Source organism: Melanerpes formicivorus, unplaced genomic scaffold (genome assembly GCF_026170545.1).
Source record: "Melanerpes formicivorus ecotype bairdi unplaced genomic scaffold, bMelFor1.0.p_v2 SCAF_2, whole genome shotgun sequence".
NCBI classification, from domain to species: Eukaryota; Metazoa; Chordata; class Aves; order Piciformes; family Picidae; genus Melanerpes; species Melanerpes formicivorus.
Window position 1 is genome coordinate 11,799,854 of NW_027142354.1, and position 72,089 is coordinate 11,871,942.

Consider the following 72,089-nt stretch of genomic DNA (forward strand, 5'->3'; position numbering starts at 1 on the left):
AGAGCTTTTGAACAGCCCAAGGCTGTTTTGGCCTGTGCCAACTAACAATCACCTAAAAATACTCATGGGCACATTTGGGAGTAAGCATGGGCTAGAGACCATTCCCAAAAGGCACTCTAACTTGGGGGCATGCTGCCTGGAGCTGCAAGAGAATTTAAAAGTATCGGCATGGGTTGTTCCCTGCCAGCTGGTCTCAGTGGATGAGATAGTGGTCCAATAAACACTTAATTGACTAGCACAGATTTCTCATCTACTAGTCTGCCTCTGTGCACTATGTTGCAGGTGGGCATGCTCTGCTCCAAGTTGCAGAGCACAGGCCAGCACACATATCCTGCCTTATGCAAAGACTTTTTAATGTGGGATCAGCCCTATTGTCACAACTATGGCTTTGGGCTCTTTCCTAGAATAGTCAGGATGTCTCCAGGTCTGATTTTGGTATGCCTCTTGTAATGCTTATTATCAGATCATTTCCGATACAGCAGGATGCCTTGCACACTACTTAGGCATGCTTGCTTATTAACCAAATTCAAATCAGAATCATTCTTTGCTCATGCCATTTCTGATGGCTTTTCCTAAACTCTGACCCTTCAGGAACTATTAGTTTCTCTGTAGCGACATATGCTTTGAATTTGTGCTGCTGTGTGTTCAAGTGATTTACTGTAGACTAATTAGATAATTTAACTGACACAATTAGCAGTAGTATTTGTAGAAACAGTGTATAATGCCTCACTTCTTGTGTCCTTGTCTTTGTCATGCCAATTATCCTCACTTTTCTCACCAAATGATGCTGTGGGAGACTCACAACAAGTGTGAGATAGAGAGTGTGACATGAGTTTTTATCATTAAAAAGGAAAATTCAACTCCTTGCTTTTCAGGGAGTATTTTGAGTCTATTCATCCCTTATGCAAATCATAAATTACACCATCCTGGTGCATAGAACTCCTTGCAAGTTTTTTGGGTTTAAAATAAAAAGCCTTGTGTTCATCAGAAAGCTACTGATAGTACTAAATAGAGGCAACAATAGTGCAGCAGGTACTGTGGAAGCTTCCATATAGAGCTCTGTCAATGGAGCTGAAGTCTGACCTGCAGTACGCTCTGTTACTTTAGTGTCACTGGATGCCAGTTAAATTCTAAAAGTGAAGCAACCTGTTCACCATGGTTTGATATGTCTGCTGAACAAATAATCTCATTCCCATGCAGAAGTTAATGAATGAGTGGACCGATATTCACCTGTTCAGCACACAATAAAATTGATTTTGAAATCAGGTAACTGTATCTTTTGTCAGAAAAGTCCATTTGTTCTACAAATGAAAACTAATACGTCTGCTTAAACTGATGTGACAATCAGAACATGCCATCCCAAAATGTTTGTGCACTGAAGAGTTCCTCTAGGATAGAAACAGACATCTTGAGTCAGGAGCAGCTCAGCTTTGGTTCATGAGCTGGTGTCTGTTCCTTGTTGATCCTGCCATCAGCCTATACATCCAGCAATGACACTGCAAGTGGTGGGTATATGCATAACTGGTCATGTGATAATTCAGGCATTCATGATTTGGAAAATATTACAAGAGGAAGGGTGCTGCATGTCTACTTGTGACATGTCTGGCTTGCACGTGTGTACACCAGATCATAAGGCAATTGGTATGACATATTGCTGAGGAGAAGTTACAGCATGAGGCACTGACATGTCCCATCACACGCTTTCTGGCTAGCACTGTCTAAAAGATTAAGAATTTCTGGTTTGAGTTGATTCTCGCAAGGAAGGAAGCAGAGCACTGAATAGAAAATACAAAATTCTTCCCTTACCACAATGATTTTATTCTTATGGGAAAATACTTGAGATGATTAAGCTAAATGCATCTTATTTTGCGCCACTGATTTTGTAACATCAAACATAGCAAACAAACTCTTAGTATGCATCACATAACACAACCGTAAAATAGAAATGCTAATCTCTACAAAATTCTTCAAGTGAATGAAGTAAAATATATTTGGTTTGTTTAAAATTAAAATCAAAATTGTTTTCTGTTCATGTGTTTTATTTTCAACATCTGGACCTCAATTAGAAAGAGAAAACAATGTGTTTATAAGTGTGCAAAGGGGTTTTATTTTTTTTCCCCCTGTACTGCTGCAATACTTCTCAGTTGTAGCAGTTATTTTACAAACTCATGAGCTAAGCAGTTCCAAGTTGGAAAAGTACCAACCACTCCTACTATTCAATAACATGTTTTCAAGAGCAGCGAAAAGCACCATGAAAAAAGAAATCTAACTCCTCTTCTACATCAGAGTCAAGCTTAGTAGTAACAAAAGTAATCCTTTCAGGATCTAACTTGTCAAATAGTAAGTTTAATGTTCTAAATCCCCATTCAGGTCTTGCTTCACTGAGGATTTCTGAGAGAGAAATATTGATGATTCTCTTGTTTTGATATTGTCATAGTGAGGCAACACATATAGGCAAGAGTCAACTAGCCACACCTATTTTCATGACCATTTTTCACCTTTCCTTATGCTTCTTGAGGTGGTCGTAAAGCCAAACCTGTAGGAAGGAATCTAGTCTTCAACATAAGTATAGGGGTTGACTAAACTAGTCAAATTAGTCAACTAGCTTTTTATGATTTCTAAATCAAACACAATGACAGGAAATTTTAGAGGAAGTCACTGACAATATCAGTTGATGATGGAGATGGAAAACTGCAGTGAGACTGAAACTGATCTCTCCGATACCTGACATAATCTTCAGGTGACAAAATCTTTTGTTGTGATGCTACTAGATGTATGATGGCAAGCCACACAAAAAATGGAACCAATTTGGTAACCTCTCAGAGAAAGCCTTTATGTCTGCCCTGTGTCCTTAGTGTGATTTTCTCTGAGACAGACAGTTATAGCTTACACTTAGTAGTAAAAAGAACATGAGAAATAAAGACAATAGGACTGAGGGAGGATACTATTTTAACACTGCTCTTTCATTGTTGTCTCCACTTGGGGGTCTGAATGATGTGTCTAATATTAATACATTTACTCTTGCAGGTTCACAGCATATTTGTGATAACTATTCCCACCATAGAACACCCACTCACATCTAGAAGGAGAGGATGGTGTTATGGATACCAGGACTATGTTGGGCTTTTCCCTATTCTCAATTCTTTGAAACATATTCAAACCTCTGAAATTCACAGCAGGTCCATATGCTAAGGTAGCTGGTGTCCTTCTTAAATTCATTAACTGCAATAAAAAACAAGATTATAGCCATAGGCCCAACATAGGACTTTAGTGTCTATAAAAAGAGGCATAGGTACTGCATAGGTCTTCTAGGTACTGCAAATCCAAAACTTGTATGCACAAGGATTTATGCCATATACTGTGCAAAGTGATTCCTCTCAAAATTGCCAGATACCATTGAAAAACACTAAACAAGGGAACCTGAGTCCATTAGTTGCTTTCATGTACCCCTGCAGAGAGCAGAGATTCCAGTATTTCTTTTAGAAGCCAGATGATTTATAAACCTGTGTCCATCCACCATTTACCAAATAATTTAGTTGTTATAGAGTTCACCTGGAAACTCGTTGAGCTGCTCAGACTTGGGCAATGAAAGATGGAAAAAGGGCTGAGGTTTTCCTCACTAAGTTATAGGCTGATCCCTCCAAGCACTGTGTAGAAATGGGCTTAAAATAACAGCACTATATAAAGGTAGGTATTACACTCACTTCAAAGTAAACTTTGGGGCTCCTGCTTTCTAAGTGAATGTGCAAAGAGCTATGCCAGCATTGACCTAGTAAAAAAAACAAAACAACAAAACACAATACCTTAGAGATCTGAGGGGAAGACACTCCATGAGTGGCTGTAAACAAGAACTCTTCAGCGAAAACACTGTGCCACTGCAAAACAAATCGGGTTCTAGCAGTCACTGCTGGCCAGAACTGAGATGCCCCAGAAATCTTCATAGATTACTTAATCTGATGCCATGAAAATTGTTCTTCCACTCTGGTAACCCATGTCTAGGATATCATTTTGATAGTAGATAGATGCATGACCCTTTCCTGTTCTTAAAAACTAAATAGAAGCACATTGTTAAGATCTGATCCGATCAAGGCATATTGTCCATAGTTAAATAAATTGAACAAATTGAGACTCTCCGAGGTTTTAATACAGCAGTCATGTTAATTTACTAGTGTTTTTTAGGCAGGAATTACTTACCTAAGCCCCCAAGCCAAAACAGTGCTGTTAAGCACCTGGAGAACTAAGTAGATTCATCCAAGCTTTCAGAGATCCTGATCTTAGAATGCCTCTGAAATATCATATGTAGGGATCGCTGGTTTAGATCTACATCTAATGACATTTTAGTACCTACATAGCAATGCTATTCTATTTATAGCTTTGTATTTGTTTCTTTCAGACAGGTCATCTTCTGTTTTAAGCCTATTTTATCTCTGCATGGTCAGGGGTGAAAAGCCTAGAGAAGTGAAGTGGATTCCTCCTGTCCTCTGTCTTCCTTTTCCTGAAAACTCCTTCTCTGTCATGTCTTTTGGGAAATCAAATGCCGCATTGAGGGCAAAATGTGTTCTTATTGAAATCAAAAGGAGGCTTGCATTGGCTTCACTGGAAATAGTATCAAGTCCTTAACATGATTTAACCCAGAAAGAACAGCTTTGTGAATCTGATTAAGCACATTCTGTAATAATTGTTCTGACAAGTTGTACCTTTATTTCCATGAGCTGACACTGAGCTCTGGGGTAATGTGGCTCCCAGTTAGATGGAGATTAAGTGATGCAGGAGATGTTATCTCATCTTTGACCTTCAGTACCACCTCCATAGTGAGATACATTACTCTGATCTCTGGAAGGGGAAATCAGTCATATTTTGCTGACTAAAACTGCTGTTTTCATAGCAAAATTGCAAAAATACCTCAAGGAAAATTTGCATGTTATTGCTTTGCACCAAAGCTGGCAAAACTGCACATTTTGCCTGTTTGGATTTGAGATTTAACACACATCTCTGCACAGCCCTCCCCCTCCTCAGCGTTCTTCTGAACAGAATATCAATGTCACCAGAGAGGAGTCATCTTTCCTTTTTTTGTTTCCTCCTCTTCTGCCGTTACTCCTCAGTGAGTTTAAATTTCATCTACTTTGGCAAAAGGGTATTTTTTTTGTTTTGTGGGATTTTTTTCCCCTCTAAAAGTTTTAATCCACCTTGTAACACTACCTAAAAAGAAGCGAAATTAAGCTGCAGTGTGTAATAGGAGAGAAAACCTACTTTATTTATCACCCAGTCCTACTTTACCATACACTGACCTAATTACAGCTCACACCACCAGGGGTAGGAGGAGCGGCAGAAGGAGTGCTTCTGCCACCTAGTGACGGTCGTCCTCCCGCAGAAACCAGGCGCATCCCTTTGTGAGTATTGCATTTTCGCGTCCCTAGCACTTGAGAGCAAATGACCTTCTCTAGCCTGCCTGCATGGATGCCGAGCTTATCTGCATACTGGTCTCTTCCCTTTCACTGATTCAAAACAGCTTTCATAGGTGAATTCTACACTAGAGCTGGCAACCCTCTGGAAAGCAGGTGGGATCTCAAAAAAAATCACTTGAAATGATGTAAAGTACAGCAAAAACCCAGAGTGTTTGCACAGTGTTAATACATGTCTGAAAACAGAAAATATTTTGTATGCACAGACGTTCCTTTTCAAAGGAAGCACGGAGAACTGTGTGCCTCTGAGGCTGTCAAGAAATCAGATGCACAAATGATTTGGGTCTTGAGCACTTCTGCCATCATAATTTAGGTAATCTTGTTCCTGTGAAGTGACAGGTGATCGTGTACCAATTATCCTATTTCTCTATGACACCACTTTCAGCATGAGTTTCCTGGACTGAAAATGGTAAAAAGGAAATATTTTCCTATTGTCATGAAAAGAAAAACATTACAGACTAGACCCAAATCTGGCAGTTTGAAAATTAAGGTATTTTCCCCATCTTCCCATTTCAAAATATTTTAATGCTTTGGGTTTAGGTTTTATTGTTTGTTGTTGTTCATCGCCCCCCCCCCCCCCCCCCCCCCCCAACTGCTCTGAAGGTCATTTTTCTTAATTGGGATGGTGTGGCTAAATTTAATGTACATCATTGGCACCACTTTCAGTACATTAGTGAGAGGATGTAGGCTATTAAGGATTCCTGTAAGCAAATCCAAACATTCTTCCACAACATCTGCACACTGAGGGAAATGTCAGCTATTATTTTAAACTCTCTGCAAAACACCTTTCAGTTTCCATCCTTTTTCAAGTGTTCCAGTGAAAGGGTCCAGTGCAACCAAGAATTATACTTTGCTTATATTTTCCTGTAAATATATACGAGTAAATGAAATTAGGGTTACAGGATGTAACATTAAACAACTCTGATAATTGCCTCCAAAATTTCCAAGGTGATATGGCCAAGGGCCTGCTAAAAACTGTGACATTTATTGTGTAAATGTGCCTTCTTATTTTAAAGAACAATATCAAATCACAAAGGAAAAAAATAATTATAATGAGTCGCTACTGTTAAACAGGGAATGAATAACATTCCCTCTGCTCCCTGCTGTCATGAATGCTCAGATTGTCCAGAAAGGTGCCTGGATTGAAGATGACATAGTTTTCTTCAAAATTATGTTCTCCTGTTGCCTGTGTGGATGCTGAGGCAAAGAGGGAAAGAAAGTTCTTGCCACAGAGCCAAAGTGCATCCAACAGGTTCCCGTATCCTCACAGACTTAGACATCCCTTTTGCTTGACTTCTTAGTGTCCATCTCCTCCTCGGTATCTGCTTTTCAGGAGTACTGAGTCTTTTGTTTGCAACTAAAACTGTATTTTCACTAATAGACTCCTATGTCATACCTTAAGATGCAAGTAATCGGATTTGAAATATCTGAGATTAGCCACACTGTGCACTTTTCACCTTTATCTCCCCATGTCTTAGTTCTCTATGCATAAAAAGAAGAAGTAATTCTCTCACAGAGGGGCTGTGAAGATAAAGGAATTGTTTATGAAGCACTCATATATATCAGTGGTAAACGCAGGAAAAACTCACAGGAGGAACAGTTCAAAACAGAGTGCATTGATAACTTACAGAAGTAACAGAAGTACATGATAATTAATAGAAAGAGGCTGAAAAAAAAGTTAGCAATTAGAGCATTATGCATTCTGTAACTTGACTGTAACAGGGATCCTGTAGAAATATGTAGTGTAAATAACACTTCATTATATTACGTGGTATTCATACCAAACCCCCACCTACCCAAGGATTAACACTGGACAAATAGTCTCAATTTCATCACACAGATCTTACTACAGTTCTAGGACCTTAAACGTGTTACTGGTTGTCTTCTGTCTTGTTCCTCATGTCATAACTGTTGCTGTGATCTCAAGGGTCCAGTAGAATCATACCCTTCTTGATGCTTCCATAGAAGTCAATGGATAGAGCATATTTGACACTGCAGCCTGACAATATTCCTTTGATATTGCATTGGATGCAATAATAGGTGTAATTTTGACATCACTTATTCCCCTGGAAACTTGGTTCATTTTAGATCATAGCAGAAATGCACTTAATATCTGATGTGGGTTATCTGTCAAGACAGGTCTAGGCACTATCTTATCCATCCATAATGTCAGACATATTATAAACATATTAAAAAATAATAATTACAGTTTCCCTTCTTACCAATAGAAGTTACATATAGAATGCTTTTACTTGTTGATTTTTGAATGTACTGCTATTAAGGAAAGGCAGGGTGATAAAAAGTGAAAAGGGTGAAGTTTTCTATTCTGTTTTGAAGGCAAACAGGAAGAAAGTGACTTCAAAATATTTTGAAAACAACTCATGGCATCTCTTACTGGAAAGGGTTTGTCCTTGTTTTCGTCTACATGACTTTTAATTCAGATTGGAGTCATGCTTCTGAAGCTAAGGAAAATTGTCAGCTTTCCTGTGTTTTGGATATGTGTTTTGACTCTTACAGGTCTTGTGCAATGGTCTTGGAGAGATTTCAAAGTGCATGAACTGAATTCCTTCCAGGTTTCTATCAGCTGGTGCATTTCACTCTCAAATGGAAATTCAGTAAGTGGGACCAAACTGAAGCAATTCCTAAATATAAACTTCTGAAATGGATCTAAGTTGGCAAATACATTGTCAACACAAAGTATTTTCCTCTATTTGCTACTGTAGACAGACCTTCCCAACTGCTTGTCCATATTGTTCTTCCTGTTCTTGACATGATTACTCTAGTGGAAAAAAAATATGTGTAATTTTTCAAGTATCTAGAGATATTTTTAGAACATCAGGAAAGGCTTCAAATTCAATCTGAGAGTCAGTGTAACAAAAAAGAAAAGAAGAGAACAAAGTGAAGTTAGTTTTTATGTCTTGGGATAAAGCAAATATTAGAGATGGAAATTACAACTTGACTATCATGAGAAGTCAAATTTAATGTCAAAGATTCAAGTATTAATGCTTCTCTTCTTCCCATTATCACAAGTACTTTATTTTGTAAAGTATAGGTAATGTGAGGATTACCTAAAATTTTCTGTGTTCTGTTGAGGTCATTAGTTTACAAAAAAAAATTATCAAAAGGTTATTGGGAAAAGCAATTTTACTTATCCCAAGGGTGCCATGGCTATAATCAAGACAGGAGCTTATAAATAAGGCACAACAGAGTCTCTCAGAACACCTGCTGCTGACCAGCAGCACCTGAGCACATCTTAAAGAACAACAATAACATAATTCTCAGCTAAAATAACTTTTCTTTAGTTCTTCTGCAGGTACTTCTCAAACAAACCAGCAGATAACTGTGCCAAGTCAAGTGCCTGAAAACATAACAGCTGAGGAGAACTTGTATGCAAATCCACTGGAGAAAGTGTCTTTTGTAAGAAGAGTTCTGTTGATTGCTGTCCCAGATGTGCAGAGTGATGTGGCCCTCAGGGACCAGAGAGAGTACTGCATTTGAAGCAGAGCCTTTAACGTGGAAGGTAATAGACATGCCTGCTTTTAAGAAAAAAAAAAAAAAAGAAAACAAACAAAACCAAATGAAACAAACAACAAAACAAACAAAACCAAACAAAGAAAAGATAAAGTGCATGCTCTTCTACTTTATTTTTAAAAAGGTTGGTCATATATCAGAGAATGGGAACAATGAAAGAAAAAAGAGTCAGTAGGTGCCTACTGGTTTTATTTCCATGATATGATATGATATGATATGATATGATATGATATGATATGATATGATATGATATGATATGATATGATATGATATTAAGATCTGTTGGTTTAGAAATATTCTGAAAAGTTTGCACCTCCTTTCTCCTGCTAACATGCCCTTGCACAATTTGGAGTCACAACTAGTGCAGAAGAAGTGAGCATGTAGTTCTTCCCTCATGCATTTGGCACTGGTCCACTTCTCAAGCCTGTCAAGATCCTTCTGGATGGCATCCCTTCCTTCAAGTGAGTCCACTGCACCACACAGCTTGGTGTCATCAGCGAACTTACTGAGGGTGCATTTAATGCCACTATCCATGCAACTGACAAAAGATGTTAAACAGCACTGGACCCAGTACAGACCCCTGAGGAACATCACTTGTAACTGGTCTCTATCTGACATTGACCCATTGATCAAAACTCTTTGTGTCTGTCCATCTATCCAGTTCCTTATCCCCTGTGTGGTCCATCCATCAAGTCCATGTCTCTCCATCTTAGAGACAAGGATGTTGTGTGGGACAGTGTCAGATGACTTGTGCAAGACCAGGTAGGTGACATCAGTTGCTCTTCCCATAATCTACCAGAGCTGTGACTGTTGTAGAAGGCCACCAAATTCATCAGGCATGATTTGCCCTTTGTGAAGTCATGCTGGCTGTCACAGATCACCTTGTTATTTTCCATGTGCCTTAGCACACTTACCAGGAGGATCTTCTCTGTGATCTTACCTCACCTCATTTACCAGGGTGGAAGGATGTGGGGATGAACTTGGGACTAAGCTTTTTTAAGAATGTAGGAGTACCTTTAGGGGAATCACTGTTGGTTTTATAGCTAGAGATCCATTTCCAAAACTGATAGCAGACAGTGATCCTCTACCCTGAAACATTCTGCAAGCTGTAGCCAAAGAATGTGGCTGGAGACTTGTAAAACTTAGAGGATCTTAGTGAAACCAGATGGGCTTGGCATATCAGCCTAAACAGCAAAGTTGGGTTGAAACCACAAGGAGGAATATGCTAAGACACTGCTCCATGGAACAAGAACAACAGCTGTATTTCTTCCTGTAGATTGCTTTGCAGAAGTTTCAGGGGAAATTGTCCTAACATGGTGAGTGGTTACTTAGACCTGAGTTCCCTGCTTTAATTGGAAGATTTTATGTTCATCCTGCTTGTAGAGAAACCACTTCTGCCTTTAGAATCCCTTATCTTTGAGGCTCATAAAGTAAATTACTAGCATATGATGAGAGCATATCTTGTCTCCAAGCAAGTCAAGTCTAACATGACTGGTACTGTAGAAACTGAATAATCCCTATTTTCAATGGAACAGATTGCACTCAATGGAAAGCATTTCTAGATACAGTTAGAAAGTCCTAACCAGGTCATCCTTAGAATCCTACAAGACAAACATCTTCTACACAGCATGATTCGAAGATATGTATGAAGATATTCAATACATTTCTGGACCAAAACATAAACATTTCCACCCAAACACAGTTGCTATAAATTATGCTGCCAAGTGACAATGGATATTAGCTGCTTATGATTATAACATAGTGATTGTTTTTATATGGAAAAGGGGAATACATTTTTTATGCCTTCACTTTTTTCTGCTGTAAGAGATTCTTGTCTTACAAACAGGGTTGATCTAGATGTGGTAGTGGTGTTCTTTTGTTGTAAAACTTATTTTATTACACCTCAGTCCTAAAATGTTATGCAGAGCTGCATTACATTTTAATCTACAGGTGGGTTAGATGAAGAATGAGCCCCTCCAGGGAAACAGATTTGAGTTGTTTGGGTTTTTTTTTTTTTTCTTATTTTTAAGAGGAAAAATGGTTTAAGGCAAAGTTCCAGCAACAGAAGGAACTTGCTTAAACCAACAATAAAGTGCTGTAAAGAGCAGTATGTCAGAACCACTAAGCCAGAGTGGTGCACGTATTCAATGTAAATCCCATGATCACTAAACAAATCCACATATTGCTCACAACATCTGCGACCTGCTGCTCTTCATCTCTCCCAGCTACAGAGTGACTCTGCTGTCTTTGATTACATCCCTGTCCATGCTGTCCTCTTTAGCTGCTAGCACTCTGGATAGCAAGTGTGAATGTAGCAAAGAAGCTGTGGAAAAGTACATTTGGGTAGCAAATATCTACTGACACAGAAACAATACTACAGATTCAGAAGAAAGGAAGAGTTGAAGGAGGGTATCAGATAATTTAAAATTTGGTTATACACAGTTAAATTCATAAACTTCTGTGGTATGTTCTGCCTGCACCACAAGTTGCTTATAAAATAACTGAATTTTTTTTCCCAAGGTGCCAAAATACGATTCCCCTAATTCTGAGTTCAGTCATTCTTGATCATTATAGAATATTTTTGTTATATATGTCTGACTCTCCTAAAATGCCAAGTGTCATGTCACATCCACTTTTCCTTTATCACATCTTGCTGAGGATACTTGGATTTTGCCCTGTTGGAATGAAGATGTTGGACAGCTCACCACCCCTGTTCCTTTCATTGGCTGAAGAGATAGCCTGATGAAATGACAATAATTAACCACCTCTATAACATTTCCAGGTTCAGACAAATGTGGAAATGAGAAAGCTTATCCTTTTTTCCCTCTATCAGCTTGCAACATTTTATGGGTAATTTGGCTTACATTTTGAGCTGAAATGCCTTTCTAGCAAATGCTTAAAATTCTGCAATCTGAAGACTACAGAATATATACTTTTAAAATGTTTTCTGATCTGTCTAAATAGTGCTGAATGTTGCATCTATTTTAATGTTTTATCATTTTGGAATGACAATGACAGATAATGATTTACTTTAAAGAAGGCCTGCAATTAAACTGAAGTCTACATTGCTAACATACAGCTGGGACAACTGAAACAAACATCTCACTTAGGCACTAGCTTTCTGGCATTCAAATCACAACACAATTATGTTTTATAAAAATGTGTTGCCTTTTTTTTTTTCCCCTTTTGCAGATGTAGGATGAAGAATACAAAAATATCTGCACTACAGACTTAATACCGCTCCCACACTTCCTATTTTGAAAGGATTTTTAGCAGCCACCAAAAAAATACTGAGACTGCAATGAACTGGAGAGATTGGTGTTTTTTCACAGTGCTTTTGACACCAAAATCGAAAAGCTTCTTAGACAAGAAGCAGCATTTCCCATTTGTTTAGCACTGAATAAGGCACATGGAGGGATCGCTCCCAAAAGTCCCATGGGCCCTGAAGTGAAGTTTTAGCAGTTATTTACACACAATCTTTTACAAATTCACACCTATCTCATACAATTACTCCTTCTACCTGTTACATATATAGGTAGGAGGAATACATATATATACTCATTGAAGTATTTGGACCCATGCAAATAGCCTGGGGTATAGACGTCGGAGATTGGAGTCAATACAGCTGACCAATATGATCGAGTATTGTTCCTTTATTGTTCCAGTATTGCAGGACTATAGTGCGAGTATAGCACAGTAAAGTAAAGCAAAGAAGAAGAAGGGAAAGGAAAAGTAGAATTGCGTATCAAGGGAACTTCTACAACTTATATAAACTCAGAGAGCCTTGTTGGCATAGCTTCATTGGTTCCCTATGAGTGACCACACATCGCACTATTATAGATTATTGGTCCAGCTACTAATGACACATGAAGTTTGTTGATGCAGGTGCATGTCCTGTTGTTCCAAGATAACTTTCTGTGTTTATAGCTACCAGTGTCCTGTTTTAGTTACATGCTGCAGGCACAGCACTGTTTTGCTACACTGCTAGCTGGCTCTGCACTTATGCTGAGCATGGCCTACCACCATGTCAGGCTCTAGCCCTACACTGCCAGATTGCTCACACTGCTCAACACTGGCATTGCCACACTGGGGTCCTTAAAATCTCCTTTATCAAGGTCATTAGCTCACACTTAAGACCGTAATTTCCTTCCTTGTCTATGTTTAATTTGCATGCTAGCTGAAGAAAAAGCTCAAGAACAGCATCTGCAACTAAACCAATCTATTCTAGAGCATGTGGGGAATCTTTCTAGAGGTAGTCCAGAACAGGTAGTGAGCTCAGAGGAAACAAAACCTTGGGTTTGAAATGTGGGGCTGAAGCCTTATGAAATTAAAGGCTGAGGAACATAAGCTGAGAGTAATAAACAAGTTTAAGGCCTGATTTTTAAGGTGACACTTTGAGAACCATCTTAACTCATTTAGATATTCTGTTGCAGTTTGAGACTTCCAAAATGTCCTTGTAATTACTGAGTTGCTGTATATTGACACATGTTATACAGTAGAGATAATGGGCTCTCTAAACTACATCTTGCCTAAGCATAATGCATTTACATCATCTTTCCAGCATTCCTGTGAGTCAAAATTTTTTAACTGTTCTGCAGTCTTGTAACAGCCTGAAAGGATAGCAAAACTGGGTCATTGGAAAAGCTGCTATGTAGTATTGATGGGGACATTACTGTTTCCTTGTACCAACTCTTTTATTAGAAAAATAAACCAGAGAAAATAGTCATTTAAGAATCTTCCCTATTTCAGAGGAAATGCTCCCTTATTTATTTAGAATTTTTGAAAGCTGTCTGTGTTAAACCTCTTCTAGTCTTCATATTAATAGTAGCACAGGGCTTTGGTTAGTTTCAGACTTCTCCTTTGCAAAAACCAGCGGGACTGTGGGGAACGAATATCTGCAAGCACAACTACAGTCTTTCACTTTCTCAGAACCTCACCATTTTGCTTGTCACTTGCCAACGAGATGAGAAGATAACTACCCCTAGGAAGCCAGACAGTTTTTAAGTGACATGGGATATAGAGGAGAAGGTTTCAGATTGAGAAGGCTCTTGTTCTTGGGAGAGGTGCCACTCTACTAAAGCCTGGAATTGAGCAGAAAAATAAGTCTTTTGTCTTACCAGGAAACAAAGAATCCTTATGGGTTCAAATCCCAAAGATAAAATTATTAAAAAGGAAAGAAAAAAAACAACAGTACAAGATCAGTAAAACTGATCAGGTTGCCAGGAGAATGAAAGTAACTGAAACATGCTAAGGGAAACCACATCAGGACAGAGGAAGTAATAAAAGGAACGTTCTCTCACAGAGAGACACAGACAGATAAATTAACATGGGTTCATTAAGGTACAACAGGAATAAGACATTTTTAGCCACCTGAAATGGGACAATATTATATTCTCACAGGTAAATTTACAAGAAAAGAAAGAAACAAGTGAAGTGCAGACCTTGATTCAAAATTTGGTTTTCAAAGTGCATGATTATAGTGTATTTAGATTTACTGTTCTTACCAAAGTAGCAAAAGTCAAAATATGCACTGTAATACATTTTTTTTCTGAAAGAGAAAATTATGAAAAAGTGAAAAACCCTTTAAGAAGAAATTAAAAGGTACAATCACAAATTCACACAGTCAGCATGGGGCGTGCTAAAGCACATATGTATTGCTGTCTCTGTAAAAAGCTATACAGCCTTAACAAAAATACTTAAAGAAAGCTAAAATTAAACCTCTGTCCTTTAGAAGAAGGGTGTAAAGGACTCTATTCAATTGAGAATGTATTCCTCAGAAAGCTAAAGCTGCATTCATGTGGGCAAAAAAGCCAGTAACAGAAAAGTACCTCCCATAATGGCTGTAGAAATACAAGAAAGTCTGTGACGTCAATAGCATAGAGACATCTGAGGAGCAGGAAACCTGGAAAACAGTTAATATTGTCAATAGACAATCTAAATAAAGAAGCACTTTAGAAAACACATAGCTGCAACAGAAGATTAAAATACATTGGACTCATGTTCACCAATTTGGGAACTGTTTTTTATTTATGAGAAATGAAGCAGATGAGGCAGAAGCAGCATTCTGCTGTGAAACAGCAGTGGCTGAAACCACTGTTTTAAGTCTACAAAATGAACACTGTGGGACCAGATAGCACTTACATATGACTTCTTAGGGAACCTGGAATGAAATGCTTCAACCCAGTGCATCAGTTGTAATATATAGCCCATGACTTAAAACAAATAGATAAAGGAAACAAATTTCAACAATATGGGAAGGTTTCCCTACAAGAAATACAGCCTAGGACTCCTAGAGAAGACAGGATACCTACAGGGGATGTTGCTGGAACTCATATAAGGTCATGAATAGTATGCCAAATATGAAAATGGAATGATTCCTTTTTATTCTCTCAATAAAGAACAGAGGGACCCAAACACAACTATCAGGCAATGTGGTTTAGACAAAGCAACAGGACATATTGCTATCTCCAACACATATTGAGGCAGTTGAGCTCCTTGCCACAAGGTGTCATGAATGCTAAAATTTTACAGTGGTTCAAAAGCGATTGGACAAATCTCCCAACAAAACAAAGAAACTAACAAGAAAATATCCATGAAAGGCATTTGTAACAAAGATACTACTAGCTTTGAAAATCTCCAAGTTTTGAACACACAGGCATTACATGAGAAGAGAAATAGTTTTCTCCTCTGCTTTCATAGTCTTGACATTATTCTTGAGATAGTAAAGGCTGAATGACTTCAGATGTGAACTATGTGCTCTGCCTTGGTTTTGGCTGTGACTATTGTTATGCGCAAACAGAGTAACAAGTACTACACAATAAGGAATCTGCAGCATTGCTCTCTTTACACCTTTAATATAGAAGTATCAATTAATGTATATGTAAACTTTCTCAGACTTCATTTTAATACTACTTTATACTCATAGAATAGAATAGAATAGAATAGAATAGAATAGAATAGAATAGAATAGAATAGAATAGAATAGAATAGAATAGAATAGAATAGAATAGAATAGAATAGAATAGACCGGGTTGGAAGAGACCTTCAAGATCATCGTGTCCAACCTATCAGCCAACACCACCCAACAAACTAAACCATGCAACCAAGCACCCTATCAAGTCTCCTCCTAATCAACAAAACCATGGCACCAAGCACCCCATTCTGTCTCTTCCTGAACACCTCCAGTGATGGTGACTCCACCATCTCCCTGGGCAGCCCATTCCAATGGGCAATCACTCTTTCTATGAAGAACTTCTTCCTAACATCCAGCCTAAACCTCCCCTGGTGCAGCTTGAGACTGTGTCCTCTTGCTCTGGTGCTGGTTGCCTGGGAGAAGAGACCAACCCCCACCTGGCTACAACCTCCCTCTTCAGGAAGTTGTAGACAGCAATAAGGTCTGCCCTGAGCCTCCTCTTCTCCAGGTTAAGCAACCTCAGCTCCCTCAGCCTCTCCTCATAGGGCTTGTGTTCCAAACCCCCCACCAGCTTTGTTGACCTTCTCTGGACACCTTCCAGCAACTCAACATCTTTCCTAAACTGTGGGGCCCAGAACTGGATACAGTACTCAAGGTATGGCCTAACCAGTGCAGTGTACAGGGGCACAATGACCTCCCTGCTCCTGCTGGCCACACTATTTCTGATACAGGCCAGGATGCCATTGGCCCTCTGTGATGGTTTGGCTCTGGTCTGGAGTCCAGGTGCCCATCAAAGCTGCTCTATCACTCCCCTTCTTAAGTGAACAGGGGAAAAAGGGAAAGAAAATATAACAGAAGCCAGGAATAAGATAGGAGCAATTTAGTAACACTAAAAAGCAAACAGCAATAGATGTTGCGGAAGCAAAAAAAAAGCAGAGAGAGAGGGATGTTAGTCTCTACTTCCCATCAGCAGGATGATGGTTGGTCTCGGGAAGCAGGGCTCTCTAAGCTTGGTGGTTCCTTGGGAGGATAAACACCATGGACGAATCCCCACATTTCCTTCTTTCACTTCATTCTTATACCTGAGCTGATGTCATATGGTATGGAATACCTCTTTGGCCAGTCTGAGTCAGCTGGCTCAGCCGTGTCCCCTCCCGAGATTTTGCCCACCCCTCAATATACTCTTGGGGCAGGGAAACATTGAAAGGACACAGCCTGGATACTGGATTTAGCAGTAGCCAAAACACTGCTGTGTTATCAACTACTGCTGCAAGAAACTGGAAAGATGCTGTGAGGAGAATTAACTCCAGCTCAGTTCAACCCAATACAGCCTCTTGGCCACCTGGGTACACTGATGACTCATGTTCAGCCTACTGTCATCCAGTACCCCCAGGTCCCTTTCTGCCTGGCCGCTCTCCAGCCACTCTGATCCCAGCCTGTAGCACTGCATGGTGGTGGTGTTGCAAATGTGTAGAACCCAGCACTTAGATGTATTAAATCTCATGTCATTGAACTCTGTGTGAGAGACTAAAAGTTGGCTCTCCTGGTGTGACTCAACAAAGATAAAATCACTTGCTGCTTGCCCAGACAATATGTGTTGGGCAGAGCCACTGGAAGGAAGGTGCAAAGATCATATAGGAATCCTGTCTACCAATCCTGGATGCAAATCACCTTGCGATTGCATCATGATAACACTGGACTGCAGCTGGCCTACAACAATGGCCCAAGGACCCAGCCACGAGGCCTTCAGGAAAAGATAATCTCCACCCATCAAGTACCCTGGAAAGGGTGAGACAATGGATTCACCACCTGTTTCCTGATGTGTAATGAGTGTGTGGGCAGGTAGATGGAGAAGGAGGAGGCGGAGGCCATCCCACTCCATCCAGACCTCTGCCCAAACACACAGGAATGCACAGAAAGATTTCCTGGGGAACGATACCTGGATATTTACCTAAGGATGATTTTCTGGCCCCTGAATTCCTGAGGGACAACACTTTGACACATACCTAAGGACTAAAAACTGTATAAAAGACTTGAGCCACTACTGGCTTAACAGAAGAAAAACGCAGAAGAAAAGCAGAGAACCAAAAACACAGAAGAAGGACCATGCCGCTGAGAAGGAAAGCAGGAGAGAAGGAAAAGCCCGGTACAATGCTGCTCCGGAGAAAAGAGGCCGTGGAGCCTGGAAGAAGCAGACTGAACCCTCTCTCCGTGTCCTAGATCCGCCTGCTGCAACTCATGGAACTGAAGAGGCTGCCCAGAGGACCACATCTTTTCTCCAGCCAAAGCCTCAGCACCCTTTCTCTACAGACCCAGGCTGCCCAGAGGACCACATCTCTTCTCCAGCCAAAGCCTCAGCACCATTTCTCTACAAACCTAACATCTCCTGCAGCACCTTTCCTCCACAGAGGGGTGTGGTAATATAATTCCTCTTCTCTCTCTCCCTCTCTATTTTCTCTCTCTCCCCTTCTGATGCATTCACTTTATTTATGTAATAAATAGTCTAGCTGTTGATATTTTGCCCTCGTTTGTGCCTCTCATTTCACAACATGGGAATATTCAAAAAAACTGAGTCTCTTTCCTTCTTTGGACAGAGACACAGTTTGCTGTGGGGGATGGTGCCAAAAGCCTTGCTGAAGTCCAGGTAGACTACATCCACAGCCTTCCCCACATCCACCAGGCGAATAACCTGTGACAAGTCTGACCTACTTGTTCACACTCAAAATAAAATCTAGATAGAGTTAAGATTAATAGTATCTCTATGTGTTAAAGATAATTGTATTTTTATGTGAGGCATTTAATAAATCTCAAGATATTATTTAAAAAACTCAACATGAGCATAAGGAAATGGAATCAAAATACTTCTTTATCAGCATGTAAGATCTAGAGCAGAGGCAGTTTCATACCCTTTTGGTGTAATTCTGCATATTTAGTTTTGCTTCTTGAACAAAACATTAATTCAATATATTTGGAGTGATAAATATAATTATCCACTGAATACTTATTCATTCTTTGGCTGTTGAGAGAAAGAGCGTTTTGAATTGAAAGACACCTCCTGCTGAGTTTGAACTTCCCATCTCTAAATCATATTGTGCTACCAGTGCAATTTTTGCATTTGATCTAAGTCATTACAATGAGCATCAATATTTTTCAAGTATCTCAAATTGCTCAAGGGAGACAGAACACTTTAAAAAATAATTTTAAATAAGCAATTTTAAATAATTACTCTTATTTGTTACAAACTGATGAAAATCAGGAAAGAAGTTAAGTTACAGCAGATAAATCTCCCATCTCTACACTCTGTGCAATAAGAGGAATGGGAAATTTTCAATTTTGGTGGTGGTCTTTTCTAATAACTTCACAAATGAGATTATTTTCAATTCTCTTGGTCTGATTTTGACTACCTTAGGGTGTGCATGTACCATAGGGCCTCTCTCTCCCTCTTTCCTCTGAAACATCTGGTCAGTGACAGGTTACTAGACTAGATGGATAACAACTGTGATCTGAGAATACAATTTCTCTCATCTAATCCCCAGCAGCCTACATGATTGATCCTAGAGCTATGCTACATAATGATTAATATTCTATTTGCTGAGTATCAAACAGCAGTAAGTGATATCCAGCAGGCATCACAGATGAATTGGTGAGCATCCTCAGTCTTGAGCTGACAAGTTGTGAATGCAAGACTCTTCTATTGAATGGTGAGAGTAGAAGGGCTGTGTAAAGGGCTATCTTGTGAGGTGGGCAGCCATTTGAAATGTATTCCCATTTCCAAAATCCAGTGTTGGGAAAACTGTTTCATGCAATTATCACTTCCCTAGCCCACTAAACATTTTCTGCTCCTTCTTTATTGGTGTGGGCCCACACCAATAATAAACCAATAAATAAACATTTATAATCTGTTACTTTCTAATTAAGACTATTTGAGAAGAGGGACTTGAAGAGAGTTACTTGCCCTTAGTACTGTACATTGGACTGTGTCATTCTTTTGAATGAAATGAAACAGTGCTGATGATAACATATTATTTGGTACTATAGATGCATATATCAAGAATGAAAGCTAACAGCAAGTTTTTTTATCTCTAAAGAATATACATAGTTTAGATCAGTGTATTTCTTTCAAATGGTAAGCAGCTTCTACAGTCATGTCTCAGTGACTGAACAGTCCCTTTTATTCTGAAGGTAGTTTTGATTTCATTGCAAATGAAAGTGAGTTGATCTGAATTGTGCTTTTGTGTGTGCAGCATAGAGTTTCAATGCAATAAACATTTTTACAGTGCTTACAGATAAACTCCTTCTGGCACTAGAGACATTAATCCTCTCTTAATTTTAATGATTCCCTACAATACTGGGGTTTTGTTGTTCTTGTGGTTGGTTGATTGGGTTTTTCTTAATTAAAATAAAAAAATAGGGAGTAGCCTAAAGCAAAGATTCATCTGGAAATCAGCGTGCTCAACAAAAAAAATGTACTTGGCTTCATTTATTTCAATATCTAAAAAATGACATTTCCTCTTCCAAGGAAAAGAAATAGATGTTTATAATCCTGATTCAGGAAGGTTTGAAAATAGTGATTCGAATGTCTCTTTTCCTCTCAAGGTGAGCATTCAGAATAGTAACCTTAGGCAATTGTTTGGCATCCTTCAATAAGCTGTCCATGGAGTCCCTTGTGTCACCAGTGGTCTCACCCTCTGTCCAGAGCCCTGAGACTACTACTGCTTTTTATAGGCTGACTTTGTTCTTCCCTAACCAACACCTGTTTCTTCCTTGCTTAGCCATTATTTACCTGGTCATTTGGTAATGTTTGAATGAGGTTGGGAAATAGCTGTGAGCTAGTTGGTTAAAATATATAATAAATATTTTATGGAGACAGCAGGATGTCTGGTGGTATCATTGGTACTCTCAAAGAAGCTTTCTGATATTGTCATTTAAGCAACTGTAATCTTTTCTTTGGGATACAGTAAGCATTTGATCTTTCCAACATAGCTAGTATTAACTGTATTTTCACACCGAGTCTTTCCCCTTGGCATTTGCATCACACATCAGTGTCTCTCAGATCGTGTCACCTTGCTCAGGTCCTTGCTGCAAAAATCTACATACACTTATTTCTGTCTTGCTTCTTACAGACATTCCTGTCACCCTATTGTCTCAAGCACTGCTCTGTTCCTCTGTCTCTGACTTGTGGGATGCATGATTGAGCTGCTGCATAGATAATGACCTTTCCAGCAGACCTTTTCAGATAATGACCTGTATATTGCAATATAACTTCCAGATCAAAGCAGAAGAAGAGTAAAAGAGAGAAAATGTGATGCTTGTGTTTAGAAAGCGATTTAAGAATTACTGGGAAATGCAAGGTATTAGATATTTTTGTCAAAAGTCATAAAATGGGTATTACAAACATATCAGGGAAGAGTCAAAGCATTTCCTGTAAATGGAAGCCAAGATTTCATATCTCCCAAAAGCCCACTAGATTTCTTTGGAATCATCAATGATCCTGTGGGTTCTGGTTGGGTATCCTGTTGCTTTAATACACAGAGCTTTCAAAACATTTTGAATCTTTCATATTCTTTGTTGTATTTATGAAGTATAAAAACATATAGGCTATAGAAAAATCAGAAATCACAATAATCTTCACAGTTACAGGAGGTCTTTCAAGTATCTGTGTGAGGGCCAAAAAAAATAAGGGAAGTGACAAAGTTTGTAGCCAGTATATAACTATTTGCAACTGCTCTGTTCAGAGAAATCTCAATAATAGCTTAGTGATAAAATGGCCATGAAATTTATGACTAAAAGTAATTCCTTTATACTCTCTACTGTGGTGATCTCTAGCTAAGCTATGGCCACCTAAAGAAGACACTGAGAAGTCATGGTTATTTTTCTATGTTCAACAACTTTAGCATCAGAAGCAATTGGAAAGGCATATAAAAGTTAGAAATTAATCAGAACCAATGCAAAGTCCAATGCAAAATAGTGTTGTGGAAATAATGGTCAACCACCGAAAATATCCAGGAGAAGTTTTAAAACAAAGGTGGTGGTTTTTTTCATTGCAGCATATCTTAACCTGGTATTGATTGATAGATGGTAATTTAGGGTCCAAAACTGTAAATTGCTTCCAAGAGTTACTAGACAATTTTATGGAGTATGATTAGTAGACCAATCAAAATTTATCAAACATAACAATTCACTGCCATTTGTTCTGTCAATTCTGGAAACATAAATTGCTGGGATCTCTAAGACTATGTATATTCCTTACACCTTCTGCCTATAATTTGTGGCTTGCTGCTGCCAGAGATGTACAGCATATGGTCCCAAGTGGACATTTTTATTCCATTTTTTTTATATAGGGACATAGATTTCCCTGGAGCTTTCCTGTAACCTGATCCACAAACGGGCGCTGGTGCATCACCCAGCTTCCTACTCCCCAGGCAGAATGTTGTGAAGGAAACATTTGGTGCCATGAAGAGCACCCTAGCTTTCTGCTAGCTGGTACGCAAGTGGACCCAAATATCCTTACAGATGTTATGAATTCCTTTACACTCCACAGCTGCTGCTACGAAGTATCTTCCTCTGAAACTCACTTAGTATGAAGTAGAGAGCAAACATAGCACCCTGTAGGATGTGAATTAGCACTACACACACACACACATTTCTCGTTCTGAAACCACCTGATTCTACCAGTTCCTAGGCACACTGTAAGTTCTAGGCTTTTGGGACTGATAGACCAGTCAAGACATGGACTGGAACCTGCACTAGAATAGAAAGTACTGAATGTCATTGATATAATCCAGGGCAGAGAACTGTTGGGGCTTTGTGAGTCTGTTCATTTAATGCAAAATAGCATTACTCCAAGGAATTAAACTGTCCAACTCAAACTGCAGTCCTTTTGTGCAGATAAGAACATAGATGCTTGCCCAGCTTAACTGCAACTCCTGTTTCACTGACCTGACCATAACTTAATTGTTCAGGGTTTCTTCTGTTTATTCATACCTTCAAGGTAGAATTCTGCAGATGCCACCCATCCTTTTTCTGAGGCCTCCCTTCTTTGAAGCAGCCTTTGAAATGATGGTAGAAGCGCATGTACTTTTGTTTAGACCAGGATCCCTTTTTTCTTATGTAGTAGTGTTTCTGTATATTTTAATTTTAATACTTTCCTTTCAGAGCTGGACATCTATGTATCATAAGAACACTTCCACTGAATTAATTAATTTTGTCTGACTGAAAATTGCTTTTTAACACATTCCTGAATGAGTCATCCATTAATATGCAGATGAGAACTGATCACAATTTGCTTGGAGTACAGCTCTTATACTTGGTTAGCGATTAATTCATAATGGTGACCTCCTGAGCTCTTGGGCACACAGGTTTAGAGTTTATTTTATTAGAGAATAAACACTATACAAATAATAGATTCAGATATATGGAGTATAGAAATATTAATAAAGGACAGGCTGATCATCTCTGCTATGTGGCTTGCATTTGAAACAATCTTTTCTTTGCAAGTCATCTCTGTTTATTAATTTAGTTGTTTGCTCAGAAAAGAAACACAACCCCTAGCATATGAAATGCCCTTGAACTTTTCATATCCTACTACTAGCACTTCAGACAGTAACATGCATCAGTAAAATAATTGAAATATTAGGCAGAAAGTTATTTGTTTGGATTGTTTGGTCTTTCATTGTCTGTTTCTTTGTTTTTTCCTGGATGGTGAAGATACTGCTGTCTTTAAAGTCAGGGTTCTTTACATTGTAGCTTTCTTAGGATATCTGGTGTCTTTCCTTTTGCTGCTTCCATCTCAGGTCAAAGACCCCAATCGAACAGTTTGGTTATCCTGGACATATGTAAGAGATGCTGCAGGTGGTCTAATTCTGAGCTGCATCAAAAGAAGTGTGGCTAGCAGTGGGGAGGTGATTCTTCCCCTCTATGCTCTGGTGAGATCCTACCTGGAATACTATGTTCAGCTCTGGGCCCCCTAGCATAAGACACAGGCTTGCTCAAGCAGGTCCAGAAGGTGGCCACAAAGATGATCAGGGTCTTGCAATACTTTCCCTTTGAGGACAGACTAAGGGAGCTGTAGCTGTTCAGCCATAAGAGAAGACAACAGGGCAACCTTATAACAGACTTCCAAGTACTTAAAGGAAGCCTACTGGAAAGATGGAGAGGGATGATTTATTAGGGAGTCTAGTGGTGGGATGACAGGTAATGGTTTCAAACTGAAAGAAGGTAGATTTAGATTAGATTAAGGAAAAAAATATTTACTGTGTGTGTAGTGTGACACAGAAACAGGGTTTACAGAGAAGTGGATGCCCACTCCCTGGCATGGTACAAGACCAGGTTGAGTGGAGGTTGAGCAGCCTTATCTAGTGGAAGGCATCCTTGCCCATAGTAGGGAAGTTGGATATTTAAAGTCCCTTCCAGCCTAAACCATTCTATGATTTTCATACTGTTCATACTGTTCTGATGCTGGATCCTGAGGTACTGAATGCTTCACTTTGAATTTCTCATAATGCACTCTGTGCTAAGTACTAGAGCTTACACATTTCACCATGTGCCAGAATTTTGTTTTCATCTGGAGGATGTGCTACATTCCCAAATTTTCACCTAGCTGAACTGGCAAGAGTTTTCATAACACATCTGATAGCAATTAACCAGTGTGGCAGCCTCTGAAATGACTCTGCAGTAACTGTGGCTTTGAGAAAATGGCAGGATTTCATATACATTTTAACCAACGTATGTGAGTTTCAACAGCTGAGATATGAATCACATATTTTCATGGTAACCCCTTATCATTACATCTCTCCCTCAGGCTCCACCTCTGGTGCTTTTGTTCCCCTCAGATAGGCACTTGGCAAGATCACTAACTATTCACCTGCTCACAGCAGCAGTTATCACTATAAGAAAAATACTCTGTTACATTTTAACTCTCCTATCCCTGAACTGACTCCACTTTTTCATTCTGCAGATGCCTTGACCCCCTGCTATGCTTTCCTGAGGCTTGCAAAATCTAAGTGGAAAAGGAGCAGAGGAAGACAGTATCAAATCATAGTCACAAACTAAAAGTAAAAGAGTCTGAGCATTTAAGGAACAGTCAGGGATGTTTTAATTGTACATACAATTTCCTGAAAATATTTCCTAATCAAAACTGTATTTTCTATTGGAAAAAGTTTCTTAACTACAGAGACATTTCTGACTGATCTTGAGGAAGACCCACAGTACTCTGAAGAGCAAACAAATGCTCATCTATGGGAGATGAGCTCAACTTCCTGCTCTGCAGCTGGGACTCAAACCTGTGTATAATATTTGAAGGTGGAACTTTTGCTTAGATTCTAACTGCAAAGAAACAAGAACAGGAACTTTCTGGACATCTTTGAGTAAAAAGGTAAATAAATTGCCATTGGATGCAAAATAATAACAGCTGATTTGTCTACATCAATCCATTGGCTTTGCTAAGTATAATGGTTGCATATATATTTCTGTCTCTTTTTGCTTGTTCTATTTTGTGGCTTACATGGCTTCCTCCCTTATCTCTCTTTCCTGACCTTCTGCTGGCTGAACTGACTTTGTGTTGTGTCTCTGAAGGTACTGGGGAAGGGAAGAGGGAGGAGTTTGCAACAGTCTCCCTCGACCATCCAGGGGGGTGATTCCACACAAGGGGATCCTTGTATTTGTGTTGTTTCTGAATTGTACATATATGTAAGTACATATTTTGTACATATTAATTTAATTTTATATTTCTAGATTTTGCTTGCTTTGTAAATACAGCTTCACTTGCTTTCGTACTATCTGAGATAGTCTGGTGATTTATTTGGGGTAATTCTCCCAGTTTGTTGGGGGGGTACACCCCCATTGTCCTAATGTTGTTGAATATACAACTGTGAGAGTGGTAGGTACAAGAATGCCCAGTTACCTGGTTTGCCATTTATTTATTTATTTATTTATTTCAAGTATTTATACAGGAAGCTTCATATTCTGACACAGGACTAACCATTTAGGGTTATTCCTCTCTAAAGGAACTGCAAGTGGCAAGACTGGCATCCAGTGGGCACAGCCTCCTAAATTTTCCAGATGCACATAGATGCAGGATACTAATTGCATCTTGAAACCCATGAAGTTTGTCATACCGAGTAGTGGATTACAGCTAGAAATAAAGCATTAGTCCAAAGTGTATTTCTGTCCTGAGTTTGGTGCCATTTAGTTTATGGATGTAACATGGTCCCCCTTTAGGTTTCTCAAATAGTTTCTTTTTATACTTCTTTGCTATGGGTGGAGACCATGATGGTGGGGTGAAACAGTATGTTAGCTAAGCAAAGATGCAAACGTGGATACCCATGTGATGCAAGCTTGAAGTAAGTCTTTAACAGATCCCATGGAGAGATTCACTCACTTAATATTATAATACTGAATTACTGGTGAACTCCTGCTGATCTAGGCAGGAACGAGCAAATGCCTGTCTAGCCTGTCTCTGGCTGGGGCTCAGAGCAGCTGCTTTTGGAAACAATGCCAATGCAAAATGGTTCGTTCTCTGATGCACTCTGCCAGCTAGCAGCATTCATCAGTTCAGGGACTTCTTCACTGAAGGTCAGCTATACACATCGTGTTTATATTGCTAATGAACCTATTCACCATGACTGCCTGTTTGTCTCTGTAAACCATTTGTAATTTGCCTATTCCAACTCCGGCATGTGGCATGCCAGGACATAGCTGGTAATGTCGCGATCTGGCCAAAAGGACTGCTGGAGATGGAGAGTGCAGAACTAGCATGATGAAGCTCATCACTATTATCTCAAAAAGGAGTGTCCTAAGGACAGTTTTCAACCTGTTCTTTGAAATATCATCCTTAGGTTAAGCATGTTCTAACACACTATAGCCAGCATCTGTCCTTGGAATCAAGTGTTTTAATTAAAATGGTAAAACTAATCAGACTTTTCCTTGCATAGCAGTAAAATCTAGCAGTATAATTTCTTTCCAAAGCCTATTTTCCCTCATGTGCTTTGTCACTTGCCAGGGTAAATTTCCATTTTTTCTGGTTGAACTAAGTATGCAACAGGTAAGTAACTGAACATTTTCTGATCCATGCATTATTTTCTGTTTGTTTGTTTTACCACAGAAAAATATTCAAGTCACTTGAGGAATGAAACAATTCTTTTACTGTGACATTTACTAGCACCCAAACAGTAAACTCCCATTCAATGTAATTGTTCATTATTTCATTAAGTATTTCTGAAGAATAAAGAAGAAAAAGAGGTCAGAGTCATAGACTGATAGATTGTTTCTTAGTTTCATAGTTTCATTCAGGGTTGGAAGGGACCACAAGGATCATCTAGTTCCAACCCCCCTGCCATGGGCAGGGACACCCCACGCTAGATCAGGCTGGCCAGAGCCTCATCCAGCCTGCTCTTAAACACCCCCAGGGACGGGGCCTCGACCACCTCCCTGGACAACACATTCCAGGGTTTCACCACTCTCATGGTGAAGAACCTCCTCCTCACATCTAGCCTGAATCTCCCCACCTCCAGCTTCATTCCATTCCCCCTAGTCCTAACACTACCTGATATCCTGAGAAGTCCTTCCCCAGCCTTCCTGTAGGCCCCCTTCAGATACTGGAAGGCCACAATTAGGTCACCTCGGAGCCTTCTCTTCTGCAGACTGAACAGCCCCAACTCCTTCAGTCTGTCCTCATAGGAGAGGTGCTCCAGCCCTCTGATCATCCTTGTGGCCCTTCTCTGGACACATTCCAGCACCTCCACATCCCCCTTGTAATAGGGGCTCCAGAACTGGACACAGTACTCCAGGTGGGGTCTCACCAGGGCTGAGTAGAGGGGGAGGATCACCTCCTTCGACCTGCTAGCCACACTTCTCCTGATGCAGCCCAGGATCTGATTGGCTTTGCGGGCTGCAAGAGCACATTGAGAGCTCATGTTGAGCTTTTTGTCCACCAGCACCCCCAAGTCTCTCTCCTCGGGGCTACTTTCCAGCCAGTCACTGCCCAGCCTGTATTTTTGCCTGGGATTGCCTCGACCCAGATGCAGGACCCTGCACTTGCTCTTATTGAACTTCATGAGGTTGGCCTGTGCCCACCTCTCCAGCCTGTCAAGGTCCCTCTGGATGGCTTCCCTTCCCTCCAGCGTGTCTGCTGCACCACACAGCTTGGTGTCATCAGCAAACTTGCTGAGGGTGCACTCAATGCCACTGTCCATGTCCCCCACAAAGATGTTGAACAAGACAGGTCCCAGGACTGATCCCTGAGGGACTCCGCTTGTCACTGGCCTCCACTGGGACATGGAGCCATTGACAGCCACTCTTTGGGTGCGGCCATCAAGCCAGTTCCTTATCCATCTAGTGGTCCACCCATCAAACCCATGTGTCACCAGTTTGGAGACCAGGATGTGGTGTGGGACAGTGTCAAAGGCTTTGCTCAGGTCCAGGTAAATGACATCAGTTGCTCGCCCATCATCTATTAATTTTGTCACCTGCTCATAGAAGGCCACCAGGTTGGTCAGGCAGGATTTGACCTTGGCAAAGCCATGCTGACTGTTCCCAATCACCTCTTCACTATTCTTTTGAGCGAGTAGTGACTCCAGGAGGATCTGTTCCATGATCTTTCCAGGCACAGAGGTGAGACTGACTGGCCTGTAGTTCCCTGGTTCCTCCTTCTTGCCCTTTTTGAAGATGGGGGCAATGTTTCCCCTTTTCCAGTCTGTGGGGACTTCACCAGATTGCCAGGACTTTTGAAATATAATAGAGAGGGGTTTAGCAACCTCATCTGCCAGTTCTCTCAGTACCCGTGGGTGTAACCCGTCGGGTCCCATGGACTTGAACACTTTCAGGTTCTTCAGATGATCACAAACCTGATCTGCACTTACAATGGGCAGTTCTTCCTCCCCGTCCCTGGCTTTGACTTCCATAACATCAGGAGTGTGGCTAGAGGCCCTTGCAGTGAAGACTGAGGTAAAGAAGTTATTAAGTACCTCAGCCTTTTCCTCATCACTTGTGACCATGTCACCATTTTCCTTTCTGAGGGGGCCCACACCTTCCCTAGTCGTCTTCTTCCCATTAATATACCTGTAAAAGTTCTTAGTGTTCCCTTTAATCTCCCTGGCTAGATTCAATTCAAACTCTGCTTTGGCTTTCCTAACCAGGACTCTTGCTGCTCGGGCAGCTTCCTTATATTCCCCCTGTTCTACCTGTCCTTCTCTCCACTTCCTGTAGAGTTTCCTTTTAAGTAATAGTGTGTCCAGTAGTTTTTTAAGATGTTTTTAAAAATAAATATTTTTAAAGCCAGAGCTTTGTACCAAGAGTCTAGAAGTTTCTGTGGCTGATAAGCTAGAGAGCAGTGCCATACAGACTGATTTCCTGATAGAACTTAGGGATTACTGGCAAAACTGACATTTACCTTTGAATAGTATCAGTTTTAAGGGAAGCGATTATCTCATGGAGACATAGTCTCATCTTTAAACACCCAACTGTTCTCAGTTATGACTTTAATCTGATTCTGTTTCTGACACAATCATTAGTTGTAAACTTTTGCAATTACAAAATTATTTCTGCATTAGGATTTCAGTGGAAAAAGTATAATTATACTTTGCAATACAGGATGTCTGTCTACGATAGCTTCAAGGATCAATTCTTACCTGAGCTGAGAGAGAATTCTATTCAGAAATGGTACTTCTCAATCCACATATAAAAGGCTGCAGCATCTGACCTAGTTAATCTGAGCTCCCTTTGTGATCTGTAAAGAGAAGCTGAATAATTAGAGATATAGTGGAAGATTAAGTGTAGAAAAAAAAATCACTCCTTGTGTTGAATTAATGGTTTGTTCTTCTTTATCCTTCTCCTTAGAAATGGGAACAATATCTCTGAAGGCAATTTCACTTTCTACTGCTACTCCAACGTGGAGTAAAAGAAAACAACTTTCAAACTCAGGAGTTTAGCATAGGAATGAGATGTGCACTGTTCCATGTTTTGGTTTGATGTATCCCATTTCTCAGCTGCCACTCCAGTTTTGCATACTGCTCAGAACAAGGAGCTTCATAAATTCATACTGGGGGAGAAAGAAAAACAAATAGTGGGCTGATCTTGTCCAGCCTGCAGCAATAGAAGTTACAACAGGAACTAGTCCCTAAAAGACATAACAATTGATATATACCGTAATCTAGAAATTATTTTATTCAGCTGCAGCAGTGATATCCTCAGAATCCTCTTACACTGCCACTAGAAGTTCACAAACATGTAAGGATGTAATACCTCATGGTTCTGTTTCCATAAACTTAGTACAAAGCTTAGCAGAACAATAAAGCATTCTTAATTTTTATGGAGTAAATGATGAGATAGTAATATGCAATCATTCAATGATGCCAGAGATCTGTATAGAGGCTGATGCAATTTCTCATTATTTGCTGGACAACAGGAACTTCTTGGGTCAGTGTAATAAGGAATGAGCATTTGTTAAGATAAAGCAGTGGCCACCTCCTTCTTCCATCCCCTGCCCTAGGGTTCTGGATTCATGCAACCAAATGTTGATTTTTTTTCCCCTTATTTTCTGTCCCCTTCCCCTCTATGCTCCCTCCTCCTTCCTTGCTCTCCGCTTTAATCTTTCAATGTGTCCAGATTTTACTCCAAGTACCTGATTTTTTGGTTCAGTGTCTTTTCCTCAACACAGTCATGAAGATGTGAAATTTAGCCAAATCAGAACCATTCTGAGAGGTGCTAATGGGTTATAGTTTAATCATAAACCAGGAAACATGAGAGAACCTTGCCCAAACAGTGCATGCCATATAGCTGCACACAACACATCTCTATCTTCATCTAGAAGAACTGAATCGCTTCCTCTCACCACTGAGTTTTCAAGAATTTACACTTGGCACAGATGAAAGATGCAACTAGACCTAACATGAGACCACTGATATTAGCAGAATTCTATCAAATTCATTTTGCCTTATCTGTGCTTAGCAGTCTGGAATATTTCTGGAAGGTGCATAGGTGCCAGGGGAGGTTTAGACTCGAGGTGAGGAGGAAGTTCTTCACCGAGCGAGTCATTCGTCATTGGAATGGGTTGCCCAGGGAGGTGGTTGAGTCATCGACCCTGGAGGCGTTCAAGGGGAGATTGGACATGGCACTTGGTGCCATGGTCTAGTCATTGAGTCTGTGTTGATAGGTTGGACTTGATGATCCTCTAGGTCCTTTCCAATCTAAGTGATACTGTGATACCTCGCCAAGAAATTGAGTTATTGTGCACTACCTGTAAAAAAAAAAGGGGGGGCATAAAAAAAAAAAAGGCTAAAAAAACCCACTCTGTCTAAGAATGCTCACTTCAATATTAAGGGTCATTCTCCATCAAGGTAATTTGCTTGCCTCCATTTCTCTTAATGGATCCATGCCAATTTATACCGATAAAACATTTCTTTCTGGCCAGCGATAGTGAGAATGTACTATGCAAGAGCCTGAATTATGGGCAAGAACTGCACTATGCACAAATGGAGAAAAAGGGAAAAACAGGCCTTTTTGAAAGATTGCTACAATCCAAACATTAGACAAAAGACAAAGGAATGATGTTAACAGTCAAGCAGAGAAAAAAGCTTCAGGAAACAGCAGCATAATAAACCAAAGAAAATGTGAATCTGTCAATTTTGACATGTCACAAGGAATTACTGTTTCTTTTCAACTGGTGGTAATATTCCATTCTTTTTAAAATACTAGGAATGAAACCCAACCCCATTGATATTGTGGAAGGCTTACCATTGATTTCTCTGGGAACATCAGCAAGCAACATCTCTATTCTGTATGAAGCCTGAGCTACACTATCTCTGGATACAGTACAACTATCATTAAATAATTTTTTTTTTAAAGGTAATTGCAAATTTTTGTTGATTCCTTTTCCTCTTCTTATTTAAAAGAAGATTAATTTAAATAATAGCCTTATAAAAATAAATGTTTTCTTTTTGTTCTCCCTCTGGCTTTCCTATCTCCCTTCTTTGTTCAGAATAAGATGTTCATTATTTGTCCAGTAAATGAGTAATCTGCTAATTAACTGCACTTGTTATATGATGAATATTCAATTACCATAATGGGAAGAGGAAGAAGATGTATCATACCTAAGTAAATTAATTTGTTGTTGGGCAATGAATTTGCATCCACCTGGTCGCCTTTGCTCACTCAAAAAATGCTCTCCACGTTTGCTATATTTGAGAATTAAAGGAGTTCACACCCCATTTGCAGCCACGTACATAAGGTGAATACTTTCCTCTCTCTCTCTCTTTTAACAGTATTATTCAAATAAATTAAATTTGGAGATAACACGTGTTCTGTATAGTGATAAGGAAAGGAAATTACCAAGCAAATTACATTTATTTTCTGTCTTTGAAAAATGGTAGTCCTCTCATACCATGTTAACAATGAAGTGAGAGCATCCCACATGGAAAAACACAGCAAACTCTTCCTATACAAACCATTTCAAAAAGTATTAACAGCCAGGTCCCATTGTTCCATTCTCCTTGGTGGTGTCTAAAACAATGCCAAATGTATCCAGTATGAAATGTTACAAAGTCAGCATAATTGACTGAAATTGTCAAAGTTTATCCAATTAACACGGTGAAGGACAAAAGGTAACACAGTTCAGTTCATAAAGCAGAGTGGTCTCATTTCTGTCTGAAGAGGATATTCTGTCTGATGTTCCTTCCCATCATGTTCCCTCATACTTAGAATAGAGTTATTATTAGTGCAGCATGTCAAAGTCCTCCATTTACTCTAGCTATGACCTGAAACCTTCCTACCACAGCCTCCACACTATGTTATAGCACATATTCATAGGACAGCTGCTTTCCAAGGATGACTGCTTTTTCTCTATTTAGTGCCAATTAAGGATCATTGTGGTACTTAGTATGGCACACAACAGTAAAATGAAATGATCCAAACATAATATATAACACTTCTCAACCTAAAGAAAAAGAAAGGGGGGAGAAAAAAATACCAATCAAAAATTACAGGAAAAAAACAACAAAACAGTATTAGGACAAAGAACAAAATTACTGATGCTATATATCATCAAGCTCTGTGGCCAAGTGCTGAAGAGGAAATAACTCATCTCTTCTTCAGGAGGGGGAGGAGACAGCTAAACAAAACAAAACCTGATGACATAGATTAATTTGCATGAATATCCTACTCATAAATCGTAGAGAAACTCTCCATAGGCTCAGGTTTTGTCAGTGGTAACCAGAAAGATTTATTGAAGGGAGAGTGAGGAAAGAGGTTGACTTTTGTGATGAAAGTTTATTTCTTGGCACGTGGGGTTCAATGTAAATTGTTTTCAACACTTGCAACTTGGAGGAGTGCAGATTTGCTGTGACATGAAGTGGTGATGGTGTCTTATGCTATAAGATACAATGCAAAGGATGCTTGCAGACATGAGAGATGTCTGGATGCATATGAACACCCCTCACATGTCCAATACCTTTTTACCAGAGTCAGTCTGGTGAGGCACAGAGATTAGTGGTAGCACATCTGAATAGATCAGAAAACTATTGTGGCAAGGTAGGAGATTTTTGAGAGACAAATGAGCTTGCTAGGTACTGACCTTATCTGTGAGTGAAATTGGAGGAAGTTGTTTTGTCCCCAGTATCTATAGCCTAATCTTGATGTTTTATTTTGCTAGGTCCATGGCTGCGGTTTCATTCCATTTCCACTCACTGAAGAAATGGAATTTAATTTCCCACTGTGGTTGCATTCCTAGTCTTAAAGTCTGAGATACATTTATCCGTGTGCTGCCAGCAATGGCTGCAGGCGCTCTCTGTAGACACTCAGGCTGTGTCAGACAATGTGCTTCTTCAACTAACCCTCTTTCCTGTAAAGGAAGGAGGACAAGTGTGCTCAGTATATGTCAGGCAGGAAGTAGCAGTAGTGGCAATGTGTCTTATCCCATAATTTCTTCTTCTTTCCAAAAAGACTCTCCCTTCTTTGTCACAGATCAACTGTGATGTTCATGCTCAGTGTTCTCTGGAGAATAAAAAGAAAATACCCAGTCTGTAATCAGCTCAAGGCCAGCAGAGAAATTTCTTTAGTCTGTGCCATTTTCACTTGCTAATGGCACACAGAGAAGTAAGGCTGGTGAGGAAAACCCAGAATATGTCCAAAATTTACACTGGTGGGATGAACTGGCCATGAGATGCCAATGGAACAGGGAGCAATGACAGAGCTCTGCAGCCTGTGTCCTAGACCCATGCAAGTTACATAAAGGCATACAGCTTCTGCCTGCAGACTTACATAGATAGATGGGAATCTGGAAGTCTCCTTCTGGAGAGATGATACCACAATAAGGATTTTCTACCTCACTGGTGTGGACATAGAAAGATGTGTTGTGGTTGCACTGGGCAGAAGGTTTTGATTAAATGTTATGTTATTTTTTCTGAAAGTAACACTCAGAATAAGACAAAGGATCAGACTGCCTGGTGACTCTGATACATTCCTGACCTCAATGGACAAAATGATCTCAAAGGTCTCTTCCAACCTGGTTAATTCTACTCTAAAGAAAAGTTGAGAGAAGTTTCCATTTCCAATTAACTTTTTTGACTTTATTTTTCCAACAGAATATATTACAAAAAAAAAAAAAAAAAAAAAAAATGAGCTATTTCTTATCCTCTGCTTATATTTTGACAAGTTTTCATGTAAATTTTACATACTTTCTGTTTTCATCAAATAGAAAGATCTGACTCTAATGACCAAATTATTTCTAATTTAAAAATCAGAGTGGTTTTTTTTTTTTTTTTAATGATGATGTTTTTCAAGAAAATGTCTTCTCTGAGAAGAGAAAGGGGATTGGAGGGGGCTTTTATCTTCTTTTTTGTCTTTAAGAAAGCTTTTTTAATGCAGAAAAATGTCTGCCAGCTATAATGTCAATATATTCCCTTTCCTGTCATTGATTGAGAAATGTAAAAATCCCCTAGACAGTGCTGACTCTGTCTCCTGATAGAGGTTAAGTTCGTTGTCAGGAAGTCATTGCATTTACATCCTGTTAAAGAAATATGCTGCCCATCCTCGCTCACCATATTTAGCTATTTGAGTGCAGGTTATGTATGTTAGGATGAGGGTGATAAAGCAGTTGTAGACTGTAACAGAAGGTGATTTTTCTTTACTGCACAATTACGGTCTAGGTTACCATAAAGCTCTTGCTAGGGATGAAAAGTTGGGGAGGATTAAACAAAATGCTATAAAACATATCAAAGTGGATTGCATAAGCAATTACCATGCTCTGGGAAATGGCTGATTAACTGACTGAAGTGAGACACCTGCAGGATGTAGGCGCTATGGATATATCAAAGGAGCTCAACTGCCTCATTTGTTTTAATAAAAGTGGCTTCATTTTTTCCAACAGTACAAAGCCTCCTGTTAGACTTGGTTTTGTTAACCTCATTATTAAGGGAAAGGGATCTACAGCTCTAAGTACAAGAGTCTTTTCAGCACCAGATCTACTTGCACGTTTGGTGACAAGTGGCATTGCCCAGGGTTCAGTACTGGGGCCAGATCTCTTTAATACCTTTATCAGTGATCTGGACAAAGGGATGGGGTGCACCTTCAGTAAGTTTGCAGATACCTCTAAGCTGGGAGTCAGTGTTCATCTACTTGAGGATAGGAAGGCTCTATAGAGGGACCAGGACAGGTTGGACACTAGAAGAAATTTCTTCACTGAAAGGACTATCAAGTATCACAATAGGCTACCCACGCTGGTGGCTGAATCAGCATCCCTGGAGGTGTTTAAAGATGCATAGATGTAGTGCTGAGGCACATGGTTTAGCATGAGACTTGGTATAGTTAGATAACAGTTGGGCTCCATGATCTTAAAGATCTTTTCTGACAAGTGGCTCTATGATTTTACAGTTCTAAGATAAACCAGCACTATCTTGTAAGTGAAAAAAAATTGATCCTAACCACAGTCTCAGGCTGTGTTATCAGGAGAGATGCTGACCCTCTTCCACATTTTCATTTATTGATTTGTGTGAGTGAAAGGGAATTGCACAGGAATTTCTGACTATGTAACCATCACTAGGGGAGATATCAGGCTTGCTGTGAGAGTGTGAAGTACAGTAAATGTTTCTATTACTACCTTATTAAGAAATTGCAATGAAGATAGAACTGCTTGGAATGTTTTCCTGACTAGCAAAAAATTTCTATATTCACTGGGCTTCTGTGGGATTATTTAAAACATAATTTTGAATAATGAAAGAAAAAAAAAAAAAAACAACCACAAACCAAAACAAATAAAACTCCAGAAACAACAATCCAAAAGGTACTGTGAAGTGATTTTTATAGAGACATGAGAAAAGAGAAATTTGATCAATTTTTCCAAGCCTATACTGATTGTCAAGTTTTCAGTTAGCTCTGTGCTTTTAAAAATGGAAGTGTATTCAGATTCTCCTTTGTTAATACTTTGCCAATTACTTTGGGTCAGCACAATGCCAGTTTCCCCAGTACTTCCCTTCTATGCATTGTTATTAATAACAATTACAAAATGCATATACAAATATATTTTAATAAACCAGCTTGGTTCTAGAATGGTGTGACAGGAAATATTTCTAAATATTTCATAAATACATGAAATTTTGAGGGAAATCTAAAACTTCAGGGTGTAATTAGAGAATCTGACATACTCTAAAATATAGTGAAGAAATTAAACCACTGACCTAGAAAATCATCTGAAATAATAGGTATTGGAGTAATACAGATTCTCCAGAGAGAGAGGGTAGAAGAAATAGAAAACCAGTTCAACACCATAAGTAAGATTTGATTTTATACTTTAGAAATAAGATGTTGCAGTTGTGACAGGCAAATTTCAACTAGTGCTAAACAAGTGTTCACATTGTCTTAAGATATCCAAGACTCCACAACCCTTTTTTTCTATGACTAAATTCCTTCATCCCTTGCACAAGATGCATAGTTTATATTACAGATACAACTATGCTAATATGGTTATATTTGTTTATCTGTGGCAGCAGGATCCTTTTCTATAGAGGTAGAGTTTGTTGAGAGAAATTTGCTGCCTGCATAGTTGTGTAACTTTCCCAAGCACCCAGAGGTCAGCCCATAAAGCTCTCTTTTGTCAGCATAGTGGTGTCCACATGGGGTTTTTGGCTGGTGTAACTATTTTGGCAAAGAATATGTGATCTTTCACACTGCTCACTGACATAGCTCTGTGGGTAAATCATTGTAAAGCAGAAGAAGCATGCACACACAATATGTCCCTGCTTCCCCAGCCAGCCTTTGCTTTTCACTTCACCACAAATTAATAACATGGTCTGCTGAAGAAGTGAATAGACACAAGGAGTTTAAATTGCAAACCACTGTTACTCCCAGCTACTCCCAGAAGATCATGGAACAGAAGAAATAGAATGGGTACTGCAAGTAGAAGTTCAAGATAATTCCATAACATATTTTTTCTTATGATAATGTTAAGCACTGGTAAGAAGGAACACACAGGCTTGCCCCAGAAATTTTTGAGGATAGACTCACCATGTCAAATGTGCATGGGTAGGAAAAAGAATCATCAATGTGCTTTGGTTCACCACAGTAGGTTGGAGAGCACAGTTTTAAAGAAATGGGAGCCCCACTATTGGGCTTTCTAAGCCTAGGTTCAGCTTGGGCTTCTCTGCCCATTTGTAAACCTCCAACCAAAGGAGAAAAAAAAAAAATAAATACAGCCTTACATCCCAGGTATTCCACCAATGCCCAGTTGGGTCCTGGCATTGCTACAGGCCACTGAAATGTGGCACTCTCATACAGAGCCAAGTAGATGTCACTGCTTATAACAGTAGGAGAGAAAACATCTGCATCTTGTCTTTAGCTTCCACTTACCCATGAGAAGCAGTAAAAATGTACTATTCTGCCTTTTCTGATCCCCACACCAAGTAAGTGTTCACATGTAACCAAAGTACTATCCCAAGTGTTCAGCTGTTAAATTATCTAGATATTGTATTTATCTTTTTTATGCTTGTCTGCTTCCTTGTATCTCCTCCTGAGAGCCCCTTTTCCCAGTGTATGTGGGCTGAGTCACAGTGAGCAACTGAAATGATCCTACAGTGACAGAATGTTATAGATACTAGTTTCTAGGACCAGCTATGTCTCTCTAATAACAATTCTATTTTATCTGACATGTTACTAATTAGATAGAGATAAAATAGCTCTGCTACTTTTATATTCATTAAGGACACGTGCAGGGTCCTGCATCTGGGGAGAGATAACAACATGCACCAGTACAGGTTAGGGGCTACCCTGCTGGAAAGTAGATCCAAGGAGAAAGACCTTGGAGTCCTGGTAGTCAGCAAGTTCTCCATGGGACAGCAATGTGCCCTTGTGACCGAGAGAGCCAATGGGATCCTGGAGGGCATCAAGAAAAGTGTGTCCAGCAGTTCTAGGGAGGTTTTTCTCCCCCTCTACTCTGTCCTGGTAACACCACACCTGGAATACTGTATCCAGTTTTAGGCTCCACAGTTCAAGAGAGACCGGAACCTGCTGGAGGGAATCTGCAACAGAGAGCCACAAGAATGATTAGGGGACTTGAGCATCTCCCCTATGAAGAGAGATTGAGAGACCTGAGGCTGTTTAATCTTGAGAAAAGAAGACTGAGAGGGGATCTGAACAATGTGTACAAATATCTGAAAGTTGGGTGTCAAGTGGAGGGGATCAAACTCTTTTTGGTGGTGCACACTAATAAGACAAGAAACAAGGGGTTCAAGCCTGGACAGAGAAGCTTTAACCTCAACATGAAGAGAAACTTCTTTACAGTGAGGGTGACAGAGCACTGGAACAGGCTCCAGTGGATGAGGATGAGGATGAGGAATCTTCTTCTCCGGACACATTCAAGACCCACCTGGGTGCATTCCTGTGCAGACAACCCTAAGTGATCCTGCTTTGGTATGGGGGTTGGACCCAATGATCTCTGGAGGTCCCTTCCAACTTCTGATGTACTGTGATATTGTACTGTTATTTACAGACACACTCTTCTTCACATTTTTTTATTTCCTCTCTCACCCATTAACACCATAATGGAACTTCTCTCAAGTGTGTCAATGTATCTGCTAAAGAAGTTACAATATAAATAAAAGGGAGCTGTAGTCTAGATGAATTTTTTTCTGATTCCTCAAGGAGACATTATTTTTTCTTTTTCCCTCAGGAAAAAATCCCTAAGAACAGTAATGTTTTGATACAAATCAACTGGAGTGGTCTACAGGAATAAGAGTTTTTTGAAGAAGTTGAACAATTAAGTATTTACATTAAATGTATTTTTGTACAAAGCAGGCAGGTAGGAAATCACTTAAATCAATGCCAACAGTTGTTCTGTGTATACCTCTCTGTTTGGACCAGGTGACCAGCCTGAGGCAGAAGGAAGCAGGAACATCTGTTATTGTGCTTATTCATTAGAGTTAATTCACCTTCCAATAAATGCCAGGTATAAATGTGTGTGTCATGAGCAAAATAAGTTACAGAATAACAACTGGAAGGAAAAAGGCAACATCAGGAAACAGATTTAGCCGCATCCTATTTGTCATAGTACTCACATCTCTTACTAAAAAATTAGTGTAACAAACCTAAAAAGAAGAGCCTATAATTCAAAGATGATCTTTAACTGTGATGAAACAACTTCCTAGAGAGGAGTGGAGGAAAAGAACAAAGAGAACAACAAAGCATGTTTACAAATACGGGCGTAAAAAGAGGTAATTTTCATTCCTCTAATCATATTGTGATAACTGAAGTCAAATTCCGGTGGATTATTGAGTATATACAAGTCTGCTGCTGTTCTGCTGCAGTTATTATAACTCCCAATACTTGATAGCCATAGGATTGCATTTCAGCAATTCTGGGGGAAAAAAAAAAAGGGGGGGGGGGGCGGGTTTGAGATTGAACTGTTTTCCATTTTACCTCACCTGATCTGGTCAGACTAATTTGATTAAACAAGCAGTAGAACTATTTGTCTTTTAGACCACAGAAAGCAAGGTTTCAGTATTATGTACTGGCGCTTGTGGTATTGATCTCATCATCATGGTTGACAGTGATTGCTTTGCAAGCTGGTAGCTGGATGAGAGAGAAAAATAAAGGACAAATTCTTTGCTTAACTAGAAAATGTCAGTTGTGTTGACAATACTGTTACCTACCTGAATTGTTTTAGAATGAGACAATGTAAAATGACTAAGTGCTGCAGGACCATTTGTTTCCTACCTAAAAGCACAGTTGGTCCCTGCTGGTTATAATGCCACATAAATTGCAACATTTAATAGTGGAAACCTGATACATTTCTTAATCATGGAAGAAGCAAAAGCTGATTAACAAAACCAAAACCGAACAAAAGATCTTCCAAATTTCTGATAGTTTCCTTCCACTATCTTCATAATATTTCATTTGAGATTGAGAAAATGTTGATATCATCTATCAGGTTTTTTGTTTATTCTTAATAATTGATGTCAAGCATGGGAAAAATCTCACTTGGCAAGAAATATCTGTCTTTCTGCAAGCAAAGAAGCAACATGCACAGTATCACAGTATCACAGTATCACAGTACCACTAAGATTGGAAATGACCTCGAGGATCATCAAGTCCAACCTATCAACACAGACCCCATGACTAGACCATGGCACCAAGTGCCACGTCCAATCTCCTCTTGATCGCCTCCAGGGACGGTGACTCCACCACCTCCCTGGGCAGCCCATTCCAATGATGAATGACTCGCTCGGTGAAGAACTTCCTCCTCACCTCGAGTCTAAACCTCCCCTGGCGCAGCTTGAGACTGTGTCCCCTTGTTCTGATGATGTGTCTGCAGTCTTGAAAGCTTGACTACCCTACATTCTCTCTCCCACAAATGGACCTTGAGCTTTCAGGGGAGCGCAGCTACCGTATACTCTTGACCAATGAACGGTACCATCTCTATCGGGGAAGGTCGTCCTCTTCGACCGAGCGCGCAGCTTCGGGAGGGACCATGCATATCAGGTCTGGCTGCTTTCATTGGTGTGCCTGGGGAGAACTAACACAGTGCTTGGGTGGATTATTCAGTGCCTTGGTCCTTTCCCTCTGGTTTCTTTGCTGATAGTAACAGTGCTGATTATATTGCCAGTTTCATGGTAACTTCACTAGTAGGTTTTATGCTCAAACCCCCCTCTTAGGCACAAGCATGAAATACATTACACATGAACTACCAAAGAAGTGTTAATAGAATAGAATAGACCAGGTTGGAAGAGACCTTTGAGATCATCACATCCAACCTATTATCCAATACCATCTACACAACTGAACCATGGCATCAAGCACCCCATCAAGTCTCCTCCTAAATACCTCCAGTGATGGCGACTCCACCATCTCCCTGGGCAGCCCATTCCAATGGGCAATCACTCTCTCTATGAAGAATTTCTTCCTAACATCCAGTCTAAACCTCCCCTGGTGCAGCTTGAGACTGTGTCCTCTTGTTCTGGTGCTGGTTGCCTGGGAGAAGAGACCAAGCCCCACCTGTCTACAACCTCCCTTCAGGTAGTTATAGAGAGCAATAAGTTCTCCCCTGAGTCTCCTCTTCTCCAGGTTAAGCAACCTCAGCTCCCTCAGCTTCTCATAAGGCTTGTGCTCCAAACCCCTCACCAGTTTTGTTATCCTTCTCTGGACACGTTCTTCAAGTATCTGCTGCTGGCAAAAGCTGTACCTAACCATGGACTTCATCCTGAAATGTCATACACCAGTCCACTGCCTGTTCACACAGCTGCATAAGCTTTTTTTCACACTTGGACTTATTACTTTATACTTCCTTTTCAGTTTTTAATGCTAGTCCTTCATTTAGCATACAGGATTTTATGTTTAAGGACTATCCTAACCATGTGTAATATTTTTTTCATTTATGTTCCAGGTAGCATTTCCAAATTCTTCAAATGAAATTATTAGAACTAAGAAATAGGTCACAAACTCAGCAACCATCTGATGTGAGACAATGTAATCTGCTAGCACACTGGTTGTCATGGAAACTGACAATATTGGATTTTTCCTTCAATGCAACCTGTGTTTTATGCATAAATTATTAGCATATTACATCTGAGGCACTGACACTTCAAAGCAGACCACCCACATGTTTTATATGTGTTCATGAGTAAGTTAAACTCACTCTTACTGGCATTCAGGAGAGGGTTCAGCAGCTGTTTTCAGATTAGACGGTACAGACCTGTGCTTTTGATCTGAAGAGACTTCAGACTCTACCCTTTCTAGTTAATAACCCACCCAAGTGTCCTGTATTACAGCGTTCATTTGGGTCTGTGCTGTTAATTGCCTCACAGCTAAAACTGTGCAAAAACAAATGTGAGATACATTGAAATTTTACATGCTGTTTGGCTTTTTTTTTCCATCTCATCTAGAATGAGAACAAAATCTGGATTATTTGAGAAAAATCAAACAATTCTTCCATTCCTGCCCAGGCCCTTACTCCTCCCTCAACCCCTTCTCCAAACAGCCAGGAGTTAAACTTCAAACTTCATCTACTAAGCTCAGGGACTAGTGCTTAAATGTCTCTCCTATCTTTTTAAATTATCAAATGGCTAAGCTATAGTCTCTTTTTCCATGCTGGATTCCTTAGTCCTGTTCTGTATTTGTCTCCACTACATATGATTTGAAAAGAAATGGCATTTTCAAATGGCAAAAAAAATTGACTTAATTTTTTTTTCTCCCACTTTCCTCAGCTCAAAGCTGTGTGTGTAGTAACTTTCAATGTGGGAAATATCCAGAAACAAGAAATGAGACCCTTAGCCTGTTGACAAAGAACAACTGTCATATGGCATATAATCTGAGTTGACATCCGTGTCTCTTTCTTCTGTGAAGAACATCTTGCCCTTCTTTGAAATATTGAAAAAGTTGTAAAGCTGAGAACAAAGAAGACAAAAATTTACTGAATATCATCTGTAAACCTTTCAAAAGAGACAGGGTCTCAGCCCATCCCTTTTTCCTTCCTGCAGATCCTTGGTATGGCAAAGAAAACCTCATGACCTGGAAGTTTTTTCTCATAGTGCTCACAATTCAGCTTGGCTTCCAATTAAGAATTGCCTTTCTCATTTTTCATGGGATTCAGATTTGCTTTGTAAGGGAAACCTACTTTAAACTGTGTGCCAGGAGGCAGAGGAAGGGATGTGCTAAGTCCCAAAATGCAACATGGATTTATAAGTAATGCAAGTTGGTTGGTTGGTTGGTTGGTTGTTTTTTTCCAGTGGAAATGGAAAGCTAGCAATTTTTGGCTACCTGGATTGCATTTCCATGTTTTCAATTAACAAACCAGGCCAAGTCAATACAGAGACAAAAGAATGTCTAATTTCCTCAAATGTCTCCCCTCTCATTCTGAAATATTTATAAAATCACAGAATTGGCTGCACACAGGTATTTCATTTACTATCCTAGTTACATGTAATTTCTTGCCTTGAAAATATTACATGCTGTGCTGCTTCATGTCACTCATTTCTGACAGATGATCTCAAGCACTATCCCTGAGCATCTCCCATTAGCCTAGTGTATTAGGTTTGGCTGAGCTGGAGTTAATTGGAGAGAAGCTCCATGGAGAAAGACCTTGGAGTCCTAGTGGACCGTAAGTTCTCCATGGGACAGCAATGCACCCTTGTGACCAAGAGAGCCAATGGGATCCTGGAGTGCATCAAGAAAAGTGTGTCCAGCAGTTCTAGGGAAGCTCTTTTCCCCCTCTACTCTACCCTGGCGAGACCACACCTGGAATACTGCATCCAGTTTTGGGCTCCCCAGTTACAGAGGGACAGGAACCTGCTGGAGAGAATCCAATGGAGGGCCACAAGAATGATTAGGGGACTTGAGCATCTCCCCTGTGAAGAGAGACTGAGACCTGGGGCTGTTTAGTCTTGAGAAGACTGAGAGGGAATCTGAACAATATGTAAAAACATCTGAGGGTTGGGTGTCAAGTGGAGGTGGCCAAAGTATTTTTGGTGGTGCACAGTAATAAGACAAGGAACAACGGGTTCAAACTTGAACATAGAAGCTTTCACCTCAACAGGAAGAGAAGCTTCTTTACAGTGACGGTGACAGAGCACTGGAACAGACTGCCCAGGGGCATTGTGGAACCTCCTTCTCTGGAGACTTTTAAGACCCACCTGGATGCATTCTTATGTGGAGGACCCTAAGTGATTCTGCTTTTGGCAGGGGAGGTTGGGCTCAATGATCTCTGGAGGTCTCTTCCAACCTCTAACATTCTATGATTCTGTGATTCTGTAAATCTCCCCAGAGAATTGTTCTAGTCCTGTATTTTGCAGTGATATAGCTGGGTGATGATAACTCACCAGTGTTTTGGCTACTAATGATCCAGACACCAAGATTGTGCTTTTCCAGCATTTCCCCGCCCAATAGTAGGCCGAGGAATGGGCAAGATCCTGGGAAGTGACACATCATGGCCAGAGGACCCAAACTGACTAAAGGGATATTCCATGCCCTATGACATCAGCTCAGACATAAAAGCTGACTGAAAGAAGTGTGGGGACATTCATTGATAGCATCTGTCCTGTGGAGCAGCCACTACATGTGTTAGAGCCCTGATATCCAGGAGTGACCCAACATTGTCTGATGATGGGAAGCAGAGAATAACATCTTTGTTTGCTTTTGTTTCCACTTGAGGCCTTTGCTTTGCTTTTCATCCTATTAAATTGCTTCTATCTTGACTCACAAGCCTTTTGTTATGTTTTTGCTCTCCCCTGTCCAAGAAGGAGAGTGATAGAGTGGCTTTGAAGTTCATCTGGTCCCCAGCCAGGGCCAAAGCATCACACATAGTCCTACTATTTCACATGTTAGGGGAAATATTCTGTATTTGCAAGTTTCATCAAAACTTTACCTTCCTCCACAGTATTCAGTATTTGGAACAAAAATTAAAAATGCATTAAACAGGGGGAAAAAGCTCATTGCTACAATGTTCTTATTTTTAAGGAAACAATAAAATAGTATTGTTTTGCTATTCATTATCATGATTAACTTAGGCAAATAAGCTGGGTTTTAGCTCTTACATTCTTCTGGTAACTTTTGCTGATCTCTCTTCATAATGTTAAATACTAAGGTTCATAGAAATAAGATTCCTTTATGCAAAGTAGAATCCCCATTGAATGCATTGGATCTATTTCAGCTGCACATCAGGCTAGATATGTTTGTTTTGTTTTGTTTTGTTTCCCCTCCCCAATCTATAAACTAATTAAGAGCTGTTTGAAAGCCTCAGTTGTAGAGACTGAAGTCTCTTCATTTGTTTTACTCAATGAGAAGACAAGAAACTTTTTTCTCATTTTTCTATTTGTCTCTGAAGTTGTGTGCTCTGCACAGAGAGTACCTGACCATCCTGTCTTTATTTCTAAAACTTCAAGTGCATCTCTACAACTCAGTGACATGTAGAAACAGCAATTCTGGATACTGTGTTAATGAAGTGGAACAGGTTTTCCTATATCTTTTGATACATCACTGTGGCCTTTTCTGGTATTGATTTTTCCAATGTAATTAACAAAGGTGTAAAGAGTTTTACTGCAGAATCAACATAATATTCAGATTCTATTTGTGATGCAGAAACATGGGGCTGTCTTCTCCAGTTTAGATATGGCCATGGAGAACCAGACTATGAAGTCAGACATCAAACTTCCATTCTATAAGTCTTTTAGGAACAGAAACACTGTGTAAGTTTAGCAGAGATTTGCATCCCAAAAGCAAGTTTGGAGTTCCTTCAGGACTGTGAACCCAGGAAAAAGGGCAACAAACATGAAACATAACTTCTGTCTTCTGAGGCTGATTCTAGGTAATGCAGGCTACCCATTTAAAATACCTGTGGGTCCACATGAGCCACTGAATAAAATTATAACTTAATCTACTGAGCAAATTTATTACTGATTATCAGCATTAAACACTTTTAAGTCACTTGTAGCTGTACATAAATAACCAACAACATGCACATGCAAAATCCAAGGTACTCAACAGTACTTACACTTACTAAAGTGAAGCTGTTACTTTTGAGGGGCTCTTGAAAGTATGAGTTGCAAGGAGGTGTCATTCACATGGGAGTGACTCAGTGCACTGTTGAATAGATGTAGACCCACAGTGGGCTACAAGTTGCCCTGATCATCTCTACAGCAACTTATTAATTGGAGAGCAGGTACAAAGAAATTTAGCCTGCTGTATGCTTGGCAACTGCAGTGACTGTCACTCCTAACCAGTTCTGTGGTACTGCATTTACTTGCAGCTATCCATCCCACAGTTCACTCTTGAGAGCTAGGAAAACGTCTGTGGGCATCTCTAGCTATCCCCTGGCCTCTGGGCAACATTCCCTTCAAGCCCTCTGGGCTTCTTAGGAACCAATCTGCAGTTTTCAAGCTCTGACCTTTTTTTTTCTAAGTCATCCTTTAAACTGCCTCATGGGACAAATTTTTAAAAATATAAAGAGGTTCTAGGGACTTTTTTAATTTCCATATTTCAATCTTGGCAAAGCAACCATAAGCGTATTAACCAGGCTACTGTATTATAGTGCTTGTTGAGATGTATCTTAGCTACATTATTGTGTAGCTTCTCATGTGTACTCCCTTTAGATCTAATCTCCATAGCAAGTAATACATCATAAACAAACACACAGAGGCACAAGCCATAGTCATAACAAAAGAATACAGTTTTGTCTTGGTTTTGTTTTCCCACAGTTCTCCACGGCAGCATTCAGAGCCTTCTTTATTGTCATTTTGTTTTATCAACATTGATTGGAGACCCTGGTGACAAGCCAGAACAAAGACGATTGATCTTAGGTTCAAGTAAGAGAGAATTAGAAATGAGCAAAGCACAATGTATTAACAGAGATTTTGACTAAATCCAATTCCCAAGGTTTTTTTCAGACTACTTAATTGATTGTGTTATGTTACTGCAGATAAATGTTTTTATGCTTTTTAGAGGGAGGAAATTTGGTTTAATTTGTTTTTAATCATTTGAGAACGTGGTATACTCCAAACAGAAATGTGTTCCTTGCCAAATTGCTACATAAAAGTACTTATAGCTTCCTATATTTTCATATGAATGCCTAACCCTGATTAAAATAGAAAGCAGAACAAGGAATGAAGCAGTTATTCTATAGTCAAAAGCTGAAGCCCCTGCACCTGAACATGTGGAAGATGGAAATCAAAGTGTTACAAAAAGGCTATCTTGACACCAGTAGAAAGATTCTTGGGACAGAAGTATTTTCTCACACATGCAAGCCTTCTGATCCTTTTTACAATAAGTTTATTTTAGTTCAGTTCACTTTAGTGTTGTTTTGGTTTGTTTTATAGGTCATCCTGATATGTATTCAGTACTCAAGAAACCTGGGCAAACACAAATAGAAACCCACTTTTAGATGCTCAGTGGAGAATGTAGACTGCTACTTGAGAATTTAACTTACTCTCAAAATATTCTTGCTGTAGAGAGACATATATCACGTATAAGAAATCCTGATTGTCAGACCTACAAGTGAGATGACTACTCTCATACCTAATCAGTGCCTTAAAGCAAAGGTAGAGATGAGTTCTTGCATGGCTTTCTGCTCTTGAAGTTGACATCCTTGGTGAACTCTTGCTCACCATAACTTCAGACCGTGACACAAATTTGTCTTAGACATCTGTCCCTTTTTATGCCATTGCATGCTCTTTCCACCAGATGGTAGGCCATAAAAGCAGGAAACACAAGCTTATCTGGTACTGTATACTTAAATGAAATCAAACAAAATTGAATAAAGTGCAACTGTGAAATAATTCTCCATATGCTAGACTCCTGTTTATGCTTACAGCTAAAAGACAGCACTGAAAAAGTTCTGGTCAGTGTTTGTAGATATTTGATTAATAGTATAAGTAAGGCCTACATAAGCACACAGTACATATGTTATTAGATATTGAAAAGATGCTATTGTGTCTCCCATTCTGTTGTTCTCTAGTTGTAAATTAAACTAATTATTTTCAGGATATGCATTTTCTGTCAATTCCTTTAAGGAAAACCATTTATTCCACTTATCCTGCTGTAACCAGATAAATGAAATTGTCTGCCCAGTGTGTAAATTTCTTCTCCTGCCTTGTTAGTGCTGTCTTGTACATGAAGTACTCATTTAGTTGCAAAAACCAATTATCATCCCTGTCTGGATACATTAAGAATTTTCCTACAAGTCTTTTTCTCTCTATCACATTTTAAGCAACATTGTACATGAATTATTCATATTGCCTATCTTGCAGGCAGGTTTTTTTATTATTAAATTCAATCATAATAATAGTTATTACCACAGTCATGGCAGTTTTATGAGTATTCTTCAATGCCATTACCTGGAAAGATTTCAATCAAGACATATAAAAGATGCAAATCAATTTCCATAATAAAATTAAACTGTACCATCTACTCTTTCATCCTCGCAATAGAGTTGATTGACAACTTCTCCCTGATAGTTGCAGCTGATAACTTGCAGGTATAGTAATGGAGAATGGCAGATTCTCTTGCTGTAGTATTCTAAGAAATTCAGTATTTTTCTTGCCTTGTCAGTGTTTAATGCCCATGTCTTCATGCAAGCACAGTGTTTAAGATGCAAACATTCAGTTTACAAATACACTTGCTGAACAAGGCAATTATTTCTCTCTGGCAATATGAAATTTGACTTTAACTAACCAATGGCAGTGTAGAATAAATTAAATTCAGTAATGAATGTTCTTATTTACTATGCTGTGAGTAGTGCTCCTCTTCACAAAAGGCTGTTTTCCCAAGGAGGATGTTTTCCAAGTGATTCATTTAACTTCATCCTACACTTCTGTGTTAAATCTTTCTCCTTACCTTCTTTTAGCTCTGCTTCAGCACAGGTATAATGACCACTTGGTAGTTCTTTGCTTCCTTTCTATGCAAGCACTTGATAGCTTGTTCCTACTTCCTTCTTTAATTACTGCTTCTGTTTCTCTGTATGCTCCCTATTTACCATTTCCTGGTGCTTTACATCAAACCTGCTGTCTAAATAAAACCACTGGTGCTGGAATTAACTTCCAGGCAATTTTTACCTTTACTCTGGAGGTAGATTAAATCTTGATGACATTTTCAAATTAGGGCCCCTAATTCAGATCCATTTACACAAACTGTAAGGCGAAGCAAAAGCATTCGTCCTGAAGGAGTTATTCTGGAATGATGCTGAAGTAATAAAGGTGAGAATATGAATAGCATTAATAGGGGTAAATGGGACTTCTCTCTTCAATTAAGTTTCAAGTAAGGCCAAACAATATAAACTATCAATCAACCCTAATACTGTGGGAAATAAAGAGATCACCATTTAGAATCAAGGAAAATTTTATTTTCATGATTTAGAATTGGACAATTCTAAATCTGTATCTGTAAAAGCTAATGTTCCCACTGACATTTCCAGGTGGCATCTGTTCAAAGTAGACTCCTGGAGTAGAGACACTCTTGCTGTGTCCCAGTATAAAATCCTCACATTCATAAGAACTTCCTCTTTCAGGTTCAAAAACATTTTAAAAGATAGATTACATCACACTTCAAGAAACTAAACCATGCAAGACTGAACTGATGTCTGTTATGTAATTCAATTTATTACAGTGAGGCTACAGAATTAATGAGTGAATTCCAATTTTTCCCATAAGCTATTTTTTACTCCTGCTAAGGTCAAGTTAGGACTATTACTGCTATTTTCAAAGATGTATGATGAAAAATTAAATCAGATGGGCATTTTTCTGTACAAATTTGCTATTTTCAAATGTATTTTAGTGTGCTCTAGATTGCTACTTAAATTATTCACTAACCTTTAATGCTACCTGCATATTATGGCATCTGTCAAAATCACTTTCTGATGAGAATTAATTGCTTTCTTCATCTGCAACAGATCCTGAAAAGCTGATGTTTTTCCAACTGGTTTATATCTAGGTGTTAACCATCTGTAATATAACCTTAATTTCTACATTCATAATTCTTTCTCCCCATGATCCTTTTATTTAATAGGGTCATAGGTTTCAAATGTTTTCAAATTTGTTTTAAATCTGAATGCAAGGTATAAAATTGATGATAGAACTATAGTCATCCACATTGTTTTGGGATAAAGAATACCTTTTACACAATGGATCACTAGAAATTCCAAGAGGTATTGGATGGCATTCCAAAGGCTGAAAGCCTATTTGGATTTCAGTTCTCATTGTCCCATTTGTTCTTGCTGTTTATGATATCTACTGGAAACAAGCATCTCTGTAGCAGTGGTGACAGAAGGAAAATTCATGTGTTAGACCTTTCACTCTAAAACTGTAGTGAATTAGTTTAGCAGTAAGTGGGAAATGGGGAAGAGCACAAAGATGTATGCCAAAGTGGTTGGAGTACTGCACTCCAAGAAGCCTGCCAGGGGACTGGCAACCACAGGCAGACAGGTAGTATTACAAATTTAGGCTACTAGCTTCTTAAACTGTTGCAGTGATTTACATATCCATTAAGCCAGAGCCTCAGGGCATAGATTTCAGGAAGCCTCACACACTACTAAAAAGGAAAAAATCTTGCTGGGTGTTAAGGATTCATCATCAAACTGTCACTGCGATTTAATGATATGCCTGCATTAGCAAATTGAACAGGTCTAAGGCCTGTTCTGTAGGCATGAGACTAAATGGCATAGCATGACCTGAGTCCATTCTGACAGTTTGAAAGAGCTTCTGAGGTACTCCTCAAACCACTACTAGGCTCTCTCTGAGAGTTTTACATGACACATGCTGAAGTTGTGCCCAGGACAGGAAAATAATTACCCTGTGCAGGGCAATGAGGCTGGTGAGAGGCCTCCAGCACAAGCCCTACAAGGAGAGGCTGAGCAAGATGGGATTGTTTAGCCTGGAGAAGAGGAGGTTCAGGGGACACCTTATTGCTGTCTACAACTACCTGAAGGGAGGGTGTAGCCAGGAGGGGGTTGGTCTCTTCTTCCAGGCAATCAGCACCAGAACAAGAGGACACAGTCTCAAGCTATGTCAGGAAAGGTTTAGGCTCAAGGTGAGGAGAAAGTTCTTCACAGAGGGAGTTGTTAGCCATTGGAATGGGCTGCCCAGGGAGGTGGTGGATTCACCATCCCTGGAGGTGTTCAAGACGGGATTGGATGTGGCACTTGGTGCCATGGTTTAGTAGTCATGAGGTCTTGGGTGACAGGTTGGACTTGATGATCTTTGAGGTCTTTTCCAACCTTATTGATTCTATGATTCTATGATGATGGGTTGGTGTGAAGAAGAAGCAACAGATCTTACAACCTTAGGAAGAAATAATAGCAAAAGGATTTGATGAGCAACTTGGTCGTCCACTGTAGAAAGTCCAGAGATCTTTATGGTTATTTTTCACATGCCTACTATAAGTAAAGGATAGTACCTTTTTTTCACCCTGCAAAAAAAAAATGAGCTCTGCCATTGCTAGGACTCCTCTCTGCTTAACAATGCAAGAAGACTACCACGCTGTCCATGGATATCCACCAAGTGACTGTCCAAATTCTCTTTACATGTCTAACCAGTCAAGCAGAACAAAACCAATTTTATCTTTTTTAATTACAGTGATGTCCTTGTCATGCCTTTTTTAAATTGTGGGAAGGGATAGCAGAGGATGATGCTTTCTGCACTCAAAGAGGCAAGGAAGAGATTTGCTCTAAAGAGAAATTACTTCAGTCTCTGTCAGGTTGTCTTTGAGCTGTTGGAGTATTCTCATCACAGCATCGTAGGAATGTCATGTTTGGTAGGCACTTCTCAAAATCATCTAGTTTGTCGACCCTGCTCAAGCAGATAGACCTAAAGTTGGCTGCTTAGGACTGTAGTCTGGGCAGATTTTGAGTAGCTTTGGGGGTAGATTGCAAAACCACTCTGGACTACCTGTTCCAACACCTCATAACCCTCATGGTAAAAAAGGTTTTCCTTACGTTCAGATGAGGTTCTTCACCATGAGAGTGGTGAAACCCTGGAATGGGTTGTCCAGGGAGGTGGTCGAGGCCCCGTCCCTGGGGGTGTTTAAGAGCAGGCTGGATGAGGCTCTGTCCAGCCTGATCTAGTGTGGGGTGTCCCTGCCCATGGCAGGGGGGTTGGAACTAGATGATCCTTGTGGTCCCTTCCAACCCTGAATGATACTATGAAACTATGAAACTATGAAATTTCATGTCTTTTAATTCATGTCCATTACCTCAGGTACTGTGACTGGGAACCACTGAGAAGAGCCTGGCTATCTTTTCTTCATTCCCTTCCAGAAAGAGTGAGATTCTTCTGAATCTCCATGGGTTTTATTTATATCTACTAGCATTTATTTTAGTGCAAATAAGTGCAAATGATACTAATGACTTCTTTGAATAACATGCATAGTACTGTGTAGCATACGCAGAAACTGGAGGAAGCCAGGAAACTTTCTCCTGGATTATTATCACAAGGGTAATGGCATTTATGTTGTGATATTGTCATGTCACATGGGCAAGAACTCTTAGAAATTCTCCTTTGGATTGGTTCCTTTTCATGGAACACACCAGTGTTAGAGGAATGGCATGCTAGGCATTCAGGGAGCTGAGGCATACCACCGAGAGCATTTTGCTACCTGGTTGTTGGTTGGCTCCTCCTGTCTTTGCCTTGTTGGTGTGCCTGCAGGCTTTTTCCTTTGGCCTTCTCTCTCATTGGAGCTAGAGGATGGGGATCCATGTGGCAGCAAAGACACAAGGCTTATTGATGTGTTATAAATCACAAAAACATCTGAGGATGGTCATGTAGGAATTAGGCCTCCACCACAAAAGGGTTCTGGGATGAATAGCCAAACTAAATTGCATTGACATCAATGAACACAGCATAGGCAACAAATTCAAGCAACTGCATCAGGGAAAGCATGGTATAGCTGCAATCACAGAAACATGGTGGGATAACTCGCACAACTGTAGGGCTGCAATGGATGGCTTATAAACTCTTCTGAAGGGAAAAGACCAGGCAATAATGGCAGTAGAGTTGCCATGTGTGTTTTGATTGTCTAGAGTTTAATGATAGTTACAAAAAATGTTCAGTGTTTATGGGTAAGAACAGGGAAAAGACCAGGAACATATCATTGTGGGAGTCTGCTATAGACCATCCAACTAGGATGAAGGGGCATAAAAAACACTATATAAGCTTCTGGGAGAAGTATCACGATCGGTAGCTCTTGTTCTTATGGGGGATTTCAATTTGCTTGCTTGGAATAGAGTATGGCAGAAAGGGAACAGTGACAGAGATTTCTGTAATGTATGGAGGATAAGTTCCTTACACAGCTTGTGAGGGAACCATCTAGGTAAGATGCTCTGATGGACATATTGTACACAAACAGAGGACTTAGGGGTGGTGTGAAGGTTCTATGAATAATTCTATGATTCTGATATCAGTATACAAAAGCACACAATATTTTTTTAACAGGATATTCAGGTTATATAAACAGAAGATCATGAATGCTACATTTTCCAAGGGTTCCTTTGTTTTGGTTTTGCAGGTAGTACAGAGAGACTCCTTGTACTACCACTACTGAGTGGATTGGAAGAGAAGAAATTAACTGAGAGTCTGCAAGATGAGTATTGTTCATAAGGTTCTTATCCACTTTTCTTCAGACTTGTCTGAAATATTGAGATGGACATACAAAAGGGGCAGATATGTAAAATCCCACTGTGCATCCACAGAAGACTGCACAGTCCCTGGATATTTCTATAATTTGCTGGTGTCATACATTAATTGCCAAGCAATTTAGTGCCATTACCTGACAAAGATATAATGATACTTCCAAAGCAGACAAGTTTACCTTCCCCCTCATCTTTAATTCTGATAGATATTCAGACTCAGACTGCTGAGGTCCTTAAAGTTGGACTCTAAACAGTAAATAAGCCATCTAAAAGGAAAAATCATAGAACAGAAAATCACAGAATCCATAAGGTTGGAAAAGACCTGCAAGATCATCAAGTCCAACCTGTCACCCAACACCTCATGACTCCTAAACCATGGCACCAAGTGCCACATCCAGTCCCCTCTTGAGCACCTCCAGGGACGGTGACTCCACCACCTCCCTGGGTAGCCCATTCCAAGTGTTGTGGACAAAAGCTGGCAGCAGCCACCTTCTTCAACTAGCAGTAGTAGTTTGACAGAACCAGACTGTAATTTACTAGCAGTTTGTTTTTTCTTAAGTTTAGATTTTGAGTGTCACTTATGTTGCTTGAATGCAATATGTAGTAAGATAATTCAAGAGACAATTCAAGAGACATCTCTTGACTCTGTCCACTCCATTTGATATGCTCTGAGCTCTTTTTCAAACTGTAAAAGTACGGTACATTCACCCTTCATTGCCTCATCTGGAGCATGTAAAATCTCCTATTTATGTCATATCCCACCTAAAAGAGAGGTGCTATTCACAGCTCAGTCAAATTCTTCTCTGTCCTTCTCCAAGTTATTGCAGCTCCACTGGAAATCTAAGTTCACATTTGTTACTGACAGATTTATAAATAAAAAGTCAGGCAGAAATCATTGATAATTTACTTTACTTCTTAAATGAATTTGGTCATTTCCTGCCAGGTAGCTTAAATTTAAATAAAATCAATCATTTTCCCAGCACTGACTCTTAACTGCATTGCCAGAGAAGGAAAAACTCTTGCTGAAGTCTGTATAGGGGTTGGTACTCCTATAAGAGGCAGTGTAACCTCAGCATCTGTGTTGTCACCATATATCCTTACATAATTTCAACAGGTACAGTGCATTACACAGTTACATTTCAGTTCTCATGAGGACTTGTGACAGGCACATTAATCACACTATGTCAGAAACCCATCCATATCTATCTATCTATCTATCTATCTATCTATCTATCTATCTATCTATCTATCTATCTACCTACCTACCTACCTACCTACCTATCTATCTACCTATCTATCTACCTATCTATCTATCTATCTCTACCTACCTATCTACCTATCTATCTCTACCTACCTATCTACCTACCTACCTGTCTATCTGACTACCTTTGTTCCTGTCTGAAGCCTGACAGATGCCTAGAAAAGAAGCTAGGATTTGCTACAATCTAAAGATTCAATACAGGAAAGATTAGTAAGTTATTTTGAAATTTTAGGGGTTTTGGTAGTTTTTTGTAAGCAAAAAAAAAATAGAAAGAAGTTAACCATATCTGTGACATTGAATTCTAATGAAATAGTTCAGCTATCATCCTAAATTGTGCAGGCTTTGTTCAACCATAATAAACATAGGAAGAATGTTCTTCTAAAGGGAATAGCCTTGAGTTCAAAATTGAATTTTACATTGCATTATCTAATGTAACATTTTATTCATTGTTTGGAAGAAGATAACCTGAGATCACACAAGTTTTGTCAGTCTTCTTTAAAGCTGGTACACATTTTTCCATGGCCCAGTTTCTCACTGTCAGCAAGTGAAAAAATCTGAGGAGGCTAAATAGGCTGCTCAGGAGCTTACGTCTGAATTGTGAGTTTCCTACACAAGCTTTTTCTCTCATATGTTGTTGAATATATTCATGCTAAGCTTCATGTTTGCAGCTGAACTCCCTATGCCTGATTTTCTGTAATTGAGATTCTAAGCAGAGAGAAACCTCCTGTGCTTGCATGTCTGAACCATTACTTCTGATCCCGGTTCTCCCGATTTCTAAATCATTATTTTACTATTTCTATTAAAGCTTGATGTGACTAACAATATCATTTTCCGAAGTGGACTCATTTCTCATGAATGACAGATATCTCTTTATTTCTGCTGTGAATATTGCAAAAGAGGGGGAAATTAGAGATCTTGAAGTAGTTGCATAGTATCAAAAATTGCACTTTGCTTTATAATAGTAATGCTTTGTAGTCAGCTATCAGTCTTCAAACACTAATCAATTTTAAGTTATTACAAGTTTTATAATGGAATATATGATTTGTACTTCTTTTATCTTCACTGGAATTCATTCAAGTAGATTTTTTTTTTTTTAATTTAAACTCTCTAACAGCTATTCTTTTTCTCTAACTTAATAACCAGAAAGGTTTGCCCTCATCTTAGAGTGACAGTGGTTATGTCTTCCTGCTCTTGCCATCCATTTGACTGTGCCATTTTTCATGTGGAATAGACCACACCTTTTGATAGATATCAAAGGAAAGGCTTAGAGGAATATTTTTTGAAGATTAAAGGGATGGAATTACAAATGAGTAAATGTCATTTGATTTAATGAACCTGTTCCAATTTCAAGATATAGGAGTCCCAAGCAGTGCAATATCCTAAGAAAATCCTTACAGCCAGCTATGACAAAGCAAAAGAAGGTGCTGAATTTCAGCTTTTGAACCTAAATGTTGGTCTTTGATGATACAGCTCAAACAAGCTCCACATTGGTTCTTATATGAATCTTACATTACCTTTTACCATAATATTTTATATATGTATATGTATATGTATATGTATATGTATATGTATATGTATATGTATATGTATATGTATATATGTATGTATGTCTGTATGTGTGCACATATTATATATATATGCATTTTATATATATATATTTGGAAGAATAAATCTTGGTTTTATAAGCATAGTTTTTTCTAATGTCAAACTGAAAGTTATGGTCAGAGCCATACAGGGACTTTCAAATCTCAGTACTATATTGGATTACCTCAGTCACCACTGCTTAAACACAGAAGCCAGCTTCTAAGACAAAACTGAGCACCTCTGCTCTGACGTTTATCTCACCATTGCTATTTCCACCTGAATGTTGTCTGTGAGGTTTGATCTAATAGGAGTCATCAGGATGTAATAGCCAGATTTCATGTTGCAGAAAATACAACAAAGGTGAGATGTTTCGGAGCTGTGTGTTTATGAAGGGCTTCAGTTCTAACCCAGTCAAATGCAATGGGACCTTAATATTGTAGAAAATGCTGCAGCTGCTCTTAGGTTTCATCTCCTTTTCCTCTCACCAGGACAGCTGGTGACAAATCTGGAGTGGAATTGTAGAATGGTCTGGATTGGAAGTGACCTCTAAAGGTCATCTAGACCAACACTGTCTGCAGTAAGCAGGGACATAGAATCATAGAATCATAGAATCAATAAGGTTGGAAAAGACTTCAAAGATCATCAAGTCCAACCTGTCACCCAAGACCTCATGACTACTAAACCATGGCACCAAGTGCCACATCCAGTACCCTCTTGAACACCTCCAGGGACGGTGACTCCACCACCTCCCTGGGCAGCACATTCCAACGGCTAACTCTCTCTGTGAAGAACTTTCTCCTCACCTGGAAACTAAACTTTCCCCCATTGCAGCTTGAGACCGTGTCCTCTGACATCTTCAACTAGATCAGATTGCCTAGAGCCCTATTGAGCCTCACCTTGAATATCTCCATAGATGGGGTATAGATACCAACAGTAATATTTTAGCTTCCACATAGTGTCTCTTACGCCAACACATCATGAGAAACACTTGAATGATTTTTTTTTTCTTTCACTTTTTATTCCACTGGAAACTGTTTGCAATTTAATTTTCTTTCATTTTGGTTGCAAACTACGTGTGCTCTATCAGTGAACCAAAGAATGGAATGGAATAGAATAGAATAGAATAGAATAGAATAGAATAGAATAGAATAGAATAGAATAGAATAGAATAGAATAGACCAGACCAGACTAGGTTGGAAAAGACTTTTGAGATCATCATTTAAGAGATTAAAAAAAAAAATCTGAAAATTTTACTGAAATTCCATTCAAAACTACTTTGCAAACTCAGGATGGTTGGTTGGTTTGTCTTTCTTTTAGAGGGGCTGCAGGTTAAGATGCAAATTTCTTGATCTTACTTGAAATATAGTGCTGTCTTGTGGCATTTTAGGACTTGTCTGTCTAGATAGGAACACCAGAAAGGTCACAATTGGGAGAGAAAAAAAATAATCATAGAAACATTATTAAAATATTCTTAGGGCTTCAAGGAAAGAGCACGCATACAGTTTTTGTTTTCTGTTTAGTTTTGATTCACTACCACATCTTTTTTTGGAGACTGGTTTACAGTTCAGTAATGTTTGCCTTCTGTATTTCTTTTAGCTGTAACCCAGTTATTTAGAATCGGCTCAGGACTTCTGAGATAAACAACTGCTTAGCGAAGCCAACGACAGTTGGAGGAAATGGGGTAAAATGAACTAGAACAGTCAGAGGTTCCTCAATCAGAGTTGTTCACAAGCGGTGAAACGGTCCACGCCTGCCCCCTGCAGGAAGCTCTTCCCAGTCCAGCCACTGCTGCCCAATTCTCCTCATCGCCCACAGCATGCTCAATTCATTACCAAATTGATTATCACACTTTATAATTTGTGTAATAACCAAACAAAACCATTTTTTTACTAGATACAGGAATATTCATAAGGAAAATTATTATTCTTTGTCTAACCCTCTTGGGGTTTTTCTTTTACTATATTGATCTTTAACTTCTATAGATTTTACTGTTCTTTATTCTAGTCAATTTAACTTAGACTGAATTAGTATTATATGTACAATAAAATATTAGTAAAACATTCTATAAATTTTCATGAAGTGAGGATTTTCTTCATATATTTTATTAGGTAATGTGGAGGAAATTTGTTCTGCATCATTTCTGTCTTTAACTGCTCTCTGGTCATTTCACTAGAGTCGTAAGTGTCATCTTATCCCTCTTGTCAAGTATGATCTGGAGAACTGTAGATTTGCTAAAAGCTTTAAAAAAATAAAAATAGCCTCTTTCTGAGTCTTCCTGCCCTTCACCCTCACTTTTTCATAGATTCTTTTAAGCTATGAAGGACAGAGAAGTATGAAGTAATAGCAGACTGCTGGTGTATTTTTCTAACACAGGAGAAGGCAACTAATTCTCCATTAGCACATGGACTATTCCAGCTGTATGCAAATACATGTCTGTCAAAACCAGTCATGCAATGTCACATTTGAACATGTTCTTAGAATCCATTTCCTAGAAGCTTTTGTAATAACAGAAGAAAGCTGTAAGTCATACCAATTTCCACTATTATTTGTTTCCAAAATTATTACATTTGTTATCTGCACCTATAAAATACAGTGCAGAAACACAAATAACTGTAAAAGATGAAGTCATTTTCCCCCCTTGAAGTAGTAATTTGGCTTAACTGCATGAATGGACTTCTGCTGTTTTGCTAGTGAAGTACTCCCCAAAGTATTATGCACAAATGAACATATTCATGAGACAGAAAATGTTGGAGACGTACCTCAAGTGATTCCCATGTGCCTTCTCCTACCTAATCTTCTTTTGTGCTCTACATTTAAATCTACTCTAAAGTTATCCCTTTGTTTGATTTTGTTGTTGGTTGGCTTTTTGGTTTGCCTTTTAAATGAGATATTAGATGGGAGCCCAGTAATGAGTTTGCAATAATATTCCAGTCCCCTTGTGAATGTGGAATGGTGACTTTTGAGCTGATATATTCTCTCAGGAAGGGTCCTTCTATAGACTGCAGTCAGCATTCATTTTGCAAAATGGTTATAACAGTATGTTGTACCTGTGTTGCACCTTGTACTCTCAACTGCTTTCCTAAGCTATGGCACCTTAGACAGAATGGTCAGTGCTCAGGTGCTAAAACACAGAGGAAGCTCAGGAGAGAATATGTGATCATAAAATAGGTGGTAATGCTCCTGCTTAATTAGTGCTGACCTTATAGTGCCTCAGCACACTGTGAGGAGGACCGTGCTGCTGATAGAAAAACTGAAGAACCAAAGTTGCCTTCTGCTCATTTGTCTGAGCTTACATGCATTCTCACTGGATTTATAAGTGTAGAAATCTGTTTAACTGCTATGGCCTTGCCAGATTTCAGGTGCAATAATCACTCTTCTGTCTATCAGGCCTTCTCTCACTGTCTCGTTCAGACAGTTATTGTGCTTTATTTAAATCCTCAGCTGTCACTGTAGCTTGGTAAATTATGACAAACTTTTGAACAAATCCAGTTGTACCTTAAGGAATGACACGACGTCTATTGGTCACTTTGTTTTATTTGCATTTTGTGTCTGAGTCAACCAAATATCTCAATGTGGATTTCTTGAAAAATGTCACTTGACTCTTCTTCAGTAGAGTCTTCTGGTCTTCTGTCCTCACACTGTTGCACCTTTCTGAGGAGGCTAAAGCACTAATATCTTTTTAATTCAATCATTGCTTCTCTACCTCTAAGCATAATGCATACTGTCTCTTTAAAAAGTGTACTTAGATGTCCTGCATTTCATCCACATACTCTTTTACAGAAAGTGTGTTGAGCCATTTAAAACGAAGAGTTCTACCATATTAATCTCCTATTTCTGCAACTTTCCTTATAGTATTAGCAATACCAGTAGAAATTTTCTGCCATAGTCATCAGCATCCATTAATACACTTCCCTTTTGCTTTCCAGATTGTCTTAGTCCATTCACTACTGTAAAACCAAAATGCTTTTCCTCTCAGGTATAATTGTGCTGCTGTTGTCTTTCTGGTCAATATCACAAATATTCTGCTCATGATTGTGAAAGTTTACACATGTACATAAATTTGTACATGTACCTAAACACACACATACATCAGTCACCTGTCCCATGTTGATTTGTTACACCTTGAATTCCAAGTATTGCATAATGTCTCTTATAGAATAGAATAGAATAGAATAGAATAGAATAGAATAGAATAGAATAGAATAGAATAGAATAGAATAGAATAGAATAGAATTAACCACGTTGGAAGAGACCTTCAAGATCATTGTGTCCAACCTATCATCCAACACCACCTAACCAACTAAACCATGCTTGTAGCTTTACAGATTGCCTACTGTGTTTACTGTCAGAATACTTTCAGCCTTCATAATCTTGAGTCTGAATTCAGTTACTTCCTTTTCTCAGTTAATTGTTATTAATTTGTCAGGATGTACGCTTGGTGTACCAGTAATCATCCTGTGAGTCACTTCTCCCAGAAGTTTTAGTGGGCATCCTCTTAACCAGAAATAATTGTTCTTCTGGAAGGCACAAATCTTTGTATGTTTTCAACTTACACACACACACACATTTCCTGCTTATCAGTATAAATCTTGCACATATAATTGTTATGTTGGATGTTGAATGTCTTTGATAGCTGCCTAGTCAGCATCTGTTGAAAAAAGTGAAGCAAGAAATCATAATTATCAAGGACTCTGAGCAAGCTGCTGTCGGTACTAGCATTATCTCATCGTGATCAGCCACTTCCCCTAGTTGAGAATATGTTTGAAATTTCTCTTTTTAGTTTCAACTGTTCCAGAGAGCTCCTAGAGAATTTATTCATTGTTCTGTTCTTTCCCTCAGAGGTTTGCCACTGATTCATTTAATGCCAGATATCACAGGGGTTTCAAATGGTGTTAAAGGCTTATAAAACCTGTAAAAGAACTGCTTTGCAATGCGTGGACTTACATCATGCAGATGGAGAAAATGATTCTTCAGGAGCTTAACCATTAAGCAAAGTGACTAATACAAGGAATGAGACTTGTTCAGTGTTAGCTAATGACTTAATTACTCACTGTTGCTCTAAGTTGTTCAACAGCATGCTCTACCAATCTTTTCACTGAAATTCTTCATCGTTTTTACCACTTGCCCTCGCTGAAATCTTGTAAATGAAACAGCTGCAATCACTTGTCACTTTTCCTTTTGTGTAATCTGCATAATATAATGTATTTGTTGTGCAGGAAAGAAACATATTTTATTCTTTTTGTCTTAATGGCTCCACATCACACTGCTGAACATTTTCTTTCTGCACATGATAGGAAAGTTAACCTAGAAAACAGCTGAACATAACATCACAATGACAATAATAACTAAAGCATGTGAAAAAATGGACTAATGTTCATATTATAGTTTTTCTCAAACTCTGCTTTTGAGAGTCCATACATGTGTAGGACATAGTTCTCATGCCTGGACAAATAGATTTATTCACTTTTTTTTTTTTTTTTTAATCTAAAAACTCTGTGGCCCTCATTTGCAAAGTACTACTCCAGCTGCTTTATTGATACTGAAGTAGTGGAAGTTACCTATTTTAAATTCAAGAATAACCATTTCCTCTCTTTGATTTATACCTTATTTTTTAATTTTTTTTGTATCTGATTTTTATTTTTTTTTTTTTTTTTTTTGTATCTTAGTGTCTTTTTTATATTCCAAGAAACATGTTGTGTTAACACAACTCTGATTAATCTAACTATTGGGTAATACTGGACAGACAACTTTCCTATAATTTCAGGCGTGCAGTCAAGAGAGCATTGCAGTTATAAACCACAAGATGGCTCAATAGGAGAGCGAAATGAAGCTTCTTCACATCAGAGCAAAGCAAAACCACCCTTTTACCACCAGTTTACCAAAGGGAAACCCTGACTCCTCACAGATGATAATTAAATGCATTCAGTCCAGTTCATTTCATTATTAAAACACAGAACCTTTATACTGTTACTCCAGTTTAGATACTTTATACTGTTACTCCAGTTTAGCTAATAATCAATCCTGAGTTCCAGTTTAGATAATAATCAATCCTGAGTTCTAGTTTCCTTCACTACATAGTTATAAAGCTTGGGTTCTTTTTCATATCTGTGAAAGGAAGGAATCAAACTTTTAAAGGCAAAACTTCATTGAAAAGCTGCTGCACGTTTCACAGACTGAGTCCCCAGTTATCATAAATGAAATATTTTAATTAATTATGTGCATAAGGCTTATGCTTTATCAATGAAACATAAACTGCTGATAATACACACAGTACAGATAATTTAGTTGCCAGCATTAAGATGCAAACAGTGTCTATCTCCCTTTCTCTTTTCTGTTTACTACTACATTTCCAGTTATCTCTGATTTCACTGCATATGGAGTCACCAGCTGTTAACATCAAGACACAATACAAGAATTATTTCTTCATTTATAGACTAGATGCTAAGAGACTCTTATTTTGGTGGAAATGGGACTTCAAGCTTTTTCCACATTGCTGGAAAGCTTTCTGCACATTTTTTAATGGCTGGAGCAAAACCATCACAAAAGAAATAGGCTCATCTTGTTTGAAGCATCACATTCCTCTAAAACTGAGAGATCCCAAAGTTATTATTACATTTTAATTTACTCAGCACTGGTGAGGTCATACCTCAAACACTGTGTTCAGTTTTGGGACCCTCACTACAAGACAGACATTACGGTGCTGAAGCAGGTGGTGAAGGGTCTGGAGAAAAAAAAGTCTTATGAGGAAAAGCTATGGGAAGAAGATTTGTTTGGTCTAGAGAAAAGGAGGCTGATAGGAGACCTTATCTCTCTCTACAACTACCTGAAAGGAAGTTGTAGCAAGGTAAGTGTTGGGTTTTCTCCCAAGTAACAAGTGATAGTTTAAGAGGAAATGGACTCAAATACAACAGGCTAGACATTAGGAAAAAATTATTCAGTGAAAGTGTTGTCAAGCATTGAGACAGGCTGCCCAGGGAAGAGGTGGAGTCACCATCCCTGGAGATGTAAAGATGTGGTGCTAAGAGACATGATTTATTGATGGACTTTGCACTGCTAGGTTTATGGCTGGATCTGACACCTAAAAAGGTCTTTTTCAACCTAAATGATTCTCTGATTCTATTCTATACCTGTGCATAGAAAACGATATAGTAAAGAGGACACCAAGACAGGGTTGAAGTTGGGAGCACTGGTACAAGGGGGTGCTGTCATAGGCCATTGCAGAGAATGGGTGTAAGACATGGCTTAGTTATACTTCCAGCCAAAGACCTTTCAAGTGCTCTTCAATGAACAAGCTATCCCCAAAGCATGAATTCAGGGACACTGCCATCTTTATGAGCTCTGTGTGGTGTACCTTGGAACAGTCATCTTTCACACACAGAGACATTACTGAGGTTAACAACCCAATACTGCTTCCCTGATTCCTTCTACGTGATTTTTCTGAATGCTATCAACATGGCAGAAACATATGGAAAAATAGAAAATTAAACATTTAAAATATTATTAAAAGATCATCTGAATGCTAAGAGCTTCCATGAGATCAGGGGATAGACAGGAAAATGAAGTATTTCAGATAGTGGCAGTAAAAGGGTTCTGAAAAAGTATGAGAGCTGAAGAATGAGAAAGGTGTAACAGTCTCAGAAGAATGACCAGAATTCTGGCAGCAGAGGGTAAGAAGGAAGATTTCCACAGCATCTGCCTCTGTAAATTGCTTAAGAAATCATCTAAGCTGTTGAAAGTCTTCTAGATGGATCAGAATCCTTCTGCTGCACACATTAGGGGTCTCTCTGTGACCCACTCTGGTTCAGAGACCAAGGAGTCCAAGAGCACAGAAGCACTATTGGAACAGAACTCAAAATTTAGTTTTCCATGGAGAGAATCTAAATCTTCTGCCTTAAAACCATCCAGAGAACTAAGCCCAAATTTCAGTAAATACAAATTGTCAAAACCAAGCTCCAGCTCTTTAATAAATTGCTGATGTAGACACATCCTAATGCTGTTTATTCTTTCACTTTTAAAGTAATGGGGCCAGTGTCTGGCAACATTAAAGAATCATCACATCAACTGATAAACAGAAGTCTGTAAGGGTAAGAAGCTGAATATATTCCTTTTGTAAATGGTGATTCACATCAGTGCCCTGAGTATGTGGTACCACGCAAAAAAACCCAGAGGTACTCTGGAGACAGGCTTTCTCAAGGAGTTTCAAGTCTCCTTAACTTTATCATCTGAGGATGACTGCATACATATTTTATCATCATGGACGTTAGTTTTTCTAGTTAAGTAAGAATAGCTTAAAAAACTTTAACAAAACAATGAAAAAGAAAATCAGTCCTGTTTCCTGCAGCCTTTACTTGGATATTGATTTTTCATGTGAGCTACTAGAACAGTAAGTTTCAGCCTGCATATGGTTAACTGCTAGTGACCTGGAAAGGAGCAAGTGTAACTGAGGTACAGTATGTTAAAAACTCAGATTTATGCCCTTGTAGCTCTCTAACAGATATTCATCTGCTTTTCCATCTCTCATACATTTCTTTGATTTTGAGCAGACTCAGAAGCTTGCAGTTAAGACAAGGGGTGTCTCCTGCTCCGTCTAGTTCCCATACTTGTAAAGGGGATGAACCCCAAACTTCTAGACATGGTATGATGAGTATAATGTTTGGTTAAAAGTTGCTTGTAAATCTTAAATTAATTTCAAATGTTCCAGCTGACTTTGGTTTTCTGTTGTAACACTTGCCATAATACCAGCAACTTGATTAGCATATTCTCCATTGAAATATAGTTCTCAGCTAGAAATGAATCGAGGTGGATATTCCAGCCTGGTTTAACACAGACTGATTTTCAAGGACTCTGAACTAATCTCCAACTCGTTAAAATATCGTAAAACATCAGGAATAAGTTGACTTAATGTGAAGTATTAATCTATGAATTCTTCATTGCTTTAGTTTGGCTAAAGCCTGGATGGTGTCTAACTGAGCTTAAGAACAGGCCTTTAACAAGATGTATCAGCCAGTGTTATTGTTTTGCTGTCTTCATGCCACAGGCCTGAGAATTTTGCTGAGAGATACTTGACTATCTGCTCAATAGCTGTTCATGAGATCCTTTTTCTAATCACACTCTATAAATTTTAGTGTTGCATTCTCAATCACAAAAATTATCCACTGAGCAGCACTTTATGGTGAGTTCACCTGCACCGGCTGTCACATGCTCACTAAACCACTCTCTGACTCCCCTCCCCTGGTGGGAGTGGGAAAGCAAATAAGGTAAAAAACCTATGGGAAAGAAGCCATGAGCCTTCTCTTGCAAGCCAGAGAAGCCAAGCCTCACTTTCCTTGCAACTCAGAATCTGTGCTGTGCCTCAGTTTACCCAGAAAAATGAAAATGTCCTGCGCAGTAATGTGTCATAAAACCCCAGGAGCAGCCAAGTGTCTTGCCTTGCAGCAATAAATCACAGAATCACAGAATTTCAGAGGCTGGAAGGGACCTCAAAAGATCATCTAGTTCAACCCCGCTGCCAGAGCAGGATCACCTACACCAGATTACACAGGAATGCATCCAGGAGAGTTTTGAATATCCCTGGAGAGGGAGGGACTTCCAGCCTATGCGCCTGCTTTGCAAAACTAGACCTCACCATGAAGATGTTGAAACGCGCCACTTGTCTAAGAGCCTGAAACCCCAAGACAACCTGTGAAATTCTGGAAGAAGCCTCAAAAGCCTTACTGGCTAACATACAGCAGCAGCACCTCCCTACTTAGGTGTAACTCCTGCTGTTCTGTATAATGTGGACTATGCTGCAGCCCCAGAGAGAATGCTGGTGATAGTATTTGTGAGCAGTTGGTTTATCTTGCCTCTTTGCATGGTTTAGTTGATTAGGTGGTGTTGGATGATAGGTTGTACACGATGATCTTGAAGGTCTCTTCCAATCTGGTTTATTCTATTCTAATCAGTTCTAGAGAACTATTAAGAAACACAGTGCTGGTTGTCTGACTTCAGCATCTGTCTTTGTGATATATCTTTCAGTTCAGGCTTTTTAACAGACAGATTGTTAATGGTTCAATCTGTCTGACTCACCGTTTTTGCAAGGTTCTTGTCTAGTCTCCCCTCGTGGTCAAGCGCCATATTGCACTGGGGATTCTCTTTCCCAGTTATTTTTCTGGTTTGCTTTAAATTGTTTACATTGTTAAATATTGCCTAAATATTGTACATTCCCATTGTAAATATATATTCCAGCCATATGCCAAAAGTATTAGTAAGTTCTGGGCAATTTTTCATATTACTAAATTATTATTAATTTTTTATTAATATCATATTTTCCTTATTAATGTTCATAAAACATAATCATAACAAAGCAGTAGCCAAAACACTGATGTGTTATCAACAGCATTCTAACCACAAATACAAAGCACAGCCTATGAAGGCTGCTATGGGGAAAGTTAACTCCATTCCAGCCACACCCAACACATGCACATTACTCCTACTATTTCCTGAAAACATTGGAATTTGAGCTGCACTTTTAATCTATTTTCCTTATTCCTACTATTCTATGCTGAATACAGAAAATTAGTAAAAACAGCCCTCTCTGAAGGCTTTGAAACTATGTCTAATTTCCTTGTTGAGAAACTCTTCCCTCAGGAAACAGGATTTTTTCTGAATTCAGTATTGTACTTTAACATTACATGCCAAAGACAAAATTGCAGGGTATTGGGAAAGATGACAGGAAAACAAAAAGATCTGCAGACTGCACACAAGATGTTCTGCAAATGTCCTGGATCCTCTAGGGCCTTTAAAATTACACTAAATGATTGTGGCTAGGAGCTGAATTTACTCATTTTTGGAAAGAAGAGTCTTCTGACATTGTTTTCAGCTTATTCCATGTAAGTCTTCCAGTAGGAGCTGTCATTTAATTGCTGTTGTTTCTATTGTTTTCTCATTAATTAGTATCTCCATCATAATTTGTGGTTACTGAAAGAAGTTTTCCTCACATTGTATTTTGACCATCGTTAAGTTTGGTTTGGTTTGTTTTTAACAACATCTGTCATCATTTCAGAAACAAGCATTCCCTGAAATATGCTTTAGCACATCTTCAGCTGAGCTTCTGTGTTGCACAGTGAATTAGAATCTGAAATACTAGTTACCCTGAGAACTCTTGCACTCATTCTTGATGTCTTTGCATTCCTGTATGTAAAATTATTTTCCTTGAAATTGCTAACACTTTTGTTTGGTTATGTATTTAGCAGACATAAGTAATGAGCTAACTCTTTGGTCCCTCAGTCATCCAAGTAGCCAACACATCAGGCCTAAAATTACTCTGAAGCTTGGCTCACTGCTGAGTTCATTAATTTGGATTTGACTTTTCTTCTATTTCTTACAGTTTTCTAAAGAGTTTAGGAGTTTGGGTTTTGGTTTTTTTTTTTTTGTAAGATTATGATCTATCAAATCAGATTGAAATTGTACAGTGAATTAAAAAGTATACAGGGAGAGGCTGGCAAAAAGTGTAGTTATCAAACTGTAGGGAACCAGGCAAAAAATTGCATGAGCCTTTAAACCTACCTTGTAGCAAATCAGGGGACAGAGAACAGTAGAGGGTTTCCAATGGTAAATCTTTCTCTTTTCTGTGGGCTGCTTTCTCTTCAAAATATAAGAGGCAATACTGACAAGTTCTAATACTAATTTTATTTGTGTAACTTTTAAGCCATTGCATGTCCCATTTTTATTCCGACCTTGATTGTTTTCTGAGCAAGAAGATAGCTGAAAAGGAAATTAGAAAAGCTCACAGACACTGCAAGCTCAAGATACTTTGTGGCATATCCTTACCTTCTCTTTATCTCCAAAAACAGGCTGAGGTCCCATTGGTCTTTCATACTTCTTCTTTTCCACATCCACACAAAGGAGTCTTCAGTACTTATAGTGAAAGCATAATGTATTGATAGAAAACAAGCCCTGAATTTTGTTCTAGCTGCACCTTTTATACTGCTATTTTCTTTATCTTGCTACACCTTATGGTTCTTTCGCAGTAGCTTTTTGAGCTATTCCTTAGAATAAGAGAAGAATACAGAGAAAATGAAAGTACTGTAGTTGGACTCTACCACCTTTTTGTCTGGTTTTATTTAGAAATGGTTTCAGATAGAATAAACATTTCTTTTCTCTTTTATTTTGTAATTCCTTCTTTCAAGTTTTCCTAGGGAAAAATAGAATTATTTTTTTAAGCTTACCATTAACTTAAAAAAAACCCAAATAATTTATTTGATATGTAATAAAGTGAGAAATGTTGAGATAGTTCTAATTTTTATTTAAAATCACTGTCTCTTTATTATTCTATTTTATTGTTTGAAATAACGTCCCAGAAAAAAGAAGGATGCTCTATTCTCTATGGTGTGTTCAAGCATTGACATCACAATTGTTTCTTGCTCCTTATAATTTTAACTTGTCTATACTGACCACTTAAAAGTCAGCATGGATAATAGGGCTAAGAGAGAGAGCAGCAAGAAGTGAAGTGAGGGATATTTAGGGGAAAAAAAATCATTTCAGAATTTTATTAAGATTTGGGGGTTCCCCAAATCAACTGAAAAAATTACCAGTAAAAGCCAGAAACAATCTTAAAATTCTAGTAGAAAGACTAATTACTTTCTTCAAAATCCTGTTATCTTCATGTGACCAATTCTGTTCCCTGCAAAACCAATACAAAACATGCTGCAGTATTCAATGGTAGTTAAATTAGCATGCATTATTTTTCAGGTATTCCTTCAGAAATCAGAGAATCATTTATTCATATAATGGTAGGGGTTGAAAGCGACCTCTGGAGATCATCTCGTCCAGATGTTTATTAGAACAAGTTCACATAGATCAGGTTGCACAGAAGCAAGTCCAGGCAAGTTTTGAAACCTTTGAGCTTGTTTGTTGTCTGTCCAAGAGAAATATTTTCTTCAAGGAAAAGAATTTGCTGCTGCTGAACTTTGTAAGATTTTCTGTACCTTCTTGCTAACCAAAAGTTCACTTTGTCTACATAATTATTGTGACATTACTATTATTATTATTATTATTATTATTATTATTATTATTATTATTATTATTATTATTATTATTATTATTATTATATGTTGAATCACTCATCTTTCAAAAAATCTATTGGGATAAATTATTTATAGATTACCTAAAATTAGGTAAGTATTGAGTGATGGAAATGACTAGAAAATCAGTTAGAAGATAATAGACATAAGGGAGGCATTGAGACTGTAGCAGTTCTGTGACATCAGCTGGGAGATGGGCAATGTTTCTTTTCTCTTCTTTGGAATATAGATGAGGGGGGGTTTATTTCCTCTGTGTTTTCACACCCTTATAGTCTAATTTTTGATAGTTTGTTAGAGTCTTTTATTGCTTGAATTATTTCTATTCTGGAGAGGAAGAACAAGTGACAGTGAAAAGGAGTACGTATTCTGCACAGCAGGAGCAGAAAACTGGCTGAAGCTATGCCAGCTCCAGCTATGAGAGAACAGCATTGGCTTAGCTAAGCAAGTAAAGTCACATCAGTATTTAGATAAAATTTTTTTAAAGAATAAGCCTTGGAAATTTTTATGGGGTAACGTCGCAGAGGCACCCACAAAACAGAGAGCAGCAGCAGCCACCTGAAAACCATGGATTTATTACAATTAATTCACTCTCCTTCAACACAATAAATTTACAGATTCTGATGTCAGTTGGGAAAATACTGTTGCACAACTAATTAAACTATCTGGAGAGATAAACCAAAATGTGTACACACTCACTCAGAACAGGAATATCTACCCATGAATATACTCGCCAAAGCAGGAGTGAAGACTCCTTTAGGTTCCATTCTAAGGGGAGAAGATCTGACTACCAGGCTGCTTCTGTGTGGAGAGAGTTCAACTCTCTCCATAGTAGGACTCCATTTATGCCTTTGTGAGTTGTTGTGTTGTGATCAATTTCCTAATAACTCAGAGGGCTGACTTATAGACCCAAAGACACCATCTTATGTCTGGGGCATCAAGCTAATCTCTGTTAGCTTCTAGAAAGCTCCAGTCCCCTGCTTGGAGTCTGTCAGGACCCTGTGTTTGCAGGGGACGCAGTCTTACCTGCCAAAGTTCAGTCAATTCAGGTGTGTGGTTTGATATGATTACTCAGAAATCAAATGGTCTTAGTTGGGATTTATTTAGCATCTGTTACAAAAGTAGGTAAGCACTGGTGTATGAAATGTTTATGGTCTTAATGTTCAAGCCTTCTGGTCCCCAAGCTGTGGCTGAAACAACATGCTACTTGTGAGACTCTGTGACAGTGTTCACAAACATTTTCACTTGTTTCTTTAGTTTGTTGCAAAGCACAAAGTATGATTTTAATTCAAAAAAACTCTAGGTCACTTTTCAAAAAAAAATAATGTGGAAGTACCTGCTGATGTTTCTGATGCCAGGACTGTAAAGTGAATAAAATGAGGATTTTAGGCTGCAGAGCCATGAATCTGGTGTATCTGAAGAGCACTGGAATCAATACTAAAACTTACAGTAATAAAATTCTCCCATAGCTGTTCACTTGAAGTGTACTTACATAGCAGGCATGCATAAAAAAAATGACAGTAAGGAATATATCAGCATTTTATCCTCAGTGACAAATTATGTATGGTTATTTTTCTTAACCTAGGGCTCAAAATATCAAGAAATTTATTTCACATGGGGAAAAAAAAAATCCCCTTCTAACACAGTCATGCATATTTAATTTGCCTTTTAATTTAGTAGTCCGCTAATCACAATCCACTTAAAGTATATTTGTATGCTACTCTCATATTTCATACCATTTTAAATATGCAACTAAGAACATGGTTTAAAAGGTGTAAATTAACTCAGCTCCTGGCTTATGGTGTGAGCCTATTCAGGCAGTTTAATATTCTCTTGAATTCCATGAAAGTCTGTATGTCTAAACATAATTTCCACTTCTAAAAAATCTGCAATTTAGTGCCAAAATAATATAGTTTATTACAAGCTGGTGAAATTAACTTTTTGTCTGAAGTTCTGGCAGAATCCATTCCCATTTGGAAAGGCTCAACTTGGGCATAGATATTCCTTTAATGTAGGAGTCTTTTGCAGACAAAAAAAAAAAAAAGGATGCTTAGACATTTTTTTATGAGCTTGGATAGACCTTGTCCCAGGAGCTGTCAGATGACAGAAGGTTATTCTGTGAGCTTTCAGGAGCAAGCTGTCCCCAGTATTTTTTAATGCTGAATAACTCAACCTCATTTAAATGCTGTTTTAATTTAAACTCTTTTGCATAATCTCATTGGATCCTATGCCCAATGTTTCTTGTTCATGAGATCAGCTAATCACATGCAGACAATGAATATCCAAATTCCAAATTTCAGTCCTTATTACTTTCAGTCACTGTGATTTCATATTTAATGTTGTGTACTTGCTTAGAAGAAAACATTTTGAAATATTATTATTATTATTTATTTTTGTTTTAATATGCCAAAGTTTTTTGGGCTAAGAAATTAGTAGTTGAGTTAGTCATTCTTTTTCCCAGAAGTCACCAGCTGATAAATGTGCAAAGATATGGTCTGTAATGACATATACCCTGCACTGATGTTCTATAATTTGAAGTTATTGAATCACAATGATTCAAATGACATAATGCTGATACCACTAAGAGCTGAATAAACTAAAAATCCCTGTCAAACAGAATAGAATTTTAATCTGGTAATTACCAGGGAATCTGTGCTATCATGTCCTCTGTCAGCAAACTAGCCATAATAGTTCAAGTAAT

The 72,089-nt window shown here is 38.8% G+C and overlaps 1 long non-coding RNA gene across 1 annotated transcript; it reads left to right on the forward strand.

Moving 5' to 3' along the window:
• Window positions 1-24,883: 24,883 nt before the first annotated feature.
• Window positions 24,884-31,750, forward strand: LOC137445556 (uncharacterized). Its single transcript, XR_010988430.1, has 3 exons — window positions 24,884-24,959; window positions 25,065-25,279; window positions 31,597-31,750. It is a non-coding gene; the product is annotated as an uncharacterized lncRNA (long non-coding RNA).
• The last annotated feature ends 40,339 nt before the right edge of the window (window positions 31,751-72,089 follow it).